We start from the raw sequence: 60,948 nt of genomic DNA, 5'->3' as shown, positions 1-60,948 counted from the left end.
AATTTTACTCGAAAAGCAAATTTTTGCATCTGGAATCGCCAAATTTGGCAAGGCAGTTATTTCTTCAGTAGCCGCTTTTACTAAAAAAGGATTTTTATAAATTTTAGTTAATTTTTTTAATTAAAAATTAATCTGAATTTTAGCATTTTCCCCGAATATCTTTGAAATATATAACCATAACGGGATTATTAAACAGCCGAAGTAGACAATTGCAACCCGTCCCACAATTTTAGCGGAGCCCTAGCGATTTTTTTCCCCGGAATTTTCAAAATTACTAAATTTTACGTCTCCATTGAATTACAAAGACTATGAAATGAAATTTATTCATATTAAAACCAAGTAATAATTAAATTTATTTTAGAAAATTACTCTTGTAATATTTATAATTATCTTTTCCATTATTGTACTTTATAGCTCCAAAAAATAATGTATGCTTTATAATTAAAATTTTGATTAATTAAATGATTTATAACTAATTATAATATGCCTGATTTTTAATTGTTATTAAAGATCATATAGATTGTGTTAAAAAAAGTTTTGTATTTTTGAAACTATTTTTTTATTTTAAATTTACTTTTACATTTTAGCTTTTACTTACATTTTTCATTTTTTTCATTTTATATGCGATACACTGAAACCTGCATTTTATACTGTGATTAGCAACTGAGCTTTATGCTGTTTCCTTTTATGAACATTTATCACTTTAAACTATTTTTGAAAAATTTAAACCAAAAAGGAAATATTTGATTTTCAAAGTTTGGAGGTGAAAATGGATTCCAATATTTACGTGATCTAATGGCCATAGAAGGTATAATCCAGCCCTATATATAATTGCGCTAAAACCAATCTTAAGTCACTTAAAAATTCCAAAAAATTAACCTTTTTGCGATAGCAATTTTTTTCTCCAATTTTTATAAATTCTCCATGATATTTTAAAATATATTTTACAATAATACTTTTCATTGTTTTAGTAACTACATTTATACATATACGAATTTCAACAATTTTGAATGCATTTTTGTGCACAAATTTTGGTTGTAATAATTAAAAGTAAATTTTTAAAAATAAAATTTAAAAGAAAAACGAATTAATCCTAAAATTTTTCAGATAGGAGGTTTGAATTTCCTTTATTTAATTTATTTCTTTATATTGTCAATTATAATACTTTCTCCGAGTAAATTTTACAAAATAAACAAATTAAAAAAATTAAAACGGAAAAGTTTTCTATTTTTGTGAACTATTAATAGCAGTTTTGATCTAACCGATTTATTTACCACCTTTATTCATATAGAAATAAACTGATGACATCATCAGGGAATTTTGGGTGACTCATCCAAACATTGGAGTATTATCTCTTTCATACGTCGGTACTTTCCCATTTAAAAACTATTCGAAGACGTATAGCAAAATATCGTCTTCCCATCTGTTGATAAACGGAAGTGAAGCAAGGAAGTATCGTGGAATTTGCCGGAAGTTCAGCGGGGAAAATTTAAAGAAAGCGTCACAGGAAATTAATTACGGAGTGTTACGGGAGTTACCCTATATTTATGGCGAATATATTAAAGAATGGAATTATTTGATCATCGTTCTGAAGACAAAGTTCTTCTGTTGGCGATATGAAACTGTACGCAAATGCTGCGTTCGGTGATGAGATTTCTCCTCAGTTTAATCCTCTCTGTATGATCCCATATCTCTGCGCTGAAAATACGTAAGTAACTTTTTTTCTTATTTGTAAATTAATTTTCACAAATGGTCAATTCATAATTATTTTTAGTGTAAATCTTAAGTTTTTTTCCAAATAAATTCCTGATTTAATATCTGTGCAATTAATTTTTCACTTTTTTCTCTGTAAGAAAACTTTGTAGGTTTCCAATAATTATTTTATAGGTTTCTTATAATAACAGGATGTTTCTAATATAGGTTGCATAATAAAAGGATTTTTTGAAAACTATTTATATTTCACAAAAAGTATAAAAATTTTGGATATTATTTAATAAGCTATTTAATAGCTATTATTTATAAAGAAGTGTAGCCTTTTAGCATATCTTTAGAATATTTTTATCCAGATTGTGACTACAGAAACATGAAAAATATATCTTGGATCTTAAGAGTATAAGATATATTCAAATATATTGTACATTTGAAATTCGGGTTTTGTTTAAACAATTTTAAGCCACTTCTGGGACTTTGCGAGATGTTAGATCTTCATATTATGTTTGTGTACTTTTTTTTTTTTTTTTTTTTTGAAGCATGCTGTCTTTGGCTATTAGCGGGTTCGCTGGAAATATTGATTGTATTTGATTTCAATTAAATATTTAATGTATAAAATAATCATAATTTCTGCAACGATTTTTTAGCACCAAATATTGATAATCATTAAAGCCATGTTAATTTAAAAACCTTACACCTATTCTCAATATTGCGTACATGAACATTTCTAAAGGTATCGAATCCTTTGGCATTACTGTGCCATTGAAAACGTAATTGTCCGAGTAATCTATCTTTTAATATCTTTTAATTTCACAGTCTTTCCCACGACTGAAACTTTATTTTCTTATTATTGATATAAACTTCATAGGTAACAAATCTCATTATACTTTAAAAATGATGAAATTCAAGCGAATAAATATTTGATGAAATAATTAAAACGGTTTGAAGTCAATTACATCAGTAAAATATAATTTTGGAAATAATGCATTAGAAAAAAATTTCTAAAAGAACTAACAAAATTCAAAAAAAGTGATAAAACAACTAAGTTAATGACTTTAAAAATATTTTTTTTTATATTTTAAAAGGAATTTTTATTTAATAATATTTTTCCAAAAATTATCACGAAAAAAAAAACTTGTTTAATTTTTAATTGAACTATTTAAAACATAACTGCAGGAAGCAAATTTGCAACCTCCAAATTTACTTCATGAAAACATTTTTAAGCTAGGCTGAATTTCTCCTTTCTAGAGCGACAACACACACATACACGTATTTTCCCTTATTATTAGTATATTTATTTTTATTCTTATTAATTAAAATGACAAATGAAAAAACGAGTACACATATTGGAGTACACTTTTTAAGCAGCTGAGATTTGAAAAATATGTTTAATAAAAACCTAAGTAAAATGACTCGTTTCCTAATATAATTAGTTAGATATTAGATATGCTTTATTGGAATACAAATTTGAGAGTTATGTTAATAATTGTGATTGAGAAAAACCATTTGCATTTATTTAACCATTTGAGTGACTTTTAAAATCTTTTTACATTTGAGATTCTGTTATTTGAACAAATTGGTAAAAAATCATTCAATTACTATCGTACTAAATTCATCAAATTTAATATTCAAAGTTCCGATTCATCTTATCGAACTTTTTAAATAAATTATGAAAATAAATATCGTCTTTTTTTTTATCATGGCTGGTGAATGATTGAACAAGGGAAAAAATACAATATTTATAACATAATTTAACTCGGAATGAAATAATTAAAATTTTTATTCTCTTAGATATTTAGAATTTTTGTATCTTGTCTGAAATGTCACTTCCTTAAACAGTCAAATTTCTTTAATAAAATTAAGCTTACTTTCCTTCATATAAATATGCCCAATTAAAAATACTTCGGTATGCTTTCATCATCATAAAAATCAGTAATTAGTTGCTAATACAATAACTTATTTTCTTTTCAGCACACACATCTCAGAAGAAGATCTAATTCCGTATCCTAATACAGATTTTCCATTGAATTTATGGAATGACACCGAAGACTTTTATGTGGGAGACTATAACTCGAGCTATGCTGTCACGGCAAATTTAACCAATTTAACCAACTTACAGGCTAGAAACAGAAATGTTTCTCGATATTATCCAATCATAATAGTTGAAATGATAGCATCTTGCTTATGCTTAATTTTTTCCATCATAGTCTACTCCATCCTTCCAGAATTCAGAAATGTTCACGGAAAGAACTTGATTTCCATGTCGTCTTGCATGCTCACGACCTTCCTACTGCTCATTCTGGACCTCATCATCCGCAAGCATATCCCATTCCAAGTATGCTTCACTCTGGCCATGATCATTCACGTGACCTTCCTTGCTACTTTCTTCTGGACGAACGTCATGGCGTTCGATATCTTCAGAAGTCTCACAAATATGAAAGCAAAAGCAGAAGTTGCAAACACTTCCAAGAAGTATTTGAAATATTCTGTGTATGCCTGGACAGCCACGATACTGACAGCTCTTCCTGCAGCTATTTTCGAATTGACTGACTTGGTGTCGTTGAAATATAGGCCTAAATTTGGTGTCAAGCGTTGCTGGTTAAGTGGCACTCCGGCCTTTATATACTATTTCAATCTGCCAGTAGGAATCATATTGTTTTGCAACTTGGTTTTGTTCTTGTTAATAATCAGAAAATTAAGAATCATCAAGAAAATGACGGCGATTCTAAATGTAAAGCAGCATCAAGAGAGGTAAATATAATAACATTGTAATTATTAGTTTAATATACAGTCATTAAAAAGTATTTTCAAGAACATTCATACAAATTAAAGAGGTGCTTAAAATTCAGGCTATTATTACCAGACGAAAAAAATTCTTAACACAATTTCTTAATACATATCCTAAAATAAAGCATCAAATTCAAATGGCTTGTTATTTTTTTTAATGTAAAAATGCAGTAAGAAATTTAATGAAATATATTCCTAACATAATATATTAAAGTCAATTAACTAGAGGTATACTGGCGAAAGAGAAAATTAACCATTAATTTAGATTATCATGAAATGTGCTTTAATGCATGAAGCATAGTTGTATGGATATAAAATGAAAAAATTAAAGCAATGCATATTTGAATGGTGGCAGAAAATAAATTTTAAAATTGAATTAAATCTGACATTTTTCTTATCCCCTTACTTGCATTGTACTAAAAAAGATACATCAAATGAAATTATTTTTTTTTGACTTTAAAAACTTTTCTGCAGATTTTCATATATTTTTCTGAGAAATTCCTAATTTATTTGATGAATGCCCGACGAAATGATGGGGTGGGGTGGGGTGAGGGAAGGCCAAGTGTTTACATTTTCCATGATACCAATTTTAGATGGCGCAACGGGGACAAACCCCTACTATAAATATATATATATATATATATATATCACTTGTCACTCACCTTTTGAACTTCAAAAAATAATAAGAATCATTATTTTGCATATGTTATTATAAGAATTTCTTTAAGTGCTTTGAAATCTTAGAAATAGTTATAGATAGGTTATAATTTCTAAAAATTAATGTGAAATTTTTTTGCCATAATACAATTATTATAATTATCACTATATAGCAAAAAAAAAAAAAAAATGTGAAAACGACACATCCTGTACAATGGTACTCAGAGTGGACATAGGAATGCAAAGGGTTAAAGCTAATTTTAATAAAAAAGAACAGTAAAACCATGTCCTGTTGCCACTTGCATTTGCTAAACTTAATGGCGATTAAATATGATGCGATGGCGATTAAATATGAGAAATCATATTATGCATGAGCGCCTCTTATTTGGTACTCTGCCATCTAACATCTTAAATAAAAGACAAAATACTCACATTTTAATCTTCTACTGCTAAAAAGGCAATTCACTTTGTCGCGCTTTTGATATATCGAGCCTTGAAATTTCTAATAAGAGAAGTGACTGTAAGATCACACGTCCAAATTTAAATTTAATTACATGTAAGTAGGAGTTTGGCTCTTATATATGCTGTTTAATTAAGTGAACATAATGAGACATGTGGACAATTATACTTGATAAAGTGTTGATTTTATCCTCTAATTCCTAAAATGTGAATGTTTTACAAGTTTGTAGTTATTAACTACTGATAATTTGAATAGTTTACAAATTTATAGTTATTAACTACTGACAGCTATGTAATTAGTATTTTCAATTGCTCTGCCTATGCCTACCTTTCAGTCTGGAGGCTCTAATTAGTAATCTGCAACTGATTCCTACCCTATTAGAACAAGATTTCCCCCGATATCTCCACGACGTTCTTCGATATTCGGAATGCCGCAGAATATTGTAAGGATATCGTAACAACGTTGTTGGGCATTTCGTGCTAATAGGGTATATCTTATAAGCTATTTGAACTAGTCTCGTGCTAGTGAAGACTGTAGTTAACTTGCACACCACAAAGTAATTTACAGCAATGCTTAAAAAATAAATATTTTTAACTTCCAATCTTTTATCTTAGGTTCCACCTCTACTTGAAACTGTTCCTCGTAATGGGTATAACATGGACAACTGAGTTCCTCCCCTGGGTGACTGGTGTCTATTGGTTGTACGCCATTGCTGGTATGCTGACAGCCCTTCATGGTTGCTTCCTCTTCTTTATATTCGTCTGCAAAAAACGCATTCTTAAAGCATTCTTTCAGAAGATTTGGCAAAATAAGAAATCTTCCACTTTAACACCGAGCACCAGCTCGCAACAGACTCTGTCGTCGGATCAAAATCGAAAGCAATCTTTGGACCAACTGAGTGAATCTAAGTTCTAATCAGCTTCGTAATTTAATATTTGATATATTTTTGTAGATATTGTACATATTTGGTATAAAAAAATAAAAACTGGTTATGCTTGACGCACAAAATTAATGTAATTAATTTTAAATTACTCATCTTTGGCAAGCTGGGTTATTGGTTCCGAAATATTTTAATTAAATAATTTATACGCAGTTTAGTTGTGATTTTCTCGGCTAAGTAGTTTTAAATTTTAAGTATTGATGGGTATCTAACTTATATCATTGCACAGTTATATCCATTGTGCTGTACTCCTCCATAATTTATGTTATTTCCCACAAAATTTGAATATATAATTTTAAAATGGTGGTGATTAAACTTCAGTTGATTAATATTCTTGCCGAATTCAAAGCATTTCACAAAAATATAAAGATAGAAAGAAGAGTGAAACAACATTAAAATTTTGTGTGTAGAGCTGAATACAGAATATATTTCAATATTAACAAAACGTCTTAAAGGGTTGCTAATAGAGTTAACTTGAAAGTTATTGGCTTAGAGCTGATGTTTAAACAAAATAAAACAAAACTCATATTAGATAAACTCATCTTTTCCCCTTGTTTTTCCAAAGAAAAGTGAGGAGTAGAGATTTTAAATGTTTTTTTTTATTTACGTGAAAATAAAAGAAAAAAGCTTTGCCTTTTGATTCTCACGAAGGTAACGGAAATCGAGAACAGCATAATTAGAGACTATATGAATTTCAAAATCTTTCACTATCATATTCCTATCATATACGAAATGAGTTGTTTCTCAAATACCTAGGTAGTAAAACAGATAACCGGAAACTATCTACCTAAAAATAGAATCATGAATATTAGAAATTATATTAATGATTTATATAACCAAGCATGCATAGTAAGAAACTTATATCAAATAGATTTACAAGCACCACAATGCGTGGAATAGTGGAAACTCGTCACCTTAGAAAGTAGTTCATCTTACAACAATAATTTTGACGATATTTCAATTAGAAAAAGATATTTCAATTCGAAGTAATTCAAAAATTTTAATTTCAAATCCACACACATTGTTATATTTCAAACGATAAATGCCCAGTGTATGATATATATTCCTTGCAATTTGCCAATAGAAAATAACGTGAATGATAAAGTGATAATTCACGAAAAAAAATTATGGGAGCAACCCTATCCTTACATATTTCCATCTTCATCGAGTCTCCCCGATAACACTTGTTCCCAAATAAATTTCAGATAAGACACAAAATAAATTATTTGTATCCTTCATTCTTGTGTACAAATAATAATTAATAATAATTGATCCCACAAAAAATTTTCATCTGATTAACGTTTTAAAAAATTACCCAAGTATCTTTTAACCGAAGAAAGTGAACTCCATAAAACAGATGTGCTTCTGTCAAGAATGGAAATCAAGCATTCAGTAAAAAAATATAGCAAAAAGAAAAAAAAGAGAGCGATAGAGCGAGAGAGAGAGAGAGAGAAAATGAAGGCCAATTTTGGATGAGGCTCGAAAAAAAAGTTAGTGTTCCAAGTCGGGCCTATCCTGATTGTAGCTCGAGGGCCTCTACATTCAAAAGGAGAAAAGAGTTATTTCTTTTTTCAAATAAACCAATCAGTTGAGTGCGCGGAGGGTTTTCATTGGTGGAATGACTAATCGCCCCGCCCTGCGTTTCTCTTGGTTGTTAGTTTATTTAATGTCTTATATTTACATGTTTATTGTTTTTTTTTTTATTTCGTTGACCATCGGACTCTCACAGAGTAAGCAAGGAACATCAAAGTTTAAAAAGGGGAATAAGGAAATTCAATAAAAAAAGGAACTTTAACTTTTAAAAATAAATTCTGGAGGTACTACAGCTCTGCAGATGCTTATAGATGAGCCACAACTGCAAAAGGAGAATTAAATTTTATGCAACTTATATGTCAGCAGGCCGCTGATGCAACATTTTCTAATATATTCTAAAAACCTACCTACATTTGGAAATAGTATATGTGAAAAATACAAAAATTACAGCTTTTTACAGAAATTTTTCGATTATATTTTAGGCTGAGACTACAACTAAAATTATGAAGTCTTATTAAATGATATATTTCTTACTATTTGAAAGGATGTGGAAAACTTTTATTAATTTTAAAAAGCATGAATTATCTAAGGATACGTTCAAATAATGGGATATTTTTATTTAGTAAATTATAGCTTTTTATAGCCTTTTAATCGTCATTCGCCCGTGCAAATATTTTACCATAAAAAATTTATATTTCTTCATTAATTGTGCTATTTTAATATTCTTTGAATGCACAGAATCTTCAATAAATCTTATTCAAATAATGAAAAAAAAAAAAAAATGTTTCCTGGATTCTTTCAAATCTTTAAAGAAGATAAAATAAAGAATTGGACGTCTTTAAAGTTTCCGGCTAGGTTCAGAGACGATTTAAAAATACATAAATTGTTTTACACTGCGAAGTAAATGAAATAGCTTTGAAAGGTCACAATAGGAAGAACAAAGGTATACGTTACAATAAATTTTTGAAAAACTGATTAGTTGAAAATTTTAATAACATTTTCAATGCATATCAGCGTAAAAACAGCGTTAGTTTAAGAAAAAAATACTTTAAATCATTATTTTTATTTCATATATACTTTTCAAACTACTTAGAATGTAATAGACTGTAAGATAAAAATTATTATGAAAAATAATTTTTATCAAAAATATTTGCATTGCAAGCATTATAATAATTCATTATATATGCATAAAATAAATGCATTGCAAACATTTGAAGCAGTCATCATTAATTATTTTTTTATCAGAATTCCTCAAACCCAGGGGGCGAATCCAGGGGAATCATCTCATCCTCGAAATGAGGATGAGATGATTCCGGTATGGTGGTTGGATCTCACCACCCTGAAGGGTACACAAAAAGTTGGGGGACCTGCCTCCTCCTATCGATGACAGGACGTACCTCCTTTGGGAAGGGTTGAACCGTGGTCGGTGATCACCCTTAGGACTCAACCACAGTTCCCGCCAGTGTTGCTGTAGCGGCAGTCCGGTCATTCAGTTTTCGTTATCCGTGTGCCTTTGGGCGGGTCGAAGAGTTAATGATATGACTTGCAAAAATTTCTCTATATTCTGAACTGAAGCTATCTGTAAAAGATGATTAAATAAAGCCATCTTAAATTCCCAAGGCATCTTCGAAGTAATAAATATTTGTTCCGATAATGCTTGTAATCTTATAAATAATACTTGTTCTGGGATCTGGAATAAACTTAAGTGCATACAATTAAAATATTTATTTACTGTGTATTACCAATGCTCTATTGTAGATTTGTTGTTTCAAAATTTCATTGACGCTTTAACACACACTGATGAAAAAAAAAAAAAAAAAAAAAGAAGCAAATACTGTCCCTGATAAAACAAAAATCTGGTATTCCAAACAGTTTAATGTCTTTAACATGAAATTTAATAAAAAATTGTGGTTTGAACTACCTGTAAATAAATTTCTAAATTACTATTGGAAGAAAATAACAGTATTTGCTAAAAATTGATTTCTAATCCCATTTCCATTCCACGCGTTTTTTTCCTGCATGTATAGTAACGAAGCTTATGCAACTAGACTTTCCTTTGGGACTCCGATTCAAGGATAAAATTATACGGAAGTTTATCATATTCTTTAGAGTATGTTCATCACACTTCTTAACAATCCAGTGGCAATTTATAGCGCCACCTGGTACACTTAAAATGAATGAAAATAGGAGCAGATAATTCCAATTTTTCTGTAATTGCATATTGTGTTATAGCCGGAGAAATGTTATTTTCATTCGTCCAATCGCGTGCGGAAGAGTGTTTTTTCGGTTTTCAACGTCTTGTTTTAGCTTTACAGCGCATGAAGTAAAGGGATACTAAACTGTGCTAAAAAATAATATCTGCTGACTTTCTCACTAAATTAAGATCGTAGCATTTGCAGGAATTATCTGGAAGGATTAGCCTGTGATTTTGTGTAATTTCTCTCATCATTCTATAAACAAATAAATATTAGATCGAAATAGTTGGTGTGATAAAATCTTAAATATCAGGTAAGTTAATAATTTTCTTGATCATGAAAATATTTATTATTGTATTAGTTATCTTCCAAAAAGACCGAGTAAAATTAGTATAAATTTCATTGCTTTATATAAATAAAAAGGGGAAATATATATCTACTTTTGCTTTTATTGTAACTTATTTCTTCTATATTTCTAGTTCTGCTAATTAATCAGGAGAATCTACTGTCACATAAACTAAGAAATAATGAGATATTTTTTTAAGAATAGATATTCTAAAAAAAGATTATTTAATAACATTGAAAAGAGATTCTTTACAACATTGGTTCTCAATCCTTTAAGATCGTTGCCCCTTCTTCTTCTATGCATTTTAGAATCTTTCATTTATATCAAACTGTCTTTTAAAGTATTTATGTTTGCTTACATACTTTCTAAGTTGTATGAAATGTAAAAAATAGTTTTAATTAATCAATAATTAACACTTCCTTTTCTTTTTTTTTCTATGAATTTATGTACCAATTTCTTTTTTAAAAGTTTTGTTCCTCGGTTGATAATCATTGCTAATGAAGGATCTAGGAAATTTTGACTGCATTCTATTAGAACTAATTAGTATGATCTATTCAGCAATATTCTGAATGTCATAAAGATATTGTAACAGTTTTGTAAAGCATTTTATGTTATTAAGATAGGCAATGTGCTTTATGAAGCACCTGTTTTAATCAAATTGTAAGTTTAGGTTTACAGTTCAACATATTTTTATCTTAATAGGTTAATAATCTTTGTTTTATTTTATATTTTAGTAATTATGTGAAACTGGATATGTTTTTATTTATTTATTTACTTCCCACTTTTTCAACCAGCTGGTTTGTTGCAAATATTTTTCAATTAAATTTTTTATGTCTAACTTTTAAATTCATAATTTCCTCAACAAATTATTTTTAAGCATCAGTTTAACAAACATTAAAGATGTGTTACTTTAATAGCTTTTTATGTGTTCTGTTTAATGAACTTTCCTAATGAGTTGACTCTGATACTATCAAAATGTCATTAAAAATATAAGTATCTGGATAAGCTACTTCTAATTGCATGTTGTCTTTTGCAGTAATGTTATTTTCTTTTCCAATTTCAGTGTTAATATCTTTTCCAATTCCTTATGTAAACTGATAAGATAAGATAACTAGCAGAATTTTTCTGCCTGAGCTCTCAAAATTAGGTGAAAATCATGCAATTAAATATGTGATGAAAACAAGCTATATTTTAACTGTATAATCTAAATTAGGAAGTAAATAATACGAAATGATTTATTGTAAGAAAAGCTATACAATATTACTCCACTTTCACATTTTTAATTTTAAACTTTCCTGCCATTTACAACACGTTTTATTGATTTTTGCTGATTCATTAATAATTAATCTAAGCAAATTCACAAACCTTACATGCTTTCTCTAGCCTAGATTGCTATTCATCTGGCCTATTGAGATTTACAAATGCAAGATGATGATTCCTTGGTAGCATATATTCTTTAATTATTTTTTAATTAGTCATAATTGTAATAGTAATAACTTCTTTGATATTATGCAGTATTATAAAGTTTTTTTTTCTTTGTATTCCTACAATTTTACATTTAGATTTGCTTGCATATAATAAGAAAAATAATATTAAATATTAATAGAGTATTTTTATTATTTACTTGAGAAATTTTATGGTTCAAGCAAGTGGATGATATCTACGCATAGAATATTTTTATTATTTACTTGGGAAATTTTATGTTCTGAGCAAGCAGATAATATCCAAGATTAGAAATTGTTGCATTATTGTTATATATTTACTTTTTGATACAATCTAGATTTCAAAAAAATTATTTCATTTAAAAAAAGATTGTTTATGAAGTAGGAAGGGAAAATATATATATATTGCTCATATAAACCCACAATATGGAGTTTAGGTTAGTTGTGGTAAATGCTTTGAGATTTATACTTGCTTTTCAACCTTTTTACTTTAGCTTTTCGTTCAGAAGAAAGGATTCATTATTTCTTGTTCATCTTTTCTTTTGTATTGGATAAATTGATGTAAATAGATGTTATGGAAATAATAAATAAATAATTAGATTTATGTTTATAAATAAGAAATAAATATAAATAAAGTAGGAGAAAAAAATTCTGGAAGATTGTATTGAGTTGGATTATATTATATTGTTCTTTAGTAAAATTTATTATCATTTATAATAATAAATGCATAATTATATAAATAAAAGAGTGAGAGAATATGAGAAAAATTTAGTCTATCCAGTTTCCCAAATTTTTATTATTATTTTATTAAATTTTTATTATTATAATGAATATTTGATTGTAATGGTTTTTCTCTCTGTATCTTCAAAAAGTCAAAGAAAAGTCAATAAAGTATATCTGAACCATTTCTGCTGAAGCTCTTTTTAGACTGGTAGTTTTTTATAGCAAATGTGCAAATGTTCTATTTTATTACATATAGAATAGTTTTGATAATCATACAAATTGAGCTCACTTTTACTAAAGTCATATGATGGCATGCAAACAAGACAAAGGAGCATCTATTTTATGATTTGGAGGGGAGGGAGATGATATATTTATCAGTTTTTAAGTGAGCAAAATATTTGACATATTTATTCTCTTCTCTTACTTCATAATCTTTTAAACTTTTTAAAAAGATATTTATAATTGATTTTTAAAGAAACTCATTTTAGGATTTGATAGCTTTTTTCAACTATCTGTCTTGATATCCAAAGAACATTAAAAATTTTTGGGAAATGAACACTTTTATTTAATGATTGGTATTATTACATTCAGTGATTTTTAAGCTGAGCAAATAATTCTTAAACAGTACATAGTGAATTGATGAAATGAAAAAAATAACAAAAAGACTGCACTACATTCATAATTTGAGAGTTCCAAACACTTACTAACGTTTTATATTGATTACAGGCATTTGGATGATTTAAACATCTTATGGCTTTAGGCCAAACACAGTATAAAGCCCCTTCTTTTCATTAAATGGACAATTTGTCTTTATATTTTATCATATTTTTAACTTAAAAATTTATTTTCTTTTTGTCAGCATATTAACAATTTGTTTTTGTAAATTTGTTTATATATAATTATGGCTTGTGTTTTATGTCATAATATTCACATTTCATTGCAATATTATTTAAGCACTCTCTCAGTGTTTATAAATACTGTAATATTATAATAAATGTAATGAAATAAGATTAACTTGACAAACAATAATTGGCAAAATGTTAGTATTGTCTGAATAACCCTTATCCTGATTTGTATATTTTGCGAATTTATTTACTTGGTAACTTGGTCAGCAATTTTTTAAAATCAAACTTCCTGTAACTTTTACTCACTCTAGTGGCCAAAAGCAGCTGTTTAATGGAAAAATCTGTCACTGATTACAGTCAAAGATTTTCCTTTCTTTCTTTCTTTTCTTTTTTTTCTTTTTTGTTGAAACTTTGGCATTTATAATCATATTGTTTTAGAAAGTTAATTTATCATCCCAAAAGGATATTTGGTATTAGTTATTAAAAGCGTTTTTGGTATAATTTTATTTTTTATTAATTATAAAAGGCAATTAATTTAGCAGATGAATTTTTATTGAAAGTGACAAGTGAAAGGGAATATTTAAGTTTGAAACATAATATTTTGAACAAAGATAATTCGAATAATATTTGATTAAAAGGAATGCGTTTATTCTGGGAAGGTGAAAAGTAGAGTTATTTAATATAAATTGGAAAGCTTGATTTAAAAGAAAGAGGCTAATTTTTTGTATTTATGAAATAATGGTAGTTGATCAATTTCACAAAGAAAAATTGATATAAAGAAACCAATTAATATAAAATTTCTGATTTGGTGAAATTAGATTTACTTATCAATGAAACCTGACTTCTATATTCTAACTTATTTCCAATTGTTTTATTCATTACCTGGAGAAAATGAGATCTGCCTTCCCAGGAATTACGAGCTATTTCTTTCAATACAATCAATTAATAAAATAACCCTTTTTTTATAGTTGTTACACTTTTTAGCATTTATTATATCTGAAAAAAAAAATTGACAATAACTACTTCAAAATTAAAAATTTCTCTAAAAAGCTGTTTTTTAAAAATAAACAAAACATTAGCAGGATAAATAAATTACTAGAAAGAAAGTAATTTTATATCATAAGAATAGGGAAAAGACGTGGTTGTAAGACTGGATGAAACAATGAAATTAGTTTACATTTTATAAAACATGAAAAGCATTATTACAAATAATACCTGAAGTTATTTTAAGTTCTGAGAAATACTGCACAAAACCTATTTGACATTATTGGCATTTTCTGAAATTATTACTGAAAATTTCAAAATTTTGATATTTTCTAGTTTATTAAAATTTCAAAACAAAAATATCTAAATGAAAAAAAAAAACACTACAAAAATTATTTTGTATCTTTTTTTTATGATCATTTAAAAAGTCCCGTGAATATTAAAATTTAAAAAAAACAAAACAAAAAAAAAAAACTTCAATGGTTTTGTTTTTCTAATTTTTTCAAGAATGACAGTGATCGTTACTTTTTATATTTAAATAGTTTTTGGGCTGAAACTGATTTAAACTTGCATTTTTAAAACTTTTATTAACCTTAATGTTTGGCATACTTGAATACATCTATTTCTACAAACTGAAATTATAAATTTTATTCTACAAAAATGAATAATTTTTTCTCTTAATGAAATTTAATTATATTTCTTATCAAAGAATAAATTTATATTTATTTATATATAAAAATATTGTTTTTAACTACTGTAAAATGGTTGCAAAATATGAATATTATGGATGAACAGAAATTTAACAAATGCAGTTTATATGAGTCAAATATATTTGGGACACAATGATTAAATATGCATTCTTGAGGATTGGAAATTCTGTGTGCTTCAATGCTTTCTTGTGAAAAATTGTAATACAAAATTGTAAACTTTATTTTTAATTTTTGAAAGAGAAACATTATAGGGGTATATTAATGGAATTGAAATAAATATTCATCGTCAGTTTAAAAAAAAATTATTTTGATATTATGCATTCAAATTTTCTAAAATAATTCAGTAGTGTAAGCCAGCACATATATAGATTACTATTTTGATTCTCTAGCATGCATATATTCAGATTATTCTAATTTATTAATCGACTGAACTTTGTTTGCTTTTTTTCCCCTCATTCTGCACATTTCACTGAATATGGTTAGTTTTCATGTTATAGAAACAAGAATCTATAATGCCAACTTTCATTAAGATTTTAAATGATATATTTTAAAACGTTTTACGTAATTTTTATTGGTATTGAAATATAACATTGAGTACAGTTTTAAAAGCTTTCATTATGAATATATGATCAATATATGTATGATATATATGATTAGTTGAACAAAAGATTTTTCTGTTTTGGCTTTAAGAAAAATGCATATTTTATATGATTTATATTCATATTTTTTTACAAATTAAATTATTTTGAACAGATTTGAAAGTAAAATTTAATTACCTCATTTAACTTAAAGTTAAAAAAAATATATCAATTTGGTTTATATTCAGTAAGATTAATTTTTTTGTAAGGAAAATTTTATTTTATGGCATATATTTTTAGTCCCCCCCATATACCTGATGAAATTGTAAATGAAGTTACTAAAATCCTGTTCTCTTATTTACAAATAAATTAAACAAGGGTCATTTTTCCCTTTGGAAAGAAAGATTTTAAACTTTTTGTATTTGTTGGGAAGGGGGGAAATAATAACTTTCAGTTTAAATAAATATTCAATGTAAAATAATGTATATTATTTTATATATTATTATTTATATTTATTATTTTATAATATTATATATTATAAAATATATTATTATATAATAGCATAATATTATTATGCTCATTATATTTAGTTTCATTTTTAAATAAAAAAGCGAATAACAACAACAAATGAAGTCATCCTATTATAAACGTTTCCTTACATTTTTGCGTTGTTGAGTCAATATTTGTTTAGCTGTCAGTAAATGTTCACATCTGGTCTGCTCTGCTCTGCTCTTGGCAGAAATTAGATCTATTATTGTCATGCAAGATTCAAAACAAGCACAATGTTAATGTTCCCGAATTTAAAAAAAAAATTATTCTTTTTCTAGATTTTCAAGAAATCTTTCAAGGAATGAGACTAAATTTATTCTTTCCCATTGCAACTTGTTTGCTTTGGACAGCTATTGAAGTTGCATGTGAAAAAAATTATTATGAAATATTAGGAGTTGATAAGAAGGCAAGTAACAAAGAAATTAAGAAGGCTTTCCGAAAATTAGCAATGGAATATCACCCTGATAAAAATAAAGATCCTGATGCTGAAGAAAAGTTTCGCAAAATTGCAGAAGGTAAGAGTTTATAACTGTTTGTTATAAAGTAAACAATTTTTATTTTTCAGCTAATGTTATTTAAATTCATTAGTGCAAGAGATATAAGGAATGTAATTAAAAAAAACTATTAATTTTTTAAAATTAAAATTAATTAATAATGAGAATTATTAACTAAAATTTCATTATTTCAAAAAATGTCAATTTTTTTTAGTTAAAAAAACAGTGAATAAAAAATTTAATTAATAAATTAATAATTTATTCAAAATTTTTAGAATTAAAACAAAAAATGGTGTTGGGTTAAATTTTTCTCAAATCTTCAATTATTCATGATTATATTCAGATTATTTGGTTAATAACATAATCTAATTTTATTTTGTATTTTTTTGAAAGTTATAAACATTTAATGAATAATTGAAGTAAGGGAATATTAATCTAACAGTTTTATAAACATAATTTATATGCATTAAGCATTTATATATTTTTTTAAATACTATTTTGTTAAATAATTTCTGTGATTGTACATTTTTTATTTTTTAGACATTTTTCAAACAATATATCTTTAAAAACATGATTTTTTCTCCTATCAGCTTATGAAGTATTATCTGATGAGAATAAAAGACGGGAGTATGATCAATTAGGAAGTTCTCCATTTCATAGTGGTGGTGGAGGTGGACATCATGGATTCCATTTTGACATGAATGAATTTTTCAGTAAATTTGATGCATTTGCATCCAGGTCTCATGGTTCAAGAAGGAAAACAAGTTTTGGATCCTTTTCTGGTAGCAATTTCTTCAATTTCGATGATTTATTTTCTGACTTTGAACAAGAAGAGGAAGAAGAAGGATTTGGATTTTTTGGTGACTTTTTTGGCAGCAAAAATAGTTTTTTTGGTGATCATTTTGGTGCAAATAGTGATATGCCCAATATTCGCAGCCATCATAAAGTATTCAGTTCATCAGGTAAGTTGCTAATTCAACTTTTATAAATGGTCACATTTTCATGCAACATCAACATAAATCATGGGATCACTTTAAATTTGCAGGTTGTTCTTATATTCTAGTAAAGCTGATTTTTCAATTATATATTTCCTTACAGTTACGAGTTTCATTATTTAAATTAGGTTTTTAATTTTATACTTTAAAGAAATTTGAAAAATCTAGCTTGAAACTATGATTGCAGATATTAACTATATAATAGACATATTCATTTAAAAGAAACATTGTTATAAATTATACATTTTCATCATTTTGTATAATATTGCCATACTTATTTATTTTTAAATATTTTATTTATCTAATGAAATTTTTTCAATTTTTACTTATCCATTACTAATGAAGCAAGATTGATTATAGAGTGACTATAAATATATTAAAGTGAAGAAGAAAAAAATTAGAATTAACATAAAGGGCATAGCTTTAAAAAATGTATATAATTAGGACTAAACAAAACACTACATTACAAAATTCAGCACTAACATTCTAAATTTGTTAAATAGAAAAAAAATTATAATTTTAGAAAAAAAAATAAGCTATTGTTAATGTATATGCTTCATCAAGTCTTGACCTCCCAAATTTTAAAAATACAAAAAAATGAAGCCAAAAAAAAAAAAAAAAAAAAAAAAAAAGTGTTTCATACAATTATAATGTGATGTCACTTTTACATAATGCAAACAAATTTAAATAAACTCTGTGAAACATTAGAAATTTTTGGTATATACACATTTCCTTTAATCTAAAGTTTTATTTTAATATATAGACTTTGTATATAAAATATTTTTTCCTGAGGCACTACCATTTTTTTTGTAAATAAATAGCAATATCATTTTCCCCAATATTATTTGAATCCATAAAATAAAACTTTAAACTTACTCAGTGATTTATCTCTATATATTGTCATTCATTCGAAATAAATATTTTAAATATGCTCCTTGTTTTACAATAACCCAGTATATACAGTTATTCAGCATTACTGAAAATTAAAATAATCCTTTTTTAACTCTGATGTATTACATTAGAATATTTTATATATCATAAGACAAAATTTTATTTTAAATGAAAAATATTGTTTTTTCTTTTCTTTTACAGGTGGTAGTCGTTGCAGCACTGTTACACAACGTGTTGGTAATAGAGTTACAACATACACACAATGTTCTTAAATCGAGACAAGCTCAATTGTACAGCATTTGTGTATTTTTGCCTTTATTGTAAAATAGTGTAAAGTATTTATATTTAAATAATTTGCAAAGTTATACAAAGTGTGTGCCATGCTGTCTTTCTGTGGTACAAAATTTACTATAGATGTAGGTTTATTTGAAGATATTCTTGCAGTATGAAATTATCAGTGAGATATTGAAAGCTTACCTCTTTGATATTTGTAATATATTTTATATAAATGATATATATTGTAAATTAATAAAGTTTTTTTTATCAAGAATTTTTGTGTTTTTTTTTTCCTTCTGATAATTGAAATGAAAAATCTTTGCACAATTTTAGTAGCTTCACATTATAAAAAATATTTAAAAAATTGTGTGGAATAATTTTTTATCTGATGCAGAGGAATAATTTATTCCTAATTTTTTATAAATAATAAAGAAATTTTCAACATTTGTGGGTGTAAATGCAGTTTTGTTTTTGCCAGTACCTATATATATTTAAAAACTTAAATTTGGTGCTTTGTTTACTTATTGCCTCAAACAAGTCATTTTTTTTCCTTGGCAAAAAGTAAGCATTAGAGGGATTTTAATTTAAAGTGATTTGATTATACAAATGCATTTCTATATGAAATATCAACTGATTTTATTTATTTATTTTTTTTCTTTTTTCCAATTTAATAATTCAAAAAAATCTTTTTTCTATAAGCATTTACCTTCTGAATTCCTTTGATCTTTGAAATACAGTTTTTTTAAACTCCAAAATAGATAAAAGTAAAAATAATAGAAGATAAATATTTCTACCCTCTTCTTTCAATCAAGCATTTGTTTTTGTCACAGAGGTTCTTGTATTGCCATGTTTCTAACATCCAAACTTTTGTTGACTAATGAGAGGTCGTGTACAAATTATGAAAACACTTTATAATTTCATAAAAAGATGTTCTAGAAGCTTCATTTTTTACATCTGATTATACTATATTAATTAATAAAAGACCTATTAAATGCAGAAAACATACTTCTACACCCCTTAAAGTTAAAAATCATTGCTACATCTAACATTTAATCATTCAAAAGTTCTAATTTTTTCATTTTAAGAATAATAAATTTAGTTAACTCATTATAAACAATTAATACATTATTAAAATTTAAGAGACTTTTTAATTCATTTAAATTTATTTTCTGAAGTAACTGTTTAGATTTATTTATTAGTATCTAACCCTTTCTAGGGCTTACTACTAAATTTCATCGATCTTTGTATGAAGTTATGTAGGTTAGCTTAAGTTCTATAAGACAGAAATTTAGAGGCTTCAGTTCCTCATGTCACACAAAATGGTGTACCTTCATTTGTTATTTAGTTAACTTAATTAAATTTATCTAATAAGCTAAATGAATCACTTCTTGTAAGGTAATCTCAATCCTAAAAATATTTTAATAAATCATGACTAGGTAAAAATGGCTTTCTTTCCAAAGTAAATTAACAAAATTTATTAAAAATTTCAGAATTTAAAATTGCAGAACAATACAAGATGCAACATAGGAGAGAGAATATTTACCTAGACAAAATATTCTCTTGCTAGCTAATATATATAATTTACAAATATTTTAAAGATATTGTTAAATGTAATTAAGTCAAAACTTTCCTTTTTAAATGGTTTTAGCAAGTCCAGAATTGTTACTAAACATAAAATGTGAATATCATGAAAAAAAAGTAACTTTTTTATATCCAGGTATTTTAGCAAAAGATTTTAGTAGTTAGCAAGCAGAAAGCTTTATGTAAATTAAACACTGTCTGGAGACATCAATCAGCAGTGACAGTGGAGAGGAAGCAATCGTTGTCAAAAAATAAGAACGTTCCACATCATTTTATAATCTTTTTGTAAAAAGGGAAGCATATGGCATTTTGTTGTTCTGTGCATGTCTAAATCACCAGCCATCTCAGAAGCGTGAGTCAGAAGTTTAAATACATAAATATTCAGTAAACAGCAATTAAGTTGAAAGTAACAAAACATTACTCATAATTTTTTTATATATTACAAAAAAATTTTCTAGCATATATATATTTTTTTTACATTAATTTCCATTGTGCCTTTGAAGAAGTATTAGAAATTAGAAATCTCTTTGCAATAAAGCACTCAAGAAGTGACAAAAAATATGATTTGCTATTTATTTCAATTTGTGATTGCATGATTTCTTGATCAAAGCTACAAAAATAAGAATTTTTAATGTATAGCTGGTTTTAAAAATATACTCAGTGGATTTAAAACATTGAATGCAGTATGTTGCATTCTGATTGCTTTATTTGTTTCACTTATATTCTAAAAGTTTCTAAAACATTCTATATTGCTTTACTGAAATCCTAAACATTTTTTTTTAATACACATAAGTTCAGTTTCTCTAAAGTATGTTTCGCTCTCTGTAGTGCTTGCCTTGTATTTTACAATTGATTACTTTATTTCTGAGTTTTAAAATACTAAAATTACAAAGAAGTCATGATAATACAGAACTGAGCAGTTCTGTATATTGCTAGAATACTTACCTTTTAAACAAATGAATGTTCTAATCATGCTCTAATAAATAATTCCCAATAACGTAAGTAATAGAAATATGCTTTCAGTTAGAAAATGTTCTAAATGATGCAAGGATTATATTTTATGTTAATAATCAATAAATTTAATAAAAAAATTATGAAATTCAAATTTTTTATATAAATCCTATTAGTCATATCTAATGAAATTTCTTGACAAAAAGCTCTCGGATCAAATTTGCATCATTCAATCCTTATTTTAAATATCTTAGAACAAACAAAAACAGTTATCGAATTAGAAGTGAAACATTAATATTATATCCAGATTATTTGGTTAATATGATCTAATTTTATTTTGCAAGTTTTTGAATGTTATGACAATTTAATGAATAATTGAAGAAAAGGAATATTAATCTAATAGTCTTATAAATATACTTTATATGCATTAAGCATTTATATAGTATTTTTTTTCTTTCAAAAAACTAATTTGTTTTATTCTTAATGGAAATATTAATAGTATAAAAAAGCAATTATCATTGGGAAATTCTTTTATAATTAAACATAATTCAATGCTCACTGAAAATTAATGAAAATAAATGTATCGAATGTAAAAGAATATTCTTTTATATATCAGAGGCTAAGTCATTTTTATTTTGATAAACATGTAACAAATTTTAATTATTATATATTACACTATACAGAAAATGGAAATACTTCACAGAAATTAATGTTTACGTTTTTTCTTCTTTTTATGTTTATGATGTGATTTTTTCTTCCTCTTTTTATGTTTATGTTTCTCTTCAGATGAGCTATCAGAAGATGAACTTGAAGAACTATCAGATGATGCCAACAAAGCTTGCAACTGTTGAACCCTAAAAGAAAAATAAAACATAAGGGTGGGCGAATAGAAATTAAAATTAAAGTATGAATGATTTATCACAATGAGAAATAAACTAGATTAATGAATTTTATGTTATTTTAACTTTAATTGATAATAATTTAACACAATTTAAATTATTACCAGTAACTTGTGTCTTGTATGATGCAAAAATAATTTACAATGCTCTCTATAAGACAGACCATTGAAGCTAGAGTTGCTGTCAAAGCAATAGCATATAGTTATTTCTTGGGGATAGGTGCTTATTAAAGAAGGACTAATTAAAATTTTAATTAAAATAAATAAAAATATTTACATTTTACTTCAATAACTTTGGGATATATCACTATATGGAAACAATTTTTTAAAATATTAGTTTTCCAGCAATACAATTCTATTTTTAAATATTTTTTTCCTCTAATTTTAATATTTTTCAAAAGATTTTTAAGTGCATTTTACTTAAATGCAGTTTCAGCAGCTACATTTATACAAATGTATGTTACAACAATCTTAAGCAAATATTTTGAGTGCATCTTAATGTTGCTAAATAGAGTAAATTTTAAAAATAAGAATAATATTACTAAATCATGACTCAAATTCTATTATGCTATTTTTTATGAAGCTATTATCATGCTATTTATAGGCAGAAACCAACAAAGCATGGAGAAGATGAGTAGGTAGTGAAAAAGTTATAACCAAAAGTCAGTTAAAAAAAAGATTTTAAATTATTGATTGAAAGCAATTATGTATTTAAATCAAAGTTAACTTAGGAGATGCCATAAAATTTTGAAAGAATATTAAATATTAATTTCAATGTTTACTGCTAAATATTTAATTTGCAATTTACAATTCCAGTCTTTAAAATAAATAATATTAAAAAAAAAAAAAGAATAGTGTTAATAGATAAAAACGTAATAAACAGCTTTAGGCAATGAATTAATGGACCTATTTATTTCTGCAATTTGGAAAACTTTTAGAAAATAATTTCTCTTAAAATAGAATGATTGAATAACATAAATAATCATATGAAAAATAATAATAACAACACATGTAGTTTAAATAAAAATAAAATTTTTAATCTGATTGAATGAGGAACTAAGAATTTTTCCAGCTGTCATAATTTCAATCTTTTGGAAGGTTTAACATTACTGGTGCAAAAGTAAACTTACAGAGCTTAATAAATGAGATTAAATTCTACTTTTTCTACATTTTTCATTTCAAAAATGCATTAGAATTACAATACATTTTTAACACAACTGTTATTCATTTTGTTTCAGCATAATAAAATTTTATCTCAACATTTCATTTAATGTATCTATTAACAAATAAAATATCATGCCTGAAATATATTTTATTTTATATTATTTATTTTAATAAGCAGCAGCAGCTTGTGCACAGTGATGTACTACATTATATTGCACAGTGATATCCTTCAACATACTGTAAAATTTACTTTTTCTAAAGATTTTTGAATAATAACAAAAATATTAACAATTATTTAATTAATGCAAACACATTTAATATTTTAAAAGCAAAGAAGCAACACTAATTCTTAATTAACTTTAAATAAAAGGTAAACTTCAAAATTAATGTTCATAATTATTTTTCCTGCATTACTTACTACCTCTTTTACAAATATTTAAGCAAATGTAGATGAACAATTAAAAATTCATTAAGTTACAAGATTAAAAGCAATACACAAATACAGGCTTTACTGAAAATAGTACTGAGGGGGCAATATTTTCATTTATTATTAAACATCCATAATTTCTTTTTTTTTAAATTGGAAAAACACCTAAAACAATGCTTCTATGTCTCTTTAAAAAAAAGACATCAAGGTTTTATTTTATTTCCTTCACACTAGCTAAAGAAATGTATATAGAATGAACATATTTTGTTACTGTATATGTACAGAAGCAGAAATTGATATTGTCTTAAATGTTAGTTAACATTATTTATGACGTACTCTCTCACAAGGAATATACACATATCATATCCCACTACATTTTTACTAAAGATTTAAAACAATAAAAATAAAAAAACAATCATGGCAAAATTAATTTGTGATTATATTACAATATTGGAAAAAAAATAGGGGTAATATAAACTTATGTACAAGCCCACATACTATGTTAATAATAATAGTTCCACTTTTTATTTAATTCCAGTTTAATGCAAACTACGGAAAGTTTCAAATTTTTAGCATGATAATGTGAAAAATTAATAACACTTTTCAATATAGAAAGTTCATTCTTTTCTTCATTCATTCATAAACAAAAGATGTATGTAGCTTCTTATAAAAGAAAGCCTTTGTATCAAATTAAGCAAAACAGACAATTTGTATGATATTGTAGTTAGCTTTATACACTTATTATATTTACTTTTAATATAATTTGTTGAAATATTAAAAAAAAATATATTTCTTATGAATAAACTTTTTATTTTCTTAAAAGCTTTAGATATAAAAACAGAAAGGGGGAAAAGAAAAAAAAAAGGAGTATTTATGGAAAAATATAATATATTTGAGAATAAGCAAAATTGAACATGTAATGTATAATTTCCAGAAAGAAGCAAATAAAAAACATATAATTCTAGTGGGAAAAAAGACTCATGAGTAAGTACCTTTCTAGTTTTTCAGCTTTTCGCTTTTCAGTTAAGAAATTATGCATAGGATCTTCATGTATCTAGTAAAAGAAGAGAAAAAGGTATAGGTCATTTCAAAACTATGGAAAAATAATATTAAACCATATTAATTTTATCTATTATTTCACAATAAATGTAAATAATTCCCAATAAACATTTCCTGAATTATGACTTATTATAATATAATTATATATGCAATATCAAGTAAATGTGCCCAGTGATTTGAATTTCAAAAATAAAACCTTAAATTTAATGTTATTTAAATTAACATTTGTCTTTGATTATAATTTAGTAGGAAGTACAATCCTTTTCTCAGTCAATAGATTACATTATCCTTATTGACTTCATAGAATTTTGTAAATCATATAGCTCTAAATAAATTCAATTTTTAATAATGTAAGGAACAATAAAGTAATCAAATAATTTTATAAAGTGATAGTAAAATTAATTTTATCTGAATTTTTCAAGAATAATTTTAATCAGAAAAACTCTAATAAAAATTTTGTAATCAGAAAATAAATATCAAAATCCTAAAGATAAAATTTTAATTAACATAACTAAATCATTAACACATCATTAACACATTTCGCAAAATGATATATCAAAATTATTTATTTGAAAACCTTTTTGGAAGCAGAAAATCCTTCCAAGTTGATAAGGAAAAATATATCAATAGACTCACATAGCGGAACTTCTCAATTTCTGCATTTCCAGTCACAAATAATGGGCATTCTCTGTCACCTGTTCTGTGTCCATATGTTTTACATCTCCAGCCTGAAGTAAGATATACTAATTAAAATTAAAAATAGCAATAACAAGCACTGTTAAAAAGAAATATTATCTAAAACACCTTTTGACTTACAGGTAAATAAAATTGGCTAAAATAAAATTGATATGCAAATTATTTCATATACAATAATCTATGAAGTTCAACAAAAAACTATAATAACAAGCCAAAGAAAATAAAATTACTACACTTTATGCTCGACATGAATGATGACACCATATTTGATAACACACGTTTATTGCATTTTATGGAATATATAATGATTATTTACATATGCAAAATTAATATTCAAATTCAAATCTCATAGTTATCTCTGGAGCTCCTATGAAGATACACACTCAGCAAAATTCACCACTCATCTCCCACGTAACTATTCCTCTCTCTTCACTTTAACTGTTTTGGGCATGGGACTGGAATAGATATGTGGAGGTTAGTGGCATAACATATTACGTTCTTAACTTTTTTTTAAAGCATGAAATGGGTACTCTACTAACTCTCCCCTAGAGGGTAGAAAATAAGATAAATCATTCAGATGTAGCAAAGAAAGCCAGTTCGAAAAATCAGGAAAGCTTAATCAACATCAGAATTTTTCAACAATATAATAATATTTTTATAATATGTAACCAAAATTTTACAAATAATTTAAGTATGCAGCTTCTTCTCCCCATTCCCTTCATAAATTAATTCTAATTAAACCTGTATTAATGCTAAGCTTAAAAAAAAAGAAGGAATTTTTTTACAAAGAATAAATTATCTTTTTTTTTTCTCCTCATATTTAATTAAAACTCACTTAAGATTGCATATAAAATGTATTTAATAGAGATATATTTAATCTTTAAAAAGTTTTCTGAACTTCATACCAATGAAATCTCATCATAATTTCAGCCAAAATTTTATTTTAAATTGCAGGATAATATATTATCCCTCTTACTGCTGATTTTATTAAAATCACTATTTTAATGCATATAAAAACTAGTTCAAATAGTTTTTTAAACAACCATAGTGTCAATCATAGAATCATAGTAATATGCTACTCAATAACAGTATGATATAATTCAAATTTGCAATAATAAAAGATACTTTAACTCAGTCACAAATAATGATGGCAGATGAAAATAGACAAACTTCTAACTCATGGAAAATGTGGGATAAACAGTTGGAGGAGTATTCATTGTAGTATGCTGATAAATAATGAAATAAATATTAAAGAAAAATATACATTAAAATAATTCAAATAGCAAAAAAAAAAAAAAAAAAAAAAAAAAAAATGTCCATAGACCACATAATTTTATCATTTTATGATAATAAAATTAAAATTTATAATTTTAATAACTTTTTGGTAACTAACTGAGTACTTAGAAACTCATTTCCTTTAACAATTCCATTGAATTGAAATATATATATATTTCATGCAAAAGAGACAAAAAATAATATTTTAACTAACAATACCAATTTGTCATAATAAAATTCCATAGGATATGATCATGTCAGACTTTTATGGAGAAAAAATATAACATGTTAATGTACATACTCAATTTTTATACAATAATAAAATACAAATTCAATACAGGTATATATTTAATATTTTTTTAAAAAAGAAATTCTTATTATCTTAAGTAACAATAATAATGATGTCTTTGAAAAATTATAAGCATTTAGCATGAGAAATATTTTTAAAAAAATATTTATTAAAGAAATTAATCACAAGTTTTTGTTTTATTTCCTTTGAAAGTATGTGCATGTGTTTTTAAAAAAATTAATAGCTGTATCTTTTTATTTGTTTACAGCTCATAAAAAAATAGCATGTTTGTAATAATAGATTTCAAAACAAACATGAAAAGGATTATAAAACCTTAAGGTGACAAGACGATACAAAAATTAAAAATATAATAAATTATACTTTGATTAGATTAATTTTTTTATGAGTTTATACAAATTACAATCACAAAGAGGAATGATATTTGTACTGGAAATCATTATGCGAGATCACCAACTAAGCATAAAATTACAGAAATTTCATTAATAAAGATTTATAAAAAAGAATTGGAAAAAAGTTTAAACATATTTCCCCCTAAAATTTGATACTGTTTTAGGCTTTCTGAATAACATTGTAATTTATGTTATCAATATATTTAAAATATAAATGCAAATTTTCTACATTACTATCATACATTTCATGACTTTCACTTCTTTTCCAAGAGGCATCCATAATCCTTTTGATGGTGCTTTTGATAAGAATTCCCGAGCCTCTCTATTTTCAGGTAAATCAGGAATGCAATCTTCTGGGTGCTCTTCTTCTTCTTTAACTAATCCTGGGGGAGCCTGCCCATAACTGTAAAAACAAAGAGCGAAATAGCAGTTGTTGCTGCTGATGTTACTTTTATCATGTTCAATAGCGTATTGATAATCATTAGGCTACTTTTGAAACAGGATATTGAAATTAAGGTGTAATGGCTTGTCTCTCTCAAAATGGGATATTGTGGTTAATCCCAGTAACACTGAGAAGATAAATGAAATTTATGATTCAAATTTCTGAGATGTTTTGAAACATTTCAGAAGATATGAAACAGAACTGTTTCAAAGAGTAAAAGATAAAAATTTGTAGAATTAACCCACTATTGATTCAACATTTTACATTATTTTCTAGCATATTGATATAAAATGTAACATAATTTGGTGTAATTAATAAATTTAATTAACTGTTTAAAGATCGTAAAATGGTTATTTCTTATTAAAATATGATTTGTGTTTAAGAAATTTGCAAGATTTAATAACATACAGGATTTTGAGAGCAGAAAGATGTTTCAAACTTTGTTATTTAATTGTATTAAATAGCAGTTGAATGAATATAAACAGATAAGTAATTTTCATACACTTCGAATAGTGCATTAAAAGTTGAAATACATGTGAGACAATGCTACAAATGCTTATGCTACAAGGTGCCTAAAATTTTTCTTTATATTCTTTATAATGAACTATTATAACTCTTTTAATGTATATTATATTATTACTCAGGGTAAAAATAACCAAATAAAAACATCAAAATATAATTAAAATACTATTTATATAAAAATATATTATTCTTCATAATACTTACCAAGCATTAAAAATATATATCATATCACATTAAAAGATATTGAATTAAATGAGAATCAACATATTTAGAATAATGAGTATTCATGATTGATAGTTAAATAAAATTTATTTGTTAATATCAACTACCATCTAAATTAGTTCTTTAAATAACACAAAAAAATTGATATAAATAATCTGTACCAAATAATGATATTTAGATTTTTAGCACTCCTAATGTCCTTAATATTAAAACACAAAATTTATCATGATTAAAACAAAATTTAAAAAAAAATGAATTTATTGCCCAGAACTAGAGTAATCAACTTTATTCGAAATTGAAAAGTTTATAATCAATTATATATATTACGAATAAGACAAACTACAAATTTAACTTATAATCTATTATTAGATTAATAAATATTTCTCCAAAATTAATTAACACGGCGACTGCGAAAACAGAAAATCGAATTAATTAATATAATTTATTCGATTATTTTTGGTCACTTTAAGTTATATTTAATTACTGGTTCTTGGTAATAAAGATATGGAAGAAATTTGGTAAATTTTTAAAATAATTCCATTGTTGAATGGCATGTCATGTAAATACTGCCTTACAATGTGTCATAATGCTTCAGAACTTGAACACGTTCGACATCTCGTCCTTTCTTCTTGCTTTCTGGACGATGTTTTTTCTTGTCTTTTTCCCTACTAGCCATTTAAATGAGTAAAAATTATTAATGCATAATAATACTTTCCATTCTTTTATACAAACAACTTCAAAATCATTAAGTAATGCTAAAGATTATTACTTTCCATGTCATTCTCAAAATGTAAACATAATGACAAACCTAAGAGTTTGGCATACTTTGGCGATAATAAAGTTAGGAAGTTGTGAGAATGTATAAAATCTGAATGGTATCATGATATGATGTCACTTCCGTTTTACAAAAAAAAATATGGAGAGGAAATGGATCTTTGAGAATAAAGATAAATTAATCAGAAAAATGAAAACATGAGAATTAGCTTATATAAGGATTAGCTTAATATCAACTACCATCTAAATTAGTACATGCATACCTACACACACACATTTGTGTCCTAGACATAATTTATATTGTTGCCATTCAAAAATTTATTATTAACTTCCGAAATGAATAATCCCTGTCATTGTACACTTATTTTGGCGTGCTGTGTTTTATGATTTGTTTGTACCGAATGTAATGGTGCACTAGTTTCGGCAAGTTTGTAATATAAATCAATTTGCTAAAGGAATAATTTAATTTTTTAGATGTTATATTGACAGTAATCAGATGGGTGATTTCTAGGAATATATTATTTGATTTGTGGATTTCATAATTTTTTTGGCCTAGCTGAGCATTTTCAAAATTGCCAGGTAATAGCCGGTATTTTCTTTATAAAATTCTTTGATTCAAGCAAGATCATGTATTGTTATTTCATTGAGCACAAAGGAATTTATAATAAATTCTATTTTGGGTGGAGATAAGTTCCAGTATTAGATATATTATTCATTTCCGTAATAAATGTATCTAAGAAAATATTATTTACTTGTGTTATAATGAAAAGAAAAATAATTCAAAAAGATTGAAAGAAGCATAAGATTGATCGAAAGCTTTATTACGTGCAACGTAAAATATTGATGCAAATCAAATGTTTATCTAATAATTGTATTTTAATATGTCCAACAGAAATCATTTTAATTCTGTAAGAGTTTTATTCATTGACATTGTATTTGACAGCATGGGAAACATTTATATAGGTTGTATCAGTGTGATTATTCAAATATTCTTAAATATAATCCTAATAAATTAAAAAAAATAACATATATTTGAATGAAATTTTGTTTTAAATAATTAAATATGTATAAACTGTAAATCAATATTATTATTTTTATTTTTTATTCTATGGAATTTCTTTTCTATCTTTAAAAACAAAGAAAAATGTTTTGTTTCATTTTGTTATTAGTTCTTCATTCTTCCTACTTAATTTTTTTAGGTGTAATTTCTTTTATTGCTTTAAAATATAATCACTCGCACTAAAATATATCAATTTCCAATATGGGAACTCAAGCTCCTGACATGCCATATATTCACTTAAATGAGGATGCTAAAATTTTTGGGAATTAAAATTTATTATTATTGAGATTTATTTTTTTATGTAATAATTCTACAATATTTTAAATATATTTTATGTTTTTTGCACATTGCTCGCTTTATCGTTGAATTAATCATACAAATTTAATTTCTTCATGTTTATGTTTGCTACTATTCATTATTTTGTGTTACATTTTTTTGTTCCGAGTTTGAATTATGTATGTTGATTTTCAGTGAAGCAGATAATACCAATTAATTACTTTAGAAATGAAATTTAATGTTGGCATAAACAATGAATTACTTTAGAAATGAAATTTAATGTTGGCATAAACAATGAATTACTTTAGAAATGAAATTTAATGTTGGCATAAAAATTACCAATATGAATGTATTAAATTTTTTTTAATCATGATTTATACAATTCTTGCTTTTTTTTTGTACTTTTGCATTTTAAAGTTATTAAGATGTTTATTATTTTAAAATTTGGTTAAAGTTTGAAATTTTAAATGAGATTAAATTATTTCTTTAAAAAATTATTTAAAGAAATCTCAATCTAGAAAGATTTTAGATGAATTTTTTAAAGAAATATTGTTTATAAATGTGAATTTTGATTGCAGAATACAATTTTTATATCGGTTGAAATAGTTATATGAATAATGAATTAATAAGATGGCAAAGTTCTAAAAAAAATAGAAGTTCATAACAATGTAAAATTAAATCCCTATTTTACAATGCTTAAATTTCTTTTACATAATGTGGGAATAAACTGTTAAATTCTATTTTGATATGGAGTGGGCAGAAATGTGTTGTATTTATAATGAAAAAGTTGTGATTCTTCAATTTTTTTTTTTTTAATTTATGAAAAAAGTTTTATTTTTAGTTGCATTATTATAATTGAAAATTTAAATTCAGCTATGCTTTGTTACATCTTTCACATCACTTTATATCTTTCTGTAATAGAAGAAATGGTATAAAAAATTAATAAAAAATGTACCTGCAAAAGAATTTGAGTATTGCCTTTTCTTTTTTAGCCATTTTGAAGTAAAATTTCAACAATGTTGTAGCTAAACTATGCAAAGAAAATAGTTATTTTATTACATCCTTGTATACATCTAAGTGAATATTTGGGAACCATAGCAATTATATATATATGTATATATAGAATGCTAACACACATGACACAGAAATCTCTTTTATTACCTTTTGTCAAATTGCAACAATCAAATGTAAAAAAAAGAAAAGAACAAACAATCATACAAATTTCAGAATGCTTCATTGAATGTTTTTATATCTGCAATGAATTCAATACTTTGTGTAGCTAATAAATGGAGCTGCAAAATATTATTAGAAATGTTTTGGAAATGTTTCACATATGTCACCAAAAAGTATAAGTCAGAGAAAAGAAAAGGAAAAAAAAAAAAAAATCAAGAAAAAGACTTTAAACAAAAATAGACTTAACTGTCTCCAGCTGGCTTGTTTATGGAAACAGATGTACATATCTTTCAAAATAATTGTCTTACAAAAATAGTCTTTGACTTCAAAAATTTCCTCTTTAATAATTTCAATTTCATTTCTATAGAATTTCCTCTGACAATACTTGCTAATTAATTGGGACAAACACAAAAAAAATCAAGAAAAAAAAAATCAACAAAAAAAAATCAAGAAAAAGACTTTAAACAAAAATAGACTTAACTGTCTCCAGCTGGCTTGTTTATGGAAACAGATGTACATATCTTTCAAAATAATTGTCTTACAAAAATAGTCTTTGACTTCAAAAATTTCCTCTTTAATAATTTCAATTTCATTTCTATAGAATTTCCTCTGACAATACTTGCTAATTAATTGGGACAAACACAAAAATTTTCACATATGTTGTTTAATTTGTATAGATTCACTTACACACATAATCTAGCAATCTAGTAGCAAATATGTCCTCCTCTTGTTTAATGAAATCCTGTACACATTTTGGCATGGATTCTACTAATTTATTACATTTTTGATGATAAATAATTTATAACCAAATTTTTATGACATTCTCAATCATATTTTTGATAATTGAATAGTCCATTTTACTCACTCATCTCTTTACAATGTTCCACAAATTTTTGATGGGATTTACATCTGGAGAATTAGCAAGCCAATCCAAAACTGGTAATTTCTTTTCTTGAAAGAAATTCTTTACCAGCTTGGAATTATGGCATGAAGCAAGATCTTATTGAAAGACATCAATACTATCAGCGAACTTTTGCATCAGAGACACAATTTTTCCTCTAGTATTGAAATGTATTTTTTAGAGTTTATCATCCTTTCATCTGATACCACATCCTCCAGATGTAAAACAATCCCAAAATCTCTGCCTCTGAGGGTTCTTAACTGTTTGATTAAGATGGGTTCTCCAGCACTTCGTCTGACAAATGTTGATCGAATCCTTTACACAAAAAAGTTCATTACAACCTTATTCCAGTCTTGTGTAGTCCACAATTGATATTTTCTGGTCCAATGCAAATATTTTAACTTCATTGCAGGTGTTAACAACTGTTTTTTGGCTGGTGTTCTTGCCCATCTGCCTACTTCAATAAGCCATTTGTCATAGTGTTGATGAATCAATGCTCACACCAGTGGCTAATAATTCTCTCCGAAGATCTGTACTTGTTTTGCGAAGATGCATTTTATTATTTTGTTCTGTTCAAAATTTGTCTGACCAAGGTGCTATCTTGCATTTGTGTCCACATTAATTTTTTTATTTTGGAGAAACCATCTCAAACTTAATTTGCTGATCAATAATACTAAAAATACTAGATTTTCCAACTCCAATTGCAGCAGCAATATCCCTCACCGACATGGAAATATGCTGACTAAGGGATTCTAGTTCTTTTCTTGAGAATATCAATTTTTTTTATACACTTTAGGATGACAACTTGCACAATTGACCACTTCTTACAGCAGCTGAAACACAATTGATGGTAAAATACTCTACATGTGATGATTACATGGTCAAACCAGTTTAGATCAATCCTTTTTTGTAAGAAAATGCAGCTGAAACCAGTTTGAGATTTTTGTATGTTTTGTATTTTGAAATATAAAACTTTGTCCCAATTGATTTGTACATGACTGTAATTTTGATATTTTTAATTCAATTTGGTAAACTGTACATAATATTTATTTTAAATGTTACAATGGTATTCAAACTCATTCATCAAAACATTAAATCTCATATTTTTTGCTAATATTAACTCCATAGTAGGATTTTCACTTCTGCTTTTATTTTATAATATACACACTTTTCAATTTACAGTAATTTGATTAATTTGGATTCAGGTTTTTCAATTATATAAAATAAGATGAAATTTTTTTAAATGTATTTTATAAATCAATAATCTAGGCGAATAAACTGGTCACCAAAAGGACTAGCATATGTATATATCTTCAAATACTGCAAAGTTTGTTAATTACTAGAATTATTTAGAATTTTTTGTTTGTTGCCCTATAAAAAGTACAATAATTTGTATTTTCATATGGAATTAAAGAACTAAGTGCTAAAGTTATAAAATTTCAAAAATTTAATAAAAAAATTTATAAACTGAATTAATTGAGAACATTGAAAAGCATTGCATATTTTTGTTGAAAAAAATATCCAATATATATATTATTCACTTGCTTCCATAAATTATTATTTGTTATTTCTGTTACTAAAAGGAAATCCTGAAATTCTATATTGATGACAGTGTAAATTATCCAAAATATTAAATTGTTATATTCTACAAAAATTTGAAAAGGAATAAATGTCTGGATAATAGAAATGTGTGTCTTTTCATGAATTTCAGTGAAAAATCTAATGAAGATCTGATGAATTTTATTTTATTCATATTTTTTTTGTGATGTTTTAATACATGAGAATAATTTATTCTACTCAATATTGTCCAAAGTTTATAGAAAGTATTATTATTATTTTATTTTTCTTGCAGAATGTCTGATACATGGAGTGATATACAAGCTTTTAAATCCAAACAAATTAGTTTACGTGAAAAGCTTCAGAGGCGTAAGAAAGAAAGAGAAGGTTTAGTCTTGGGCATTGCTAATGAATTAAATGCAGGAAGTCCCAGGAGCAACAGTCCTGTTCCAAATTCTGTAGTGGACAAAGAGGAAATTAACTCTGCACCAGATATAAAAGCAGATCCTTTTATCGAACATAAATTATTGTTGTGCCTTTGTGATGCCATTAATTTGCCAACAGATTCCAGAAATTTAGTTAATATGATTGTAAAATCTTTGAACAAAGAAGTTCCACATGTTGTTGTGGAGAACTTACTACAAAAGTTTGCTGCTCAAGAGCTTATAACTGTCACAGAAAGTTACACAAATGAAGGTACAAAATGTATCCTAGTTTCATCAGCAGAACATACAAAGTTACAAGCTATGGCAAATGATTTATGTGCTCAGGATCCAAATTTAAGCTCTGCTCTCAAAGCTGAAAAAAGGAGTGCTGAAGAGGCATTGGAACAAGAACCTAAAACAAAGATTATTTGCAAATCTAAAGATGCTTCCAAGAGCAATAAAGATACCGATACTATTGAGAATTTATTATCATTACCATCTGCCAGAGAAAAAGAAACCAAGAAATTAGGTGAAGAAATTTTAGATTTGTTAAGTAAACCTACAGCCAAAGAACGATCCCTTGTTGAACAATTTCGTTCACAAGGTGGAGCCCAAGTACAAGAGTTTTGTCCTCATGGTACAAAAGACGAGTGCACTAAAGTGACCGATGCTAATCAACCATGTAACAAACTTCATTTTAAGAAAATCATTCAAAAGCACACTGATGAATCACTTGGGGACTGTTCATTTTTGAATACTTGTTTTCACATGGACACTTGCAAATATGTTCACTATGAAGTAGACTATTCATCTGTATCTCAGATATCCAAGATTCACAAGCCTGAAAAGTCTGATTCTCCATTACCTGCAGACGGAAGCAAACCTATATTGTTTCCATCTCAGTGGATTCAATGTGATCTTCGTTATTTTGACATGTCTATTTTAGGAAAGTTTGCTGTTGTAATGGCTGATCCACCATGGGATATACATATGGAACTTCCTTATGGTACTATGTCTGATGATGAAATGAGACATTTAAATATTCCCAGTTTACAAGATGAAGGGCTTATATTTTTGTGGGTAACAGGACGTGCTATGGAGTTGGGCAGAGAATGTTTACAATTGTGGGGGTATGAACGATGTGATGAAATAATTTGGGTGAAAACTAATCAGTTGCAAAGAATAATAAGAACAGGGAGAACTGGCCATTGGTTGAATCATGGAAAAGAACATTGTTTAGTTGGTGTCAAAGGTAATCCTAAAAATATTAACAGAGGTCTTGACTGTGATGTGATAGTAGCTGAAGTTAGAGCTACAAGTCATAAACCAGATGAGATATATGGAATTATAGAAAGGCTTTCACCTGGTACACGTAAAATTGAACTTTTTGGACGACCTCATAATGTTCAACCAAACTGGATCACTCTTGGAAATCAGGTAGAAGGTGTTCGCTTGATTGATCCTATGCTTATTGATGTATTTAAGAAAAAATATCCTGATGGGAACTGCATGAAAAAACCAGACACATAAATAAAACAAATACTATAGTTTGTGCTTGAAATAAGATTTTTGTTTATATTCATTGTTCAAGACGAAATTCTTCCATTCTATTATTTCATTTTGTGGAATTAAATTTTTATTTTTGATGTTAAGAAAATTTTATACAAAACAATGTCAAAAGCTTCAGAAAATCCTAACTTTTGAATTGAAATTGAATCAGGCATTGATTAACAATCCAATTTTTAGGTCTTGAAAATTTTGGCCAAAACACTATTGATGAAATATTTTATTACATTCAAGTTTAATGCATTTTTAGAAATGAGTGTCATAATTTTTAGGCAAAACTATTTAATAAAATATTATTTTGCTAAAATTCTTAAAGTAGAAACTTTTGACAATTTTTAAAAACATATTTTACAATGAAATTATGATGATGAGCATGATTCATATACATATTCAGCATGATTTTCAAACATTAGATTGCTGTTGATCTTAAATAAACTTAATAATGTATGATTTTAGGTACTTTGTTTCTTGCCTCAGTGAAATACCTTAATATACACCAATGATCTAAATACTGAATGCATCTTTTATGAACAAATCATGTATGCAACTATAATTTCTTAGTTGCAATGGATTGAAAAAATAAAGGTTTAAAAAAAGTTGTGTATTTTTATTACGAAAATCTTTTCAAAACAAATTGTTGAAATTCTGACAGACTCCAAGAATTTTTAGTTTCGATTGTTCATGAATGATTATTACATGTTATATAATTTATCTAGCACAGGTGTTCTACCCAATTTCTTTTATATAATATAATAAAGAAAATAATTTATTTGAGCACCTCTTCCCTTTGACCAGTTTAGGACATATTTTAACAAAGGTTAGTAATTTAAATGTCAAGACTATATATCAAATTTCATTTATTTAGCATTTTTTGAGTTATGTTTACACAAGCATGGATAGATGAAATAAGTAATAAATACATGAATTTGGTCGAGGATTTGATCTAATTGCAGCAATAAAATTAAACTAGTTAATTCTGGTTTTTTAGTTACTGTTTCAATGCAAATAGATAAATTGTTAATTGGATTTTATTCAAAATTTGACACAAACCTACAGTTTTTAAGCAAAGTTAACATATTATCTGTCTAGTTTTGATATAGGGAAATCTTTAACATGGAGATTTATTAAAGTCTGAAGATAATTTTTTAAAATGATTCTTTGTAAAAAAAAAAAAAAACTAATAAAAGGTACAAGCAGAAGTAACTTTTAAGTATTAAATCATAAACTAAATCTCTGATTTGATAACTACTGTAAAAGAAACATGCATTTGTTTTATCATAAGAGAATGAAAAATCTGTTCTATTTGCTTAAAAAAAGTTTTAAAAAATACTTTCACTTGTGCATTTTAAAATTCACTTGATTATTTGACCTCATCTAATTCATTTGTTTTTAAATTCAATACATAATCTGCAGAAAGATTTATTTACTTCAATGAGTTTTATTATTTGTAATGTACTTATGAAATTAAGATGGTGGAAGCTCCCATGCAGAATTTTTACCTTCTTTCTTTTATTTATCTAGTAGCTTATCAAAGAGCTGAAAAATGCATTCCTGCTATATCTATAGAAATCAGAATAGGAAAGGAAGGAACTTAAAATATGTTTAGTACAATAATATATTTAAAAAAAATTAGGTAGCAGTTATTTATGATTTTTAGAAACTTCGTATTAGATGACATACTGGATCCAAAGATCCTTAATTACAGTTGTTGAAATTATATATATATGTATGTGAACATTATTTTTGAAGCAAAATCGTGGCTGAAGTTAGAAAGACACAAAAGAATTTTTTGCTATATTTTATTTCCATCCCAGGAAGCATGATTTTTTGTACAACGAGCACAACACAGAATGAAATGAGGAAAAGCTAATGAAAATTTTATGCCTGTGAATATATACCGAGAGATTTTAATAGGGATTTCCAACACGTGCCAATCACAGGTAAGGGAATCATAAGGATCTTTTAGATGAATTTGTTTAAGTAAGCAATATTTTATCCCTTCAATCGGAGTGTGGGAACTTGTTGGCTTTTATAACTCGATTCAGCAAATTTAGAACTCGTGTTGAATTAATTAAGCAGAAAAAGTCGAATGGCATCAGGAAATTAGAGAATATTTTAAAATGAAGTTGATACGGACTAAATTAAACTGAAAGTAGGAAATTAATTAAATTAGATTTTAAAATATCATTACATATATATATATATACTTTTACAATTTATTTTATTTACTGGTATTTTAATTCTTCTAAAATAAATTAAATTTATAGATTTTTCCATAAAAAATGCAAATATAAAACATTGCTATACATTGAAGCAGAATTTGTTTCTTTTTATAATTCATTAGCAAGACAAGTATAGTACCCTTCACATATTGCAAATTTGATTGAGCCAAGGTATCAGGATTTTTTCTTTTTTGTAAGCAGAATATAGATTAATAGTGAGTGATGCAAGCTTTAGTAATTTTTTTCAGGTATATGAAAATTTAGTCATTCTTCTGACACATTTAAAAGTTGTCTTTCACTATACTATAAATGATGATATATTTCACAAGTATTATAATCTAAAAATTTGCTTTGGTTATTAAAAAAAATATGTAGAACATTTATTAGATTCTACTTTCCCTGATTTACATTATAGCAAAAATATTCAACTTGTGTTATAATCCTATGCTATTGTTGTATTACAGAGTATGGTAGCTACTTTGCTGATATACAATTCAAACTCAATGAAAATTTTTGAAAATGAATTAATCTAGATATTCATTTTGGTAGGACATATATATATCATTCAATTCAAGTAAAGAAATCAAATTATACTATAGGTACAATTCATAAGTAATTGGTAATGTACATAAATTTTAATGAATGTTTTTGAGATAAATATTGATATTTCTGGTTTATTTATTCAGCAGAAATCCTATTTTTAATAAAGGTAATCAAACTTTCTCTCCAATTATTTGCACTATAGTATATTAATATGAAAAGCAACTATCAATGTAATTTTGAACGATCTAATTTATAATTTGAATCTAACAGTTTTAGCAAAATATTCAAATGTCACACTTTTCCAAAATTAATTTTTACATTAAAAATCTGATGTATGGGGGAAAAAAATGATTAATTTATTTCTGCAAAATATGAATACATAGGCTTTAATATAATTTGCAGCACTGAACGTTAAAAATAATAGCTTATTCCCAGATGTATAACTGTATACAACACACTACCAAAAAAATGTTAATAATTTATTAGGAATGAACTCCTTTAGATTAAAAGGACTCGTATAAGTCCTTCATAATTTATGTAAGTTTTAGATGCCTTTACAACACAATAACAGTTTACTCTGAAAACCACAATGCATTTTTGTGATGTTTCAAAACTGTGCAATAATAAAAGTGCTTTTAAGCATTCCACTCTGATATTAAATATGTGTGTGAGACAAGACTAATCATCAATAAAATTGATTCAAATGGCAGTACATTAAATTGCACATAATCAGAAATTTGTAAAAATTGTATAGAAGAGAAAATATTTTAAATAATTCAAATTTTAGAATAATTTTATCGTATAACATAAAAATGAAAGCTTAATTTATAAAATTTGAAGTATATATTGAAAATACAACTAACAAAGCACAGGACAATTTTATTAAGTATTAAAAAAAAATACAAGGTTATAATTCAACATAAAGTAAAACAGTTCAATTTACACCATTTTTTCATCTTGATACTTATAGTGCAACTTTGTGCAATCTTCTACACTGATTAGTTTCCATCCTGTTTCTCGCACATGGCAAACTAAGAAATGAAAAAAGAATTTCAAATTGAAGACTACTTTCAATTATATAAGTTTTCAAAAACTAATTTTTTAGAAGTTGTTAATCAATTAGTACCAAATTTGGTTGCTTAAAAGAAAGCTGATGCATAATCACCCACAAGGATGTCTTTATGAGGAAAATGGAATTAGTTTAAAGAAGAATGGAAATTCCACTTATAAAATGAGAGCATAAAAAATGTATACCAGAATATATAAAATGTCATTTCATGTTTCTTAAAAATGAATTTGTGCAATCATATACAGCATATTAAGTCTAGAATTTTGTTTTATAATATCATTTTTATACATTTCTACTGTCTGAAAGCTGCTGTAAATTTTGAAGTTAATCAGATCACAAAGTTGCAACAATACAGTTTAATAATACATTAAAAAATATATTCATTATGACATTTATACTACATATTTTCAGTAGAAACTTTCACTAACTATAATATTTGCTAAAAATTATGAGTTTTTTTCAAATAAATGAAATTTAAATCAATAAAATCTAATTATTTTCAAAAAACTTGGTTATTATATACTATTTTTTTACAAGTGATTTATACTGCTTTTAATTTTAGAAAAACATTTTGCATGGCATTTTGATAAAAAAATTCACATTTTAGTTTAACTTCCTTCATAAAACTCTCTATTCATTGTCTTGGAATCTTAATTATTCTGATAATTCAAATTTATTCTTGGGCCATCAGCAATAATAAACTTTTAAAAATTTTAACAATCAACTGCATAGACATCCTAATATAGGCTGTAGAAGAATATCAAGAATATTCATAAGAATAAATCTAAATAAAATTATTAGTTAATAAACTAAAACAAAGAAAGTTAAAATTATTCATTTACATAAAGCTAAGAATTAACAGAGCAATAAATATAATAAATTACTTCTCTTTAAACAATGCAAAAAGGTAAGTAAATTACATACCTCTTATGAGGCCACCACTGTAAGCATCACGATGTGTAGCATGATAAATTGCTCTACGTCCAAGCTCATATGCATCTTCATCTTCTAGATCGTATTTGTATCCACCATCCAAAACACCATATGCATATGTTGCACCAGACCCAACAGCAAACACATCACCAGGGAAACGATTACCCTCACTGTCTACATAATACAGACCAGGACCCTGTTAATATTAATAAGATTTTATTCTTGCAGAAATATGTTTATTAATAGAGAAATAACAACATTTAGTAGTAATTGGTAAAAAATTTACAATAAAAAATAAATGGTAATTTACAATATAAAACTTGTGAATGCTGCTAAATGATAAAAATAATAAAAACGTTTAATAATTTATATTATGTCCTGATATAGGCTGAGGAATAGTTCAGTAATATTAAAACAAAATAGGATACATAAAATTAAAAATAGTGCTTTTTGACCACACAGCTTCAAAAAATAATTCATTCCAATTCCTTTATTGGATGATCATTAAATTCATTAATAAGAAAAAATAAACTTCATATCACTGTTCCCCCTCCCAATAATTATTAAAAAGAATAGAGAATGTAAAAAAAAAAAAAAAAAATAGTACTACAGAAAAATTTTCCACCTTTTTATAGATAAAAAAACATTAACAATAATCTTATTTTATTTCACTAATTTTAATTTGAGGAAAAAATTGCAAAGGAAAAAAATTTATCAATGCAATATAGATATTACATATAATATTCTTAAATTTGAGAACATCTATGCTACACTTTAAAATATCAAAAATACTTACTCTTTTGTCCCATCCAGAAATCATGACTCCCTAAAATTAAAACAAAGATTATAAATGATGAAAAATGTTTTTGAAATATTGAAATTTAAATTAAAAAAATTTTGAGGTAATTCTTACCAGAGACAATCCCATTCCTTTATAATTAAACATGATATTTGCCAGAAGTTTTGAAGCTGCTGCAACAGATATACGCTCTCGGTTCCTTAGCTCATAAATTCTATAAATACATACCATTAGATAATCGGATCAAATCAAAAATTTTATTTATAGTAAAAACTATTAAATAAATGGAATTTTATTGTAAGATGACATTCTATAACAATCTTGAATACCATTAGTGAAAAGTTATTACACTTATAATTTGCATAAGGTACATCTTGGAGACAAAATAATTATATATGGATTGCAAGAGCTCATTTGAACCTCCCATCGTAACTGTAAATATATCAATAAGAACTAAAAATCTTTCAAAATGTTAAGATCAAGATTAATATAAGATTGTACTTTTTTAATTATCAAAAATAAATTTCGTAATAATTAATAATCGGATAAGATTCAAACACATGTTACATAACTTAACCCACACCTACTCAAATAAATCATTCACATGTAACTTGGAAAAGCAACTATAATTTACAATGTATATAGTTACAAATAAATATTAAAATATAATTCCAAAATAAAGATACTCTAACAAATTTAAACACAGACTAACTTTACAACTTTCCGATCTAAAATTGCATATTTATATTACTTTCTGGTATAAAAAACAATGAATGCACTTTAGAAAGTTACAATTGACAAAATTTAAGAAGTTCATATAAAAATAATTATCTGTACTTTTTTTAAATAGATACTCATCAGATAACTTCACTTCAAGTTGCCTTAATCATGGTTTACTACTTTGTAAAAGTCAATCAAACAAATATAATTTTTGAGCTTCTAATTGAGTGCATTATAGCAGTATACTATTTTAGGCATTATTTTATCTTGAAAATGTTTATGGATTTATGACATCAACTATTCCATTTTTTTGTAAAGATTTACATTTTCATATCACACAATTTATATAGGAATACTAATTTAAATAATATATAAGAATAATTTTATGTCAGCTTTCCTTTTCTTATTATTTTAAATAATGTTATCACAAAAGGATCACATGATAACAAGAAAATAATATCAATTATAAAGTAGTAAATAACCAACAAAATAAATTTAAAATAGTTTTCCATATATAAAGAATCATATATTTTTATTACCTGCATCTTTCAGAAAGAATGCGTTCCCAGTACACACAATCAGCTGCACCACCAGCCATAGTTCCCAAAAGATAATCATTAATTGCTATTATCTTTTCCACTTCATTTGAGTCTGTAGGAAGAAATCACACTTGTAAAAAATAGCAGAAAAAGGATTAAGATAATGCTAATTCTAAGAAAGTCAACTTCCATTTTATAGATTTAAATTTCATTATTGCACAAATAATTTTGGAATGACATTCAATAAATTATCATTAACTGCACAACAGATTACTAGTAATGCAATCATGTACTAAAAATGCAGTTAATTTTTTTTTCTAATGAAACACTTTACAAAAATAACCATATTTCTATATTTGACATGTAGTAGGACAACTAGCCCATTAATGGAAAAAGTTATATAACAAAAATTTGAATGATCTCTATTGTAAGTTTGTAAAAATTATTTCAGTCATTAATTTATAAATCTAAAACAGGAAAAATTCTATATTGGCCAAATTTTGAATATAAAAATATGGAAATAACTGAGCACATACTTATAAATGATCCTCCAGTTGCTCTTGAATCAACAGCAACAATAACTCCTCCTTTGTATTTGAAGGCAAGAGTAGTTGTACCCTTCCTAAATTCAATTTTGATACGCTTTCCATGTTCATCTTTATCAAAGATTTTAAATGCTTCAGAGGGCTATAAAAAATGAAAATATGCATAACATAATAAAATTACAACAGGTAATACAAAATTAATACCCATATATGCTATCATTGCTGTAAAACAGTAATTGCAATAATATTAAAAGTTTCCTCTTTTAAAGATGGATTTAAATACAGCTGCAAGAGTAGGGAAAGTGACACATATTTATATTTTAACATAAACATAACTTCGTTGCTTCTGTTGAGAAAAAATTTGAAATATTTAATAACTACATAATTGATCATCCAAAGACAACTAAAATTTCTATCAAATTCAAATCATTACGGAAATTTACTTATAATAATTAATAAGCTATTCAATCCAATAAAATCAATTAAAAACTTTAGTGTGACTGTATATAACTGATATTCGATTTAAATATTTTCAACAACAACAAGATGAAATACTGAAGTAACAGAATATCAATATCAAATTAAAATCTGAATATCTGCTTTTCCAAATTGTATACAATTGAACTTTTAAATGCCTTGAAAATTAAAGCATTGTATAAAAAATTTTTTCATTTGTTTTCTTTAAGTTATAAATATCGACATTTATGGCACTACCATTGCATTATAAATACTTGCGAAATTTAAATTCAAATGAAGTGGAGCAATGATATTTAATTAGAATTCAATTTCCTCTTTAAAATTAATAAAAAGCTTTTACAAAAGTAAATCAAGACACTGCAAGTGTTTTGATTACACTCAGCAGTATTTAAAAATCGAAACTTACTGCACGGACAGGAGGCAAAGCTAATTGAGTATGGCAGGACAAATTAGCTGAGTTTTTGGATATGAAATTCAAAATATCGTTTTCATTTTCGGATTTTTGACCAAATCCAAAATTAGTAGAAACACCGCAAAGAGCTTCTAACGCCATGACGATGACAATAGAAAAATAATGGAATGGGGAAATTGCTGCCAGATCTGAAATAACCGGCACCATAAGTTGCAAGTTTAACCGTGCTGACAAAAATCTTATGAAAAGTAACTGAAAAATAACACAATAATTACTTTAGAAAATCATAGTATAAAAAATAAATTAATCATAAAAATAAAAATATTTAAATTTAAATCATTAGAATTTGACTGAAAATGCAGGATAAAAATTTGCCATTGAATCAATAACTTAAACTTTTCTGTTTCCGGCAGATGTGGGTGCGGTTTATTTAAAAGTTGAATTTCAGTTTAATAATATTTTTAAAACGCCGCTGGCTAGGGATATATATTACAAATTAATTTTAAACCTGAAACTAAAAAAATTCATTCCTTTTTATGATGAATAAGCAATCGTCACGCAGTCCGAACTTACGGCGTACTCCTAGAAGGAAAAGTTTCAGAAGTTTTTCATTAGGGAAAGAAAACAACACCTTTGCTGTTGCAAAGAGACATTCCACAACATCAAAAAAAGTGGAAAATATTATAAATGAGGTCAGAGTGACGGCTTGTAAAACGATTACTAATGTCAAATCATCATTTGGAGATATATCCGAGGTAAAAATATTTCTGTCAAAGTAATAACTCAAAATTTTTAAAGATTGGGTGCTGTCAATCATTTATTCTCATTTAAAATATTTTAATAGTATTTTAATAACATTATTTAAATATTCGGTAACGATATGAAATTTTGATAATTTATGATAAAGATATTTTTTTGTTCTAATTATTTTATGGTAATAAATGCTTTTGATTTTTTTGTGGGTATAAAAACTTCAAAAATACTTGATGTTGTTAGTCATATTGTTTTGAATGCATGCTACAGAACTTTTATAGCTTATATATTTGTAAATATTCAGATCTCCTAGTTATAATATTTTGTTTCCTAATCCATAAAAGAAACGTTCAGCAGAATTTGTAACATTGGGTAAATTTTAAAATGTCCCCACATCTTCGATCTATATCTTTATCGGATGAGTCAATCAAAAATTCTTTTGAGTATCAAGTAATCAGACATTTGGCAACTATTTGCCTATCACGGTAATTTAATTAGAAGTTATGAAAAATCACTATACCCCTCATGTACGCATTGTATAAATTATATTACAAATCAGATATTAAAATAAATATATGTTTAAATTTTCAGGGATAAAAAGAAAATGTCTCATGCATGTAAGTTATTAAAATACTTTTTTTAGTTGGAATTTCACTTTGCACTTGAGCTTTGAAATTTTATAAACTTCATTAACAAAGATTTGTAGCCCGGTGGCATCTCAATGCACATGTCCGCAGTTCGATTCTCGGGCTGGGCAAGGTTGACTCAGCTTTTCATCCCTTCAGAGGGTTGATAAAATGAAGACCAAGCATGGTTGGGAACTGAACACTGGGGTTTCCCCATTAGGCTGACCACTTAACTGGGACATATGCCTTGCACCCCAGGAAGGGTTCTCTGTCAAGAAAGCAGACATTGGCACTTTAGGTCTTGGCACACATGGGCTGTCATGCCACTGAGTTTAGTTTATTAATAAAGATTTTAATGTTTGACAAACAGATATCATTCGACAGTCTATACGTTATTTGCAATCTGTTTTGTTAGTGATCAACTAGCTAGCTTCTAATGATATCTTGTTATCTCATCAATTAGCTTACCAAAGTGCTTATTTAAGTACAAATATAAAATTAATTAATGAACATAATTAATTTGAAATAATTTGATAATTTGTTTTCATTTGACTGTTGTCATTTAATAGTAAATAATAAAAGCAAATTCTGTGTGGTGCAAATTAGCATTTTTATGTATATATATGTTCAAACGACTGATTTATTGGTGTTCATATAAAACTTATGGTCCCATAACTTATTTTGATGAAATCAAAATTAGAAATGATTATCACAAGCATCATAGTTTATTTACATTTTTTGTGCAGGATTGTTGCAAAAATTAATGAACTGAGTTCTGAAATTTTTATAGTTATACTGATTCATTATTTTTTTACTACATTGGCTAATTCGAAATTAATACTATTGTTTTCTTACAGCATTTGTGTTTTAACTTCCTATTCTTCATTGCATTTTTTTTTTCTGTTGGGGTCATTATTTGTTTTCATTCAATTTTAGTATTGTTTTAATTTTAATGTTTATAACCATTATGTATAGAGATTTCACTGTAAGGAAGCATGATTAGGAAGAGAGAGAAATATAAGATAGTGAATGAGATAAAAATTGTGTTTAAAAAAATTTTTTTTTCCATGATAAATGCCGTTTTTTAATTTGAATTTTTGTGATCAACAGAATATTTATTACAATATAATAAAAAGTTTTAAAGTCTAGGTTTCATATGCTTTTAAGTTTCTAAGGGATTTTATCAACATTCTCGCACTTATGAGATTTATAAATAGTTAGTGTTTGTCACTATTGTTAGAATTAAATTATAAGATATTTTATAAGTTGCTTGGTTGTTTTTCTACTTTTAATAATTCTCTTCTATTAATAATATGCAAGGATTGATAATTTTTGACATTTATTGATTTATTTTTATCTTGTTAAATATGCTATAAATTTGTAAGCAGTGTACCTAAATAATGAAACCAAAATTTGTAATTTTCGAGAAAATATTTAAAAAAACAAACAAAAAATCTATAGAATATTTTATTTATTAAAGTGTTTTAAAAGCACTTAAAATATTAAGTGCTTTTGGCAAAGTGTTTTATTTTTTTTTCCTATTAAACTAATCAAGTTGACTTTCTATTAAAGACTTCTAAAAGTATATTTTCCTCCCACTCCTAATATCATCTGCGAATGAAATCTGATAAAACTGTCATTATTTAGAAAAGAAAAATTGATAAATAAATATATAATAGTTAAAAAAAGAGTTCATTGTTTTTATTATTGTATTTGTTGATAATTTTTTTTGAAACACATGCAAAATAAAATCTTGTTTCTTTTCTGAACTTTATTTATATTATTTTACATTCCTTTTTAAATATTTTTCCCTTAAAAAAACATTATAATTTTTTCTTCTCTATAGAAATTAAAAGGACCTCTGAAAAGAACTCGCAGCTTCTCAAAGAGGCAACAATATGAAGGCTTGGAAGAAATTGCCACTCCAGTGAAGCTTTACACACCATTCAATTTTGTGACTCCAAGTCCACCCACACCTGATCGCAAAAGGATTTCACCCAGAAGGTATATGCATTCTTCATTCTTAATCCTTTTGTTAGAGCAATTTACTACGTAAACTGTCACCAAAGAATGGATAATCTGACTCATTATTTACATTCATAGGGTCAGTTATTTTTCTTTTATGTTTATTCCTTGCTCTTGGATAATCACTATTTTGTATGTTGTACTGCTCTGTTATGAAATAAAACAATCTGTCTATCTGATAAAGTAGTTATCTCTTTATCAGGAGTTCCAGTAAGTGTTTCAGTTGGATTATAATGCTTTTGAATTGCTCTTGTTTAAAACTAACATTAATTTCTAAAAATTACTTCATAAAAATCAATTGTTAAATAAAAAAAAATATTGCATTATGAAGGCCAGTATTTAAGGTATACATTAGATGATATGAAACATTAATAATAATTTTTATTTTTTGAGTGAATAATCTTAAATAATAATGCTAATAAAAAATAGAAAGCCAAGAAATTGCTTGATCAAAATCTTATTTTATTGATAAATGCATCATTTCTCTCCTGCAGCTCCATTATTTCCTAGTTATACATATATCAAGGATTAAATTAATTTAGAAAATATGGTTGAACAAGCTTTAAATATTCACATTAATTATTACATTAATTCATGATTATAGAATTTTCAAAATGGAAATGCAGTCATTAAAATTTGATCCTTTGTTTATCCTTAGGAATCATTATCTTTATAAACACACATATATGCATTCATATATATATATGAAATATAAGGAAGATGTATTTCATGTATTCCAATATTTTGTAATTTTTATTTGTGTTTAAATTTTGTTTTCTGGAGAATATTACTACTCAATCAGATTCTTTGCAATTAATATTGCTCAAACTATTTTGACTTTATTTGAATTTTATTCCACTTCAATTAATCTCAAAGTTAATCTACTAATTTTCTGATTAAAATCTGTACTGTGTGAATTTTTAAAAATCTTCAATGAAGTTGTTTAGTGATAAATAGTTGCAAAAGTAAATATGAAAATGTCATGTGATCAACTGGAGGATTCTAAGGATATTGAAAAAACTTTTTAAGTAGTGTAACTTAAAAGAGATGTTTGATTTTGTAAAAGAATATGTCTTAAACTAAAACATAACTGATAATTTAGGTAGCTGTAATATTCTTTTAACAGTTTAACTCAGTATTCTATTATTTTTCATTAAAATTTTTTCGATTTTAGAATAGATTTCCATTTAATACTCAATGTAATTACTTATTCTTTTTTAGTAACCCTTCACATACAATAGTAAGTCTAAAATGCTCATTGAATTATTTAATTTTTAGTTTTCAATCTGTAATTAAGCAGGGGTGTTTGTGCTCCGGGGAAACCCTGGAATTCCGGGGATTTTGAACTTCGATACCCGGAAATTCCGGGGATCGTCGTTCAAAAGGAAGTAGGAATAATAATAATGAATTATTTATTTTGATCTGGGTAATTTTGTTTGCTTTGAAAGCAGAAAACGCAAGGTCAGTGTGTGTGGTGAAAACTTTTCCTTTCTTTCTCCAAAGGTAGTGATAATGCGTGAAAAGGGGGAAAAAACTTCTTTTTTGTTCTTTCCTTATTGCGAGTTATGACTCATTCCTTCGGTTCTCGGACATTCTCTTCTGGATTCTTTTCGGCAAGTAGGCGCGGCAGAAAAAAAAGGGAGAGACTTCGTTGGACCAGATGTGCGATCACGTGACCTGGGTTCAAAGGTCTTAATTTTGCAAAAAAAGTAATTCATTGAACTTTTATAATTAGGTCATTCAATACTTCATAATTGTAATTTTTCATTTCTCCCCCCCCCCTTCTCGAAACTCCAAAATGTCGGTAGTAAGTCCGTAAAAGTTTCAAGGGATTTTTTGGGGTCCCACAAACACCCCTGAATTAAGTAATTTAAAATTAAAAAATAAATTTAAATGCTTCAATATCTCAAATGTCCTTTACATTATTAAAGGAGCTAAAATAACAGTAAATGTTCCAAATTTCAACTAATTATGATATTTAATAAATTTGTAGGTTCAGGAATTAAATAACTGTTTGTGATCCAGCAATATCAATGTCAGAATGTGAAGAACTATCAAGCACAAATTCTCTGTCAACTGGTTGCACACCAACATTCTTATTGTCAGTCTGCATACTTTAATTTTCTAAACCACTGGTATCTTATCAATTTTATCTGTTGCATTATAAAAATTATGATTCTCAAATAAAAATGTCATTTCATTTTAAGGATATTGAATATTCAAGTCTTTATACAAGAAGTATTTATCTTCATGTATTTTATAGATTTTCTTTAATTAATAAGAATGGTTTTTATTGTAAAAGTTAAAAAAATTCTATGAACAACAAATTATTTTAATAGTTTGAAAAAAAAAAAATGTCCATCAGTTCTTTTGTCATTGTTGGCGCATAAATGAATTAGATATATACATTTATTTATATTTATTGGTATTTTTATTTTGATATCTTCAATATTTTTTTGAAATTCAGGTGCTCATTCAAGAGTCCAACTGGAAGATTCCAAAAAGATGTTCAACAGCTGAATCGTGAGCTGAAAGAACTAAAAGAAATTGAAAATTCACTCTGTGCTGCAAAGCTAAGATAATTTGGTTTTGCTTTGATTTTGCATTTTAAGGTTTTTCACTGGCAGCTTGGTTTTAAGTTGTTACTGTAGTGGTGTAGATTTTTCATGTTTTGTTATGAACAATTTTCAATAAATGTCTTTTATTTTTTGTCTAGTTTTTGATTTTCTAATATTACAAATGGCTAAAAATTTTGTCAATTACAAATTCAATGCAGGGATATACAACAAAAAAAAATCTAGAAAAAGATATAGAATATGTATGTGGTTTCATTTGTTGCATATATTTAAATGATTTTGCCTCATTCTATGGCAAGGGATTGAGTTAGCATTTATTTACCTCTACAGTACATTCAGTCACTCTATAGAAACCCTAGAGATTCTTTGTGCTAACTTTCATCAAAATTTTTCCAGTCATAACAAATACAATGATTGGTTCAGGTCTTTGACTCATATTGCCCTGAACAATTGGGTTAGAATTTATTTATCCCTTTAATACTTTTTGTCAATCAATGAAGATAATGAAAATGATACTGGAATAAGCACATTGAGTTTTTAGTATATTTATGATAATGAATGATGATATATCTATTATTCTGGCACAACATCCTTTTGTAGGATAAATTGTGCCAAATTGTTTACATATAAATGTACAATTTTACCATATTTTGTGATTTTAATTATGTTTAATGAAAATTTTTTCAAATTCCACAGAACTTCAAAATCAACAATGCAAAGATAGTTTTATAGCCACTTTGTTAAATACTGGTTAATTATGAAATAATTTTCTGTTATTTTTCTGATTGTGGAATTATTTTAATTGTAGGGGGGCATTCTTCATGTGATAAGGCTAGTAACTTCCAATGCTAATGAAAGCAAATTTGAATTAGTTGCATGTACTTTATTTATTACTTATTCCTTGTTGAGTTCACTATCATTTTGCTTTATGATTATTATATTGTTATTAAACTACAAAACTCATTTTACTTTATTTGTTTTCTAGTAATTTTAACTTGTCTGCTATGATAATAAAGACCCATTTAATTACTTTTTTGCTTAATATAAAATTTTCCATTTTAATGAGTGAATTTCTTAAGCTGTTATTTTTGCTCATTGAATGTATATTCCTATTACTTGTTTATATTTTCCCTGCAATCTAGAAGGGAATCAATTTAAATGTTACAATAGTTATTAGCAAAGGAATGTGCATTTCATGTAATAACAAGTTTCTTCTTGTGTTATGTTATGATGCCACTTCCTGTTCCTGCTATCAGAACAATAAATTCCAGTATTAAATAAGTAGCACTTGACTTGTACCATGTAAAAAGGAATTGACACTATTTATTACAATTGCAATTTTGAAACAGTTTATCTTAATTAAGAATCTTGTACCAGAAGATCCCATTTCCAGTCGATCTTATAATTAAGTAATAAAAGCTAGATGAAAACAGCACAATAATTTCTTACTCTGACTTACAAAATATCAGTTTAAGAATGCATCTCTTGGATGTATTTAAGGTGGGGGGGGGCAAGTTTGCAAATTAATTATATAACAGGAATGGAAATTTCTCCCTTTTCCTGACTTATTTATAGTAATTCAGTATGACTCATTTTTGCCCAATTTCGATTTGATTGTATTAAAAAATTATAAATAATTACAGGGTGCATCATAAATTCGTTTAAACTCGAAAAAAAAAAATCATAATAAGAAATTAATGCTAGGAAAATTGCGGTTTGCGAGAGTATTTTCAGAGAGCCTTTGGATTTTTTCCCCATAAAAAAGATTTATAAAGTGACCAATAGATGACGCTGACACGTCAGAGATTTATGCAAATCACGATAACAGCACAATAACTTAACACAACACATTTAATTTTAAAGCAAAAGAAGTTCAACATGACTACCATCACAAGGTATTAAGCAAGAGAGGCGCATAACTACACCTATTATAGCTAGCTGAGTGTAGCATGTTGGCATCGATGCTACCTCGACAGGTTTGAATGACTACCATCCCAAGGTATTAAGCAAGAGAGGCGCATAACTACACCTATTATAGCTAGCTGAGTGTAGCATGTTGGCATCGATGCTACCTCGACAGGTTTGAATGTCCTTTTTCAGTTCCATCAAATTTGACAGAAATTCCCAGCTAGGTACACGATTTTAGTTGTCTCCATAACAAAAGTCCGCTGGAGTAAGATCTGGTGATCGAGAGGGCCACTTAATTTTAATTCATCGGCTTATCACTCGGTCCTCAATGAACGTATCTTGGAGGAACGAGCAACATGAGAAGGGGTATTACCCTGCATAAAGATGGCAAGTAACTCGTATCTTTGCTGCAAAGAAGGCAGAACGTGATCCCACAAAAGCGCAGGATATAGTTCTGCTTTGATGGAACATGTTTTCCAACTGGATAAAGGACAAAGCTCTTCAAAAAAGAAAGGACCCATAATGAATGACACTGTGAAACCACACCAAATAGTTATACGCGGGGAATGTAATAGTTTGGTTGTGCACTCACAAGGGTTTGATGTCACCATACGTTAAAAAGCTGGACATCATGTGGACTTTATTTGTCCACATGATGTCCGGTAACAGTTTTAGGTTACGTTCCATTTGTGCAAGCACTGGCAAAGACTTGTCTCTCATTGGAATCTGCTGGCAATAATTGCGGAAGCGCTTATATCTTATACAGATGCAGTTTCAATATTCCATGCAAAATGCCTCTGATCGATATTTCTGGAATCCCGTTATTCTTTCAAGATCACATGCAGTATTACTCCTCGTTGATGCCCAGCCTGCTAATGACACTTTGTACAACAGAGACGCGATCCACTGACGAGTAGTTTGCCATTTCGTGAATGATCCTTCAAACTCCACGTTTCCTCAAAACAGCGTACTTAATTTAGTATCCCATTTAATGAAATAGGGCTTTTATTCGCCTTGCTTCCTTTCAACATGCAGAACTTTTGCAATGCTTTATTGGTAGATTCACCGTTCTTATAGTGAAGTTTAACCATTAATGCTCGGTCCGGTAACGATAGCACGCTGTTGGCATTGAACAGCAGATCCATTTCCAGCTTTGTGTTTTATAGCTATCCTGATTTGTATAAACCTTGTTTGACGTGGAAGCGCCATTTGTCTGTCATTTTATGAATCATTTTTTTAATGAAAAAAAAAAAAAAATCCAAAGACTTCTTGGACATATTCCCACAAACTGCAATTTTGTTTTGAGTATCGTTTTTTCTATTATGATTTGCATGCATTTATAGCACACCCAATATTTGATGTTAAAACTATGCATAGACGTACTTTCCTGAGTATAATGAAATGTAATAAAAATATATAAATTTAGTATGTAAACCACATACCAAATATTATCTATTATTTATGGTATGTAGTCTACAGAAATCCAAATATTACTAATTTTCTCATAGTGTTATTGAGGTAATCGGGTAGATAGCAGCTAAGGCCTAATAGGCATGTGCCAGGGACCTAAGCTGAAAAAGAGTCCCAAAATGAAGATTTTGTAAAATATCTTTTTATTACTTATATTTTATCCAATTTAAATATTTCAATGAAAGTCGCACTCTGTTTGAGTCCTATTGCATATTAGATGTATAGAAAATAATATTTATTCAGTGGTAATTCATAAATTAATTTGTTAAGAAAGTGCCACATTTTTTTTTGATACAACAAATCATTTTCTTTCAAAAATACCTAATATAATTTGAAATATAAAAATAAAATTTTTGAATTTAAAACATCTGAATTATCTACAAAGATTAATAATTTAATTACAAAAGCGTAAACAGCATTACAGTTACAAGATTCCCACAATCCTTGAAAACTCATTGAATTTTATTTTGTTGTACCCTGGAAAAATACCTATTTTTTTGTTAGGTTCTTGAAAAGTCTTAGAAAAATAAGCAAAATTTGCAACCAGTTTTTAATGCAACCTACTCGCTAATTGAAAAAAATATATGTATTTTAAAAATGTTGCTTTGTGATTTCAGATGGCATTATAATAGTCATTTTGCAAAAGCAGCTGAAAATGAAATTTAAAATTAATATTTTGTCTCAATTATTAAATCCGAACACTTTTTCCAATGGCCGTTATGCTTTTATTTTTTTTAATTTTATTTTTGCCACTTTTTTCCGACAATAATTATATTATCTAAAATCGTTCACATTTTTTGAAGAGAATTATCTTCATTTTCGGTCTGTGGATTTGAACAGAAGTATTTACAGCCATTTTCCGAAAAAGTAATGCAGATATAATTTAGATTAGATTTTTAATAAGCATTTCCTTCTGCTTAACACATTTTAAAATGGAATTATAAAAAAATTTACTTAAATTGAAAAAGAAAATTTAATATTTTCCCAAATGTAAACCTAAAAAATTTTATTCCTAATATAATTAAGCTAGTTTAACATTTTACAACTCAATGCATAGGCCTCTTTATTATCTATTGCTTTATTTTCAATTTAAAATTTTCCTCTCAGATTAAATTTTATTTAAAAGATTACTTTTATTTAAAAGCGAAATACTGATATTTTGACTTTTTTTACCCCTGGTCCGGTATCATATTCGATGGACAATTTTAAGAGGCCTGTTTTCAAGAGCCAACCCAACAACTTAAACCAACAAAATGGCTGATATGCAATTTTTTTCTACTTTTTGACACTTTTCATGACAATTCAACTAGACTTTTGGCTTTGCTTTGAGAATTCCACCAACAGAAAAGAGGTACAGATATGGGATAGTTGTCAATCTCCTTTTCTCGCTGTGTAGTTTGAAGGAATGAGAAAGGGGAGGGGCAGAAAGCAAGATTACCACACAAAGAAAGAATTTTCAGCCACCCAGTAGCTGCAAATAATATTATTACGCTTTAGATGCAGAACTGAAGTGGTCTTTGAAAAGCAGGAGTTATTCGTATAGCTCTTATAAGTATACATTTCTATTTTGTATTGTCATATATTCAGGGTATTATCTTTAAGATTTTAGTTGATTATAATTTATATAGTCTAAGGCTTAAGGAACATTAAACCAATCATTGAAAGAAGGCAAATGGATTTACACTTCCTGTTTTGAAATGAAAAAAAAAAAAAAAGTTGATAGTAGATATGTGGTTTCAACTTTAATGAGCCACTTCACAGCTAAAGTTATTTTTCGAGATTTCTGTGTTCGATGGTAAAAGTGCATTTGAGAAGGTTGTTATCTATCTCGACGAGTAGTAAATTAAAAATTTTTGGTTATTAAATGATGAAATGTAAAAATATCTATCGTTAATAAATGTAGGTAATTGTAGCTTGCATGAGATTTTGAACATCTTTTTATTTAATGTGAATTATTTATTTAAAATTTGTCTACGAGAAAAACAATATTATACTACAAATTTTAATAGCTTGATAAATTTTTTCTAAAATTTTTTGGAGAGCCAGGTGTTTAGGGAAAGCAGATAAAATTTACAAATAAAATGAGAAATAATTTGGTATTATATGACAAAAAGAACAATTTGAAAACCAAATCTAAAAGCAGTTAAGTTCCTATAGGTCAAACAGAAAATTTTCTCTTCAATAACTAAAATTATCCAACATATTATATGTTTTATACTATCGCGTTCATTTAATGCAAGTTTTTTTCTAGTTGTGAGTGTATTTTTGTCTCAAGAGCATATGTCAAAACGAGCAATTTATAACAAAAATCTAAAAGCAGTTAAGTTCTTGTATGTCAAAGAGAGATTTTTCTCGCCAATAACTAAAATTATCCAAAATTTTATATATTTATACTATCGCGATCATTTAATACACATTTTATTTTAGTGCGAGAGTATTTTTTGTCTAGAAATGAGAAATGTTTTTGTGTTAATATTGTTATATCTTAATCTTTAACATCAGTCCTTCGAAAAACAAAGCAAAAAAAAAAAAAAAAAAAAAAAAAAAAATTAAAAAAAAAAAGGAAATAATATTTTTATTAAATGACTTATTATAAATATTTTATATGATTATAAATTTTATTATATGACTTAAGAAAGTCTTGACCATATCGATAAAATGTAAACATCTAAAGGTGTCGCAAAAACAAAACTAAAACAAAAAAGGACAAGACAAAAGCGATTTTTTGAAATATAATGCTGAACAAAGACGGGGAAAGAAATACCAAAATTGCATTTACTAGAAAAAAACATAATAATAAAACCCTTTTTTTTTTTTTTTTTTTTTTTTTTGAAGTTGGGCAACTTATTGTTGCTAGAATATTCGCCAAATCCAGAGCACTGACTTTCCATTTTCTGTCACTTCGAACTTGAAAAATTCTTCACCTGAAAACGATTTTTCTTTTCTGATGAGAACATACTATGTAGAAAGGCATGGAATCTCTTTCAAAAATAAAAAAAAAAGAAGTGCGAAATTTACAAAAAATAATTCGAAGTTTTATCAATGGTTCTTATTTATATTTATCACATAGTTATATAAAATGTAAAACTGTTTGTTGGAATGCTGTTGCAAAAAAACGATGAATATTAATAAGAATTTTTGTATTCGATTCAATATTTTTTATAATTTTCATACTCTTTCTTTAATGTTTGAATTTATATGTAAATTCAGTTATGATTACTTTAATAGTTCGTGATGAATTTGAAATTTTAATTACATCGTAATTAAAGTTGCTTCCCCCAATTTCTGCTTTATTTATGTTATTTTTTTTTGCAAGATTGATGTAATAAGAATAATATGTACATAAACAAGTATATCGTATGCCTTTAATTATATATAAAAAAATTACTTATATAGAAAAAAACAAAACAAAAAAACCCCCGAGAACCAGGGGAACTGAGAAATCGCTGAGCCTAATATTAGGCATAAAGTAGCCAGCTCTAAGGGATGAATAATTAGTTAAGTGTACAGTCACGGTAAAAGAAAAGAGAAAGAAATTAAATTACGGTGAGTTTTAAATTTTAAATATCAGGATTATTTCTGCATTTTGTTTTTGAGGTACTAGCGAAGTTTCAGTATCTATTTTAAAAACAATAATCAAGCTTTTAACTAGAAAAAAGTTCACAAATCATTACATGAGATATAGTAGAACTTCAATTATTCGATATATTTTGAGTGAAAAATAATTCATATCATTAGCGAAAAATATCAAAATCTTGTATTTTTTAAAATCTCACAATGCATAATTTTTTGCACCTTCTGTTTGTTGACCTTAATTTCATGAATTAAAGTCAATATTTTTTCTATGCCTGTGATGTTAATTTAATTTTCGAGTTTTATGCAATCATCAAGATTTTTCATATATTAAAACTATATTTCATTAATTAAAAATGAAGATTTATCTTTTCTTTTCTTCGTTTTCGTTCTACTTATTTTCTTTCGTTCATTGCAAAGAAAATAAAGATCATCACAAATGAATTAGTAGTTTTAAAAAAGGAACAAATATGTTCCCTCAAAAGACCTGATGCTTCTATTCAAAATTTGAAAAAAAGATAATCTGTCATGGAAATATTTCACATTTATAATCTCTTTCACAATTATAATACCAGTGAAATTTTATGATTGGTTGACAAATAAAAATACGATAAACATCTTAACAAAAACAATTTAAATTCCTTTCGTTGAGTTGACAGTTTCTTTAGTATAAAGAAAATTCCATCAACACATAGTGTTGCCAAAAAGTCTTTTATTTCTGCCTGTAATAAACCAGTAAATCAAAACAGCGCGACCAAGATTAATATCTGAAGAAAAGAGTTTCCAGGTTCTTTTTTTTGGGGGGGGGGGGAAAGAGTGAGGCCTTTGGGAGAAATCTTGTCATCTTCCAATTGAGGGAAAAAGAGAAAGATGGTTTTTCGTTGGGCAGAATTTCATAACCGTCAGGGAATACTCGTTCGATCAACTGAACCAGATGTTGGACCTTTCCGCAAATACCACAGTGAGAGCAGCAATTCCGCAGGCGGAATTCTTTTTGCGCCGTATTCTATGGAGGAAATATTTTTAATGAAAATGTATTTATTTATTCTCTTTCTTAGCTACGAATGTACAGATATTCTACTTTCAGGGGGAAAAAAGATTTGAATTGAAAATTTCATCTCCACTTTTCTCAAATAATAAATTTTTTCCGCTTAAATTCATAATTTTGCTTGAAGATTTCGAACTCGAAAAGAATGTATTCAAAACCCTTCAGCGCACATATTAGTCTGTTTCGTCCACTTCAAGCTTTGAAAAAAATTTCAATCGTGGATTCATTTAGAAATTGTTATTTCTTTATACTTTTTGTTGCGCAAATATTTTATTGACAGTTATTAAGTAAAAATCTCCGTAAAAGTTATATTACAGAATTATTTTTTTTAAAGGAAAGTTACCTATGTGTTGTTGAAAATTATAAAATTATTATTTATTTCAAAAAGATTATTGCTATTAAAATTCTAATAGCAATTACTAAAACTATTAAAACTGTATATCAAATTTTCTTATAATTAAGTTAAATTTATTTAATGATGTATTAAAGTATTTGCATTTGTTTTTTATGTTTTTTTTCCTTTTAAAACGCTGCTTAAGAGTTTTTGAAAGTTAATACCAATGTGAACTGAAAAAACTATGAATAAATAAAAACTGATTATGATTTATATTTCTTTAATATGATCTATCTTCAAATCATTGATTTATTTTGATCATGATTATTTTTGAATTGCAGGATTATTCAAAAAGAGGGAGAAGATTTAAAGCAACGTTTTTATTGCTATGAATAAATTAATTCTGCTAAAATCGAAGACTGGTTCGCTTGGAGTGGGTGCATGGTGTAATATAGTCAGCAGTTCTGAATAACAAATAACACCTTTTATTAACACGAAGATACGAATAAACAGACGACAAAACATAGCCTAGGCAAACACAAGCATTGAACAGCATCACTTCTAGCAAACAGCAGAGCGCAAGCAGCGCAACAATGATAAGCTACTCGATGAACTCAGAGAGAGAGAACTCGTTCAACTAATAAGTGGAACTGAACTCAAAGGACTGCCTCCAGTTCAGTGTCACTTCCTTTCATTGTTCCCGAGATAGGACACAGAAGACTCTCAAACAATCAAGCATAATTCCCCATCCTATTGGTCCTATCGCCAAAATTTGTGAAATTTCTAGTATCATCCATTTTGTCGCCAGAATTGCCGTATTTGTCGGCAAGTTGCAAAATGGTCGCCAGTGTATTGCCAACCCTGGGACCATTCATCCGGTATCCTATCAGCATCCGAACTGTTCATAAAACTATTTTTCTTACGATGGAACTAACTGCACTGGGAAGCAATATTACAGATTCATAACAACATTTCTAATAACGGCAATAAATAGAGAAATACGGTTAATCGCTGGCTGGAAGAAAGTTCAAAGATTATTTATTTATTTATTTTTTTGCATTCGGCGAATTCGGTAAAGCGACTTTATTATTTGCTGACGATGAAGTTTCATGAAATGTCATTAATAGTTATGTATACTGCAGCATGCAAAAAATGGAGGTGTTTTTGCTTTATGGTCTACATTTCATTGTAAATTCCATAAACAGCTACATTATAAATATATTTACAGCTGCTACCAGAAATTCTCACAAGGTGATTGCATATGAAAAAGAGGGGGGAAAACCCCTAGTCGTCTTTGAACGCCAAAATTTTTAATGTTATCATTATAGCTTTAATACTTAACTAGGTGAATCGAACATTCACAAGAGGAAGCAGGATTTGGAATTTCTTAACTAACAATATATTGTGCGCTTAAAATTTATAACTACTACTCTTTAAAATTGAAAATTATTGCAGCAATGAGATCTTTAACCAAGGACCGCTTATTCCAAATGCACCATGAATGGATTTCTGATTTGACGTTTATTACATAATAAATGAGACTCATGTTGAAGGGATAAGATATGATTTCGAACCTTCTTTTATGCGATGCAT

At 26.7% G+C, this 60,948-nt stretch overlaps 6 protein-coding genes across 6 annotated transcripts; 4 read left to right on the top strand and 2 right to left on the bottom strand.

Annotated features, from left to right (window-relative positions):
* The first annotated feature begins 1,532 nt into the window (after positions 1-1,532).
* LOC129963577 (G-protein coupled receptor Mth2-like) lies at positions 1,533-6,613 on the top strand. Its single transcript, XM_056078040.1, has 3 exons — positions 1,533-1,708; positions 3,682-4,461; positions 6,229-6,613. Exons 1-3 carry the CDS (start codon positions 1,617-1,619, stop codon positions 6,527-6,529), a joined length of 1,173 nt encoding a protein of 390 aa, XP_055934015.1. The 5' UTR covers positions 1,533-1,616; the 3' UTR covers positions 6,530-6,613.
* A 3,725-nt stretch (positions 6,614-10,338) lies between these two features.
* Positions 10,339-19,389, top strand: LOC129963408 (dnaJ homolog subfamily B member 9-like). The gene is made up of 4 exons (XM_056077760.1): positions 10,339-10,595; positions 16,738-16,974; positions 17,544-17,915; positions 19,041-19,389. Exons 2-4 carry the CDS (start codon positions 16,761-16,763, stop codon positions 19,109-19,111), a joined length of 657 nt encoding a protein of 218 aa, XP_055933735.1. The 5' UTR covers positions 10,339-10,595; positions 16,738-16,760; the 3' UTR covers positions 19,112-19,389.
* Positions 19,390-22,249: 2,860 nt separating this feature from the next.
* Positions 22,250-29,871, bottom strand: LOC129963317 (retinitis pigmentosa 9 protein-like). The gene is made up of 5 exons (XM_056077617.1): positions 29,627-29,871; positions 28,108-28,268; positions 25,832-25,923; positions 25,129-25,190; positions 22,250-22,501 (listed from the first exon to the last, which is right to left on the bottom strand). The coding sequence occupies exons 1-5, from the start codon at positions 29,725-29,727 to the stop codon at positions 22,354-22,356; spliced, it is 564 nt and encodes a 187-aa protein (XP_055933592.1). The 5' UTR covers positions 29,728-29,871; the 3' UTR covers positions 22,250-22,353.
* A 320-nt stretch (positions 29,872-30,191) lies between these two features.
* Positions 30,192-37,300, top strand: LOC129964167 (N6-adenosine-methyltransferase subunit METTL3-like). Its single transcript, XM_056078876.1, has 2 exons — positions 30,192-30,404; positions 35,088-37,300. Exon 2 carries the CDS (start codon positions 35,089-35,091, stop codon positions 36,745-36,747), a length of 1,659 nt encoding a protein of 552 aa, XP_055934851.1. The 5' UTR covers positions 30,192-30,404; position 35,088; the 3' UTR covers positions 36,748-37,300.
* Positions 37,301-40,407: 3,107 nt separating this feature from the next.
* LOC129963318 (proteasome subunit beta type-5-like) lies at positions 40,408-45,220 on the bottom strand. The gene is made up of 7 exons (XM_056077618.1): positions 45,037-45,220; positions 44,145-44,295; positions 43,609-43,720; positions 42,464-42,563; positions 42,347-42,376; positions 41,542-41,746; positions 40,408-40,579 (listed from the first exon to the last, which is right to left on the bottom strand). The coding sequence occupies exons 1-7, from the start codon at positions 45,181-45,183 to the stop codon at positions 40,488-40,490; spliced, it is 837 nt and encodes a 278-aa protein (XP_055933593.1). The 5' UTR covers positions 45,184-45,220; the 3' UTR covers positions 40,408-40,487.
* Positions 45,221-45,456: 236 nt separating this feature from the next.
* Positions 45,457-51,155, top strand: LOC129963863 (uncharacterized). The gene is made up of 3 exons (XM_056078440.1): positions 45,457-45,797; positions 48,268-48,425; positions 50,914-51,155. The coding sequence occupies exons 1-3, from the start codon at positions 45,579-45,581 to the stop codon at positions 51,026-51,028; spliced, it is 492 nt and encodes a 163-aa protein (XP_055934415.1). The 5' UTR covers positions 45,457-45,578; the 3' UTR covers positions 51,029-51,155.
* The last annotated feature ends 9,793 nt before the right edge of the window (positions 51,156-60,948 follow it).

Source organism: Argiope bruennichi, chromosome 3 (assembly GCF_947563725.1).
Source record: "Argiope bruennichi chromosome 3, qqArgBrue1.1, whole genome shotgun sequence".
NCBI lineage: Eukaryota > Metazoa > Arthropoda > Arachnida > Araneae > Araneidae > Argiope > Argiope bruennichi.
This window is presented reverse-complemented; position numbering and strand designations above follow the sequence as displayed.

Coding starts and splice junctions, on each gene's coding strand:
- LOC129963318 (XM_056077618.1), bottom strand. CDS start 45,183: ATGGCGTTAGAAGCTCTTTGCGGTGTTTCTACTAATTTTGGATTTGGT. Junction 42,564..43,608: donor ATTCTTTCTGAAAGATGCAG/GTAATAAAAATA, acceptor ATGTATTTATAG/AATTTATGAGCTAAGGAACC. Junction 42,377..42,463: donor AAGGAATGGGATTGTCTCTG/GTAAGAATTACC, acceptor TTTTAATTTTAG/GGAGTCATGATTTCTGGATG.
- LOC129963317 (XM_056077617.1), bottom strand. CDS start 29,727: ATGGCTAGTAGGGAAAAAGACAAGAAAAAACATCGTCCAGAAAGCAAG. Junction 28,269..29,626: donor CTGAAGCATTATGACACATT/GTAAGGCAGTAT, acceptor TTGTTTTTACAG/TTATGGGCAGGCTCCCCCAG. Junction 22,502..25,128: donor AAAGCTGAAAAACTAGAAAG/GTACTTACTCAT, acceptor TTTTTCTTTTAG/GGTTCAACAGTTGCAAGCTT.
- LOC129964167 (XM_056078876.1), top strand. CDS start 35,089: ATGTCTGATACATGGAGTGATATACAAGCTTTTAAATCCAAACAAATT.
- LOC129963863 (XM_056078440.1), top strand. CDS start 45,579: ATGATGAATAAGCAATCGTCACGCAGTCCGAACTTACGGCGTACTCCT. Junction 45,798..48,267: donor CATTTGGAGATATATCCGAG/GTAAAAATATTT, acceptor TCTTCTCTATAG/AAATTAAAAGGACCTCTGAA. Junction 48,426..50,913: donor AAAAGGATTTCACCCAGAAG/GTATATGCATTC, acceptor TTTGAAATTCAG/GTGCTCATTCAAGAGTCCAA.
- LOC129963408 (XM_056077760.1), top strand. CDS start 16,761: ATGAGACTAAATTTATTCTTTCCCATTGCAACTTGTTTGCTTTGGACA. Junction 16,975..17,543: donor GTTTCGCAAAATTGCAGAAG/GTAAGAGTTTAT, acceptor TTCTCCTATCAG/CTTATGAAGTATTATCTGAT. Junction 17,916..19,040: donor TAAAGTATTCAGTTCATCAG/GTAAGTTGCTAA, acceptor TTTCTTTTACAG/GTGGTAGTCGTTGCAGCACT.
- LOC129963577 (XM_056078040.1), top strand. CDS start 1,617: ATGAAACTGTACGCAAATGCTGCGTTCGGTGATGAGATTTCTCCTCAG. Junction 1,709..3,681: donor TATCTCTGCGCTGAAAATAC/GTAAGTAACTTT, acceptor TTTTCTTTTCAG/CACACACATCTCAGAAGAAG. Junction 4,462..6,228: donor GTAAAGCAGCATCAAGAGAG/GTAAATATAATA, acceptor CTTTTATCTTAG/GTTCCACCTCTACTTGAAAC.